Raw genomic sequence first — 70,242 nt, forward strand, 5'->3', positions numbered from 1 at the left:
AACTTCAGCCCACCCCTCTCTGCCCCAGGTAACACAGAGCTGCCTTAACATCAGCTCTGCTGGTGGGGCTGGGGAGGCAGCTCGGAGGCAGTTGCAAGGGAAGATGAAATACAACTACACTGGTCAGGGTGGTAGAGGAGCATCTGTTCCCTCTCAGCTCTGCAAATGAGCCAGCCAAGCTCCTCTCCTTTGTAGCCATCCACACTGGGCTTCCTCTGGCTTTTTGATCACAAGGCTCTTTCAGTAAGAGCACGTGCAAGTTTCAGGCATTTCTGTGGAAAGCCAAGTAGCTGTACTACACTGTTGCAGGGATTTTGGGGGCTTATCTGCTTTTCTTCCTGTTCTGAGCTATGTTGCTCTCAGTTGCCAAGATTCCCTGTCTCACCGCCCCTCAGGGTCCAGCTCTGTTTAATGTCTATCTGGGACATGTGGCCCTGCTCTGGTAGACTGCTGAAGGCTTTGTGTAAGTGCTCTTCTGGAAAACATCTGGGGTCCAGGGTCTTGTTCTCTCTTCTCAAGGACAAAGAAAAAGCTGCATTGCTCTTGGCTTGGAGTTTAGGAAGAATTTGTTTGCTAAAACCAGATGTCTGCATCCATCCACACTGGGGTTTTGCACCTGACATTTGCAGAGGGACTGTTCTCTCACTGACAGGTGTCAAGGGATTTGTCAGAGCTGAGGTCAATATCCCAGGAGTGTGCACATCTGTACCTTGTAAAATAAGTGCTATGAAAAAACAGGTTCACTGGCTGGACAACTGCAGAGGGACTGACAGTGCTTGGCAGGTGGATGCAAGGCATTCACCTAGCTGTCCCAAACACACTCAAGTGATGAGGCTCATACTGTGCACATAGAAACTAAGGAATTGCCCTGAGTATTGAGACAACCCTAGGAATTAATAATTTCAGCCCTTTATGGGGAAATTATCTACCCAAAGCAATAGCTTCAAATCTGCAGTTCCATCTTGGCTCAGAGGTATGCTGTTTTGCTTGTCCACCCTGTGCCATTTGAGCATACTGTTCACACTGGTCATTTTAACTCACTGCTTTTCCAAACTTGCTCATCACTTTCATCTCCTACGAAACACTTGTGAGTATCTAAAATATAAAATGCAGTTGGAGCGAAGTCATTCTTCCTGACTCCTGCCAGTGTCCAGCTCTGCAGCCTGAGCCCTGGCTTATAGTCTTGTTGCAAGAGACATGGAAGTTTCCTACAGAGTTGTCAAGGCCTCCTCCCCAGAGACATACCCAATGTGAGGGAGGAGGACAGCAGAGACTTTATTGACCTAAGGCTAGGGGGGAATATTACAGCCTTCTCCCTTTTGCTGTGCTGTACCTCTGAACAGGGCTCAGAGACACTCTTTCCCTCTTGGATGTGCAGCACAAGGCTAATTTTTGTAGCACTCCTTGCTCATTTCTGCAGTTCTTTGAATATACATGTGTCTTTGTTCCTCTAGAAACACAAACAGAAACCAAGTGCTTTGCCTACCAGGACTGTGCACAGAAGCAAAAGCTGTGTGTTTCTAATGGTGTTACCCACTTTCTTACAGCTGGGGGTGGCATTATCCTTATTAACTGCAGCACAAGGAGCTCATGATGTTACCCACAGATACGCTTCAATCTCTCTGCAACACTGCTTTCCAAAGCAGTGATATTATTTGCCTCCAGTTACATTTCTGTAATTTATTAAAGTTTATTTCACCAAACTGTAAAGATTTGGTTAGATCCAGAGCCTCCTGGAACAGAGACACGTTATTTGCCATGCAACCGTGTTTCTGCCATCTGCAAACTTCTTAAAGGTTTTGTAACAGCTACTTTTTGAAAGGTCACCAGACCATTTTTAAACTCTTGTTTCTTTTGTATAAGGCATGGGTCTTACCGAAGCATCATGTGATACTAAGTGAAAAAATGCTTTGAGGGAATCCGATTATGTAACAGAAACAGCATTCCCTTTATTGGATTGAAACAGTAATCCTGTACTGCTTGCTTTCTATTCTTTTGAGTTGTTTTTGTTTTGTTTTGTTTTAAAGAAGAAAAATAGAAGAAAACAAGTTTATTTGACAGTATTGTGCCTCATGGGTGACTGTGGTAGCAATCCTCAGCCTCTTTGTCCATCATTGGTGTCAAACCAACATTTGTTGGCACCAACTGTTCCCTTACCCTTACTTCTTCTATCTTCATGGAAATCCAATGCTGGTTTTCATTATTCTGCAAGGAAAACATTGATTGGATGGAGAGCATGTGGGTGCGAGAGCACCTGCAGGAACAAGTGGCAGGAGCAGCCACAGGGTGTGCAGTCATGGATGGCATCTGCATTAGCTGACAACAGGTTCCAGCTGCTTTCCAGACCACTTCAACCCCCAGGATGGTGTCAAATATTCGACAGCCTAAAGCAGGATATACTGAAGCCATTAAAAATAGTCTTTGTAAGATAAGACATAAAACATCCTGATAAAAAGAGACAAAGAGCAATGAGTATTTCTTAATGGTTCCCAGAAGAGGAGCAGAGATGAAGAAAATAAAGAGACAAGAGATCACAATCACCATCAGCTCCTAATAAGGACCAAAAGTCAAGACTCAAAAGCAGCACACATTTCCTGAGGTAACAACACAGGAGCCATCATAAGACCTCAGATGTGAGTGTCCCTTTAACTCTGCATCAGTATTCAGTGTCCTTGGACAGACTGCTTGCATTTTGGTGCTTTCATCCTGGACAGACTGCTCAGATGCTCTCAGCTTGAATATTCTTATGAATAAGAGGCAACTGGCTTAGTTTCAAAATAAGTACTCCCTCTTCCCATAGGGTCCCACAGCGAGCTTAGCTGTGTTGTTGCAAGATGAGCTTTGGCTCTGAGATTTCTGATTTGCTTTTTTGCCATCTGCTGCTGTCACCTGGGGCTCCAGGAGAAAGGACATTGCTGCTGCTGGTAACAGTCCCAGCCTTCACACTGAAACAGTGGATGCTCAGCATACCAAGACCCTGTTGTGGTGTGTTATACATGTTGCCAGCTCCTCATGAGTGCCTGGTGCGTGAACTGGCCTGTGGTGCCAGGTGTCTCTTGTTACTGATGTGTGATGTAAGCACGATAGCAGCAGGGGCCTTGAGAGTTTTGGAACAGACCAGAAGCAAAGGATCCAGGACTATAAATAACTTGCTGGCAGTGGGTTAGGTGTGCAGCCTCAAAAGCTGGGCAAAGCCTGTGTTAAGTATTCCAAAGAAAAGCAGCAGTAGCTGAGCAATGAGAAACACATCTGAGCAACAGGGTCAGGCACCTGCTGTGGTGTGGGAAAACAACACCTGCCAGTGCTGCACAGGAAAGCGGGTGGAGGACAAGGGCTAAGAGCTGTCTAGAAGCTCAGACACCTTAAAGAAGTGCCAGGATGGCAAACGTGGTGTGATTCTGGGGGCCTCTGTGCCACAGCTGTGGGTAGCTTTGATCCACACAGCTCTGCTCTCCTGGGAACCACATGTACCTGAGGTTGGAAGGGAACTCTGGAGATCATCTGGTCCAAGCCCCCTGCTCAAGCAAGGCCACACAGAGCCAATCACCCAGGACATGTCCCGATGGTATTTGAACATCTCTAAGGATAGCTATTCTCATCATCTGCCTGGTTTCAAAATCCTTTTGAGCTGGCAATAGCGGGTGCATGGTGCCATGAGTGTGTCTGAACATAGCTTTTTGTGCCCATCTAATGCTCCAGTTCTCAATGGGTTTAATGTGTATGTGTCAATGTGTCTAATCATGATTTTGGGCAGTATTATAATTAGCTGCTTCAAAGGTGGGCCAGTGGCAGTGGTTTAGGTATGCTGATTTTCAAAGCAGCTAATATTGGAGAGAGTAGACTCTCGAGCAGAGAGCCACATCAGCCAGTCACAGCCCTGCTGCTTGCAGTAGCCAATACTGACTCTGATATTCAGCTGCCCTTTACATGTTAAAGGCCCTCTCCACCTCTGCAATCAAGACGGCAACTTGTACACCAGAAATTGTCACTGCAGTGAGATCACAACTTGGAGGGCTTCTAAGTAGATCTCTCTAAGAAATCCCAGTTTCCATTCCTGTTCTCTGTTGTCTGGGCAATCCTTGTTACGTCAACAAGGTATGCTGAGACCTTGTTTCTCCAGGATTCTTGCTGAGAAGTACTACATGGTTCCTGTAAATTAGAGGTAACCAAAACACAGTCAATTGCAGATTGTGTTTTCTAAGGGTATGATGGTGATTTAGCATGATTGTGACAGGGAAGGACCCCTCCAGGGCTCTTGCTCAATCCTTTTACTCAAAGCCAGTGAAGATCAGAATTCACACTTTATCATCACTCAGGGATTTGTTCAGTTGAAGTGGAAGCTGTAGTCTTCCTCATATTGTTTCAGAGACATCCAACTTATCCCCTTAGCTTTGTGATCCCTCACAGGACTCCTGCTTAGACCTAAATTTGGAAAAACACTCAGGCCTGATAAATATGTGAGGCAAATTTCTAGCAGCTGGATGAGAAAGCAAGTTTTAGAGATACAGGCAGAAAGTCAGTGTTTTCCACCTGAAATGAGCAAAACTTGGCCATTCTGCAGAACATCAGATGTTATCTACCTGAACTTGTGCAAAGAGTTTGACACTGTCTCACATGACATCTCTAAAAACTGGAGAGACATGGATGCCCCAGTCCTAGAAGTGTTCTGAGTCAGGCTGGAGGGGGCTTTAAGCAATCTGGTCTGGGGGAGGGTGTCCCTGCCCCTGGCAGGGAAGTTAGAATTAGATAGTTTTTAAAGGTCCCTTTCAGCCATTCTGTTTCTGTGGCATTCTGAGGCTGCCTCTGTGGACCTGTTTCACCAACACATCCTACCTCACCTGTGCCATTGATGTCCTTACACAGCCTTTGCACTTCCTTGTGCCAAGCACACCGCCAGACACTGAGGATTGATGAGTGGATGCATTAAATTCATAAAGACCCCAGTGCCAGGGCTGACCATACCACTGCCTCCTCCGTAAGAACACATCAGATCTGGTTGTACTACAGTCAGAAAGACAAAGAAATTTGGATCACAAACAGAAGAATAATGTCTTTTCCCTTCAATACAGATTTCTTCCAGTCATGGTCTCTTCTCTGGCACATCTTACTCTTTCTTGGGCCCACGTATCTCTTACAGTATTTCTGGAAATGGAGAGAACATGCTGCAGAGCCATTTTCTCCCACACTGCTGGAACACATGCTGTTCTGGAGTGGTGTGACCTCACACCCCAGACCCCCTTCATGAGTGCTGCACTTCACTGTGAAGACTTGTCGGCACATTTCCCTTAGAGGGGTTGCTAAATCCCATGGGAAAGAGATACAGTGGCTATGATTTTTAATTTGGTTTCTGTTCCAGATTGTATTTTTGGAAATAAAACTGAGGCATTTGCTAGGTGGGGCGCTGCTGGAGGGATGACTTTTCAAACTCTTTTTCATATAGGAATGTTTTGCACTTTTTAACTAAGTTGTTTTTCTCCCTCTTGAGAGGGAGTTGGAGGATGTGAAAAAAAAAACAAAAAACAACTTGGTCAGTGAGCTTTTAATGTGATTTCCTACAGTCAGCAGCACTTCTACATGCTCCCTGACATGGGCTTAGCAGGTTTGCCAGCTCTGGATGAGTTGGACACAACCTTGGAAAGGTTCACAGCTCCTCCCTTTCTCTCTTGCAGCGCAGCAGATGGTCACTGTGTAAACACCATGCCAAATTCTGATTAGTAAAATATAGTGTAAAGCAGGTTTGTAAAGCACAGGCAGCCATGCAACTCCCTGCTCTTTCCTTGGAAGTGCCCTGCAGGCTTCTCCAGGCTTTTTGGCATTGTCCATGACCTTAGTGCAGCAGTGTCCCTTCACATGGGGACACTACACTCCTGCTGCTCTGCTGGCTCTGGCTTGGAGCTCCTGAGGGGCAGGTTTATTGCTGTGTCAGTCACACCGCCCAGGAACCACTGATCAACCCTTGAAACCTCCCAAGGTGGCAATGCCCCCAGCACCTCAGTATGCTGTCCCAGGACTGCATCAACCCCCTTGGGAAGGTTTTCTTCACCATGTTCATTCTGAATATCCCAAGCCTTCCCCTCTGCAGGAAGATTGGGAATTTCACTAGAAGTCTTGCTTGACTAAAAAGGGCACTTCTTGTAGCAAAATAATAAATAAAAAACCAAACCAAACCAAAAACAACAAAACAACAACAAATCAGCATGGAATAATGGGAAATATGACAGACAGGAAAAGAATGTAGTAAACATTGCTTACTTGGGTACTTAGAGGTGGTATTGAGCGTGGCCAAGTTCCACGTACAGCTCAGACTAGAAAGGATCATTAAAGGTAGTACAACAGGACCCTACAGGGATTCTAGAAGTTGGGCATGTCTACTGACAGATGGAGGAAACACTATGGTACTGGACAATATAGAAAAAGACCACAACGATCAATGGATTTTTGTAGCATCTTCAGAGGCAAAGCCTGCTTCCAGATCTCTGCATTCATCAACTTGGTTTTGGAAGTAAGTGGGATGACCAAATGTGAGGCTTAAGGACTGCTCAGAGAAGAGAACAGAATAGATGACACTAACCCAGATGAGTTATCAGTTCATGTCAGTGAAGCTGCTGTCAGCCAGGGTGGAATATCATGGCTAATGGGAAAAGGCTGAATGAAAAACCTAATATAATGCCCACCTTTAGGGAGCGCAAGGAGAAAGATATGTGAAGCAGCAATAGTACCTCCACCCTTGTGTACTAATTACAAAATGTAATTACAAAATTATTGTGAGCAATACCTCTATCCTTGGAAAAATCATGGAGCAAGGATTCTTGGAAATAATTATCATGCATGTGAAAGGCTGGAAGGTAATCAGGAAAAAGTCCACTGGTCCACCCTTTGGACTTAACTCAAACCCCTTATTTTCCCCACTTAGCTCATCACAGCAAGGTTTAGTGCAGACTTGGGATGTCACCACTGACTCTACAGAGACCTTTGTGCACTCATCTGCATTGCTGGTAGTTATATTTAGAGCAGCGGATGGATAAGGAAAACAGGCTTCAGGAGTGGGGTTGTTGCCTTGGATTGACAGAGAACAGAGGTCTCATATGAGTGCACTGTCCCTGAGTATACAGACATCCTGCATGTTGGATGCAGTCAAGTAAGAGCAGAACCAGCAATCAGCAGTGCTGTGCTGAAACACAAAGAAAGAACAAAGGACAAGCACGCCTATTTAGACTCCTTCCAAGAGGGTGAAAAGGTTTAGTAAACTCCAGCTTAGAACTTTTCTTCCTTTTAACAACAGCTTCTTTTGTTGTGGGTTTTTGGCTCTTTTTTCTCCCTGTGGGCTGGAGAGCAAGAAAGTATAGCAGGGTAAACATGTGGGATAAATGTAAGAAACTACTCCCTCATCCTGGCTCTTGGCAGGCAGGTGGAGCACAAGGTAGATAAAGCTCTGCTAGAGCAAATATGGTCTCACAGCAAGAGTCAAAAGATCATTTACCAGCTCCATGCTGATCTGGTCCAGGGAAGCCTTGGTCAGTAGAGGGGAGAGGGGCGAAATCCTGGTGACACTTCTCAGGTGCTGCTTTCAGCAAGGGACATTTCCACTCATGGTTTATTCCAGCCACTGAGCCTTACCCACACAGGGTGTAGAGAGGAGGAATAGCTCCATACTCTGAGTATGGAGCAGAAGTATTCTACCCACAGAATACTCCTCCCCTCTGCAGGAGGAAGTGGAAGGTTGCTCCCAGACTGTTTTTCTGCCTGTAGATGCCAAACTTGGAAGAATAAAAAGGTCACACCCATGATTCTTGTGCAACATTTCAGGGCTCGAGAGACAACAGAAGATGCAACAGGGACCACCAAGCCTGCTGCAGCACCCCAGTTTCCTGGCAACTTCCTTGTAGTGATGGTCCTGCATTGTCCCCAAAGCCCTCAGCGGCAGTTGTGAAGGGACACAGGAAAGCAGGCAGGGGTCACTGTCCTCTTCCAGAGCCTTCAGTCAATATGGTTGTCAGAACATGCCTGCAAGCAACTGCAGGAGCTTGGTGATGTTCTGCCCACTGTGCCAGCCTAGGCCCAGAGGCTGGTACCTGGTCTCAGCTGGAAACAAGCCCACATTTCCCTGGAGAGCACTGGGGAGCTCATGCCTAGCCTTAGCCACAGTCTGGCCAGAAAGATCTCTTCCACAGAAACCGTTTTTGTGAGAAATTGCCAAGGAACACAGGCAAATGTTTGTACTTCAGTTTCCCAGAAATTACTTCTCAATTTTCACTCTCAAGCCAAACCCACAAGCACTCAGGGAGCAAGTAGTGGCCTGTTCCCCCAAGCAGTCACAGCCTGAGTGAGAGTTTGCATCCCCTGCCTGGTTTCAGGATGGATTGCATGCTGTGCCTCTACTCACAGATAAAGGAAACATCCTACACTTTTTTAGTGTCATCTGGGGACTCTTAGGTCTGTATCTCTAACAGGCAAAAATTTTGCAGCACAGTGAAATTAATTCAGGGGGCAGCCAAAAGGAGGAAAAGCTGGAGAAAGTTAATGCAAGGAGATTAAGGCACAGCCTAGTTCATCCCATGAGCCAGAAACCCACCAAGACACAGGGGTAATCCAGAGCAATGTTGCAAAACGTTGTAACTGAAAATATTTTTATTTGACACCAATAGTAAAGAAGGAACATTGGATTACACATCCCTTGATATATAAATGGTAAGAATGCAAAAGCAAAACCATCTACAGGAAACCCAAATGCAGCCCAGTATACAAGTAGCATCCTAGGGAAAAGCAGCATATCAGGACCTTCCCTCATGCTAACAGGCAGTCAGTCATCCCAAAGAATCCAAGCATTAGCATTTCCTTTGAAGCTGATTTTTCTGGGTTTCAACCATTAGTTACAATCAATATGACTGAGTGTTTTCACCAGTAGGGGAGAGGAAAAAATACCACCCACCATAGGACACAGTCTGAATTGGCTTCTGTACAACATGAGTGTTTGTAGATGTGGCCCCTGAAAATCTCAGGGAGAGAAATTTCATGGCCAGGTCGAGTCAAGAACATTTAATGAGTTTGACTGATACAGTTTACACAAAGACAATGAGATCTAGAAATCACAAGTCAGCACCAAAGGGCAACATGAGCTACAAAAGGTGGCTACAGTTCTTTACATGGCTTGTGGCTTAAGCAGTGGAAGAGAAACTACGCGGCACCTTCTTGCCGTGCTAGTATCTCTCTGCTGAAAACAGTTTTCAGGTTTCCTGATTTTCCAGTTTCCATTTCTTCCCTCTTTCAAGGCACAAGTTGTAGAAACCTTTGATTTCAAGAGCCAGAAACAAGTGCTCATCCCACCTCCACGACATTATTTCGAATAATTTCGGCACACAGCCAAACAATGAGCTGTTGCACTAACTTTTTTCTGTCAAAGAATCTCTCTGCAAGGAATGCTGCCAGCATCTCCCCCACCCACCTGGTAGCAGACAGACACCACTACAGCTGAAGGTCCCAACTCTTTGAACTTACAAAAGGCTCAGCACAAAATCAAGGTGCTCTCTGCAAAGACAAGGCATTTTCAAGTGCAGCCTTGATAAATTTTTGGTTATCTGCTGCTAGTTGTGGGAGTGGGGCCCTCCTTCTAAGACAGCTTTGAAAAACAAAATTTAAATAGTCCTCTCCTGCGTCTCCGTTACTGCTACAGACTACATCCAAGCCAATGTTTTACAGGAACACATTTGACCTGATTTCTGTAAAACACATCTTCTTGTACTCCCTTGCATCCTTAAGACCTGGAGCCTGATCTGCCATAAGGACTACTGTATTGTATATTTTTTCTAATGCGATGATAAGCACAAAGGATAAGCTCTTAACCACAAGCCTCCTCCCTTGCACTTTGCTCCTGCTCCATGCAAGCCCATCTTTCCTCAGCTCCCATCATGACTGGAGCAGCAAGTCTAGCCAGAAAAAGCTTTGAACCAAAGGAGGTGAAGACTTTTCCAAAGTGAGACTGAAAAGGCATCTAGTAATTAATGTCTCCATGCATCCACTGCTGGCCTAAGAAGAAATGCACTGTTCCCTGGTCCCTGCAGGATCCCACCCCTGCAGTGCAAGGGTTCAGCAAAACCTTCAGGACTTGAAAAAAGTAACAAAAAACCAAACTAAACCAAACCAAAGGGAAAAAAAAAAGAAAAAAAAAAGGCAGTGCTGAAGATGATCCCCAATACAACAAGTGTCCCTGATTTTAACAACCTTCAGCACAGGCCAAGGAAGTGCAAATTGCTGTAGTCAGAGCTGGTGGCGAAGCACTCACCAGAAGGAATTCAGTTCTCAGTTCTGGCTGAGAGCTTTAAATCACTTAGACAGCTCCCTGGGTGTCAGCGCTTGAGGCTTTCATACAATACACGGTCAAGGGGAGGAAAAGCAGCGTCTGTACAGCTGGTGCCCTGGTGCACTGACAGAAAACAGTACTGCAGAATGTGTATGCCCCTCAAGCCTGAGACAATCAGAAGGGAGGTTCCAGATAGAGGACACACATTGCAAACAGGCTTTAGGCAAAGAAAAATCATTTGGATGTCAGCCCTGCTGTGTATATCTCAGCACCGCAGGAGATTTAATAGACAAATACGCAGAGCAAACAAAATACATGGCTTATATATAATGATGCACATAAAAAGCCTACTAGTCTAAAGATAAAGGAGGCTTTGAATCATATCCTATTATGCTGCACCCTACTTTAATCTGTTATTAAATATACTGCTTATGATACACAAATTACTTTTAAAAGTTATTAAAATGTTACAACAACAACAAAAGTAATAAAAGATTTCAAGTTTTATGCACAACCTTGCAAGAGAAAATTTTGGTTTTAGGAAGCTTCAGACAACACTTAAATAGCGTGTTAAGTTCCTACAACTGCTAACAAGTGTTAGCAAATTTTAAGGCCATCATATATTTGTGCAATTAAATTAATCTCTGTTTCATGAAAAAAAAAAAGAAACAACACCAAAAATCCACCCCTCTCTGAACTCCTCTACCCCCCAAAAAAATCCCAGGTGGTGTTGTGCTGAAGGAAATAATCTCTATCATATCCAGAAGTAAGGTTATCTGAAGCCAGCAGTTTTTAGAGCCCATCTGTGCAGCTCCCACCCTATGCAGGGAGCTTACCCACAGATTCTGGCAAACTGTCTCAACTCACTCAAAGCCTCCTTTGAGACTAAAAGAAATAACGACATTCATTGAATCCAGACTTGATTGTTCAACACCTGCTCTGCACATAGAGGAGATGTTTGTTTTGGTCACTTTGAGAAAAAAGTTGTATTATGCTGTCTCCATTAAAAAAAAAAAAATCTAATGCAAAGCGTAAACTTGGACAATTTTAGCAGCATTTTACAGTCCTTCATAAAGTAAAACCAGGAATGAATTAAAACGTATGCCTGCATGCACCTCACTCAGAACACCAAATATCATGGGCAGTAATTGTTGATACATCACAGTCATAATCAGAAAAATTTGAGTCCAGCAATTAATTCAACATGGAGAGTACTGCAGCAAATACATCAGATTCAACATTTTCTGGCAAAGTAACTATTTACAACTCGTATGTACAGCTTCTGGACTTACAAAACAACAGAGAGCTAGAAAGTTGTATAAAGTCAAGTTTGAAATTTAAAAAAAAAATTAAAAACATCACTTGTCCAACCAATTTGGAGACACTTTGGCATGCCAAAAGAGGCCTTTTTTTTTTTTTTTTCTTTTTGGTTCATTGCAACTGTTATAAAACCAGCACATATAATGCATCAGTGAGGCCAGATACCCTGGGTAATATAGGCAAGTCTCTGTTGTGTCTCTGATGTTAGCTATTGGGAGAGCCAATATCCACTGTGATCTTTGTATAGAGAGGGTACTTGTCAGTTCTTAACACCTTGTAGGACAGTGTATTTAAGCCGTCAGAATTCATTGTCTCCCGTGTGTGAGCAATTCGGTCAAACCTGCAGGAGGGGAAGAAAGTGGAGGAGAGGGCAGAAAACACAAAGAAAGAAAGGAAAAAATGTTTAAACAATCTGATCTTTGCATGCCTCTCAGGCAGCATCCGCAGGTGTTTCAAGAAAAACCTGAGTACCAGTGCCATAAACTCCCAGATTTGGCCAGCCTGAGCAGTGAGCCAATGCATCCCTATGGGGCCAAATTTTAGCTAGGAAGAAGCAGACAAGCTTTTAAACCACACAAGTCCTTTTCCAGCTCTGCACTAGAGCAGAGGTTTATACCCCAAAGACAAGCTGGAAACAATTGCTTGGAATCTAATTTTCTGCATTTAAGGGGAAAAAAAAAAAAAAAGGAGAGGCCTTCTTGCCATAGTGCAATGTTGGGGAAAAGGTCTATAATCAGATAGTCAACTGGCAAGGGGCACGGGTCAGCTTACGGGGCAGGAGCAGAGAGCTCAGCCAGGGAGGAGATGGCTGCAGCCTTTCTGCATTCCACCTTTCCACATTTCTCTTTGTACAAAGAGAAAGCCAAGCAGTCGGAGCAGCAAGGGCAGGAGGCACCCCTAAACCTGCTGTGGGACAGGGTGAGACACACCTCTCGGGGTTGGGTTCGTTCTTCCTGTCCCGGGAATGCCGGATCATTCTGCACTTCCCAATGACCGCATCCGGACGGGATATCCCCATGCCTTTAAACACCAGCCTGTAGAAAGCAAGTACATTAAACACCCAACGGATGTGGGATGCTCTGCCACACCTTCCACAAATAACCACTGGTTTCACCTACTTTTTTGTTTGTTTGGGGTTTTTTTCGGTGGGGATGTTACTAATGCACTTCCTAGCTTGCCAACACAAGGAAGGAAAGCCAGTCCTTTTCCACACAGACACTTTATCTATTGTGCAGAGTAGAGACCTCCCCCTGCCAACACCAAGGTAATTCACCACACACTCACACCTCCATCTCCTCCAAACAACACCCCAGCGCCCACATTAACCCTACTCCAGGCTGTAGACTGGAATTTGAGTGGGACTCATCTAGTTTTTAACCCATGTGGATAGGAACCAGAGGAGCACTTATCTTTTGTGACATGTGCTGGGGGAAATCGAAGTAAATGGTGGTGAAGCAGCATAAAGGAGACACATGGTAAGAGTCACAGTGGTCCCAGCTGGGACTTACCAGGTGAGGGGCAGCCCCTCTTTCTTTGCAGGCTCTCTACAAAGCACCTGCAGGGTTTTTTAATGGATATCAGTGATGAAAAAGTACCTGGTTTCTTTTTTGCCTCTCCCTTTTCACTTCTGTGAAGCATCTTTTGTTCCTCAAAACCCAAGTGTCCCAAAAAGAAAGGACTGCCACCTTGCTATGAATGCCCTACTGGAAAGTTGTCTCTCTCTTAGTTTTTTAATAGAAGTACAAAACTTAGGGAAGATACAATTTTTTTTTCTTTTTGAAACACCCTTCCTTGAAGCCCAGAAGTGCTCAGAAACCCCAGAGAAAAGATCACAGAGTGGTTTTGTCACTGAGAAACATGAAGAGGTCTTCCAAATGCAAGCCCCTCCTGATGATTTCTCTCAGTGAATGCTGTGGATATGTGAAGCTGTAAGGTAGCATAACCCCATGTTCATCCTTTGCCCTGATCTTCCCAGCCTGCCCTGTGAGAACACCTTCCTCCTCACCTGCAGTTCTGAGCCTTGCTCAGCTTCCTTCCAGTCAAGCCCACATGGCTCACAGCATTGTACAGAGCTGCTTACAGCCTGACAAAAATGGAACTCTCCTGGGAGCAAAGCAGTCTGCTACAAGGCTGCATACCCAAACAAATCTTGGGCTGCACTGGGCAAGGTGGGTCAAGGTCTCATCCACCTTTGGCTGCACGTCCTGAATCCCCTTCTCTGAGTCACTGCTGGGAGACCCAGAAGCATGCTGCTCCAGCCAGTGCACTGGTGTGGATGCTGGTGAGGCTACAGGGAGAATGAACAATGCAGGGGGACGGGGCAGTGGTGTGACTTTTCCAACTAGACCCCTCCCCGCCGCACCTTGGGAGCTAAGAAATGGGGTGCCAGCACCCAGCAGGAACATGTTCTCACTGAGACAGTAGGTTGCCCACACACCACCCTTATCTCCTGCCTGGAGATACCCCCATACCCAGGTGAGAGCAGCAGGTCTGTGTTCATCTTCACCCTGGATGTACCCCAGGAAGGATGCCAAGGAAGAGAAATTATTTACCTGTTATAAATGTCATCATCTTCACCACCCCAGCCCCAGTAATTGTTTGGGAACCCATTGATCTTTGTGAACTGCTCTTTGCTCAGGGCAGACACACCTCCAAAATACTGATTGTAAGGCAACCTAGAAGCAGAGAAAAAAGCAAATTAGAGAAGAGGGGCTAGCCAAGCTGCAGCCTGACTGCCTGGAAAGAGCTTGCTGCTGCCCTTCACCCAGCCAGCACCCACTGCAAGGCACCTTCCTGCTCCAGGAAGCAGCCAGGTGTTGTGGTACCCTGGACTCTGCTGTGAGAGAGGGAACTCGTGGGCTCAGTACCAAATATATCTGAGAAGTATTTTGCATCTGGAAGTATCTGCAGCCTTTTACTAAGCAGTACACTGTCCTCAAAGGACAGGCTGAAATGCATATCACCTCACTGAAGGTGACATGAATACCACAGGAGTGGCAAGAGCTCAGACATTGGATGTGCCACAGAACCTTCTCCTCCTGCAGCTCTACCGCTCAGCCCCACACTCCTCAGTGCCCCAAAAAGGAAGCTTACAGCCCAAAGCTGAGCTGGCAGTGTGGCCTTGCATATAGAAAGCCAACTAGCTCCCACTTGAAACAAGACAATTCACCAGGAGATCAGGGATGGATGACATTCAGACCCAGAGCATACAGAGAGGGTCCACACAAGGATCATCAGGACCTAGTACAGACTTATCTCAGTTTTAACAAGTAGAGGAATCCCCAGGACCATGCATTTCTGTTTTAAGTTTCACTTCAGTGCAAGAAAGAACTGCAGATGCTGCAGTGCCAGTGGCAGTCCTGTTCCAAGTAGGGCTTGGGTCTGGAGTAGAGACATAGTTGGCAGAGTAGGGACCCTGCCAACACCACCACTGCTACAGCTTTAGCACTACTGGCCACCACAGGGTCAAGACCAGTCTCCACTTTACAGATGAGCTTTTAAACTCCATCTTAGGATTTGGGACAGGTAAAAAAACAAAACACAACAAACAAACCCCAAATAAACCAAAAATCCCAGACAGGAAGAGGAAGACACGTTTTTGTCCTGAACAGCTGAACCCAAATGTATGCTGCAAGAAATTTTGCTCTGTGCTGCTCTCATGTACCAGGGCAGGTCTCTCAGTGGCATAAAACCAAACAGCCAAAAAAATCTTGTCTTGCTCTTAAAATAGTGTCTGATTCAGTCTTTTTAAAGCTGCACATAATTCTCACTGTGTGAGAATGTCTCACTTTTCAGACTGGGTGGAAACGCTAGCTGTCTTCCAGATTCCAGACTGAAACACAAGAAGGGATATGTGGGCATCTGCAAAATTAAGGGTTCTTAGCTCTTCCTCACCCTACATTTCACCTTCCAGAAGCTGTGAGCTTTAATAAAATGCTCAGCTGCCTTTCTCTGCCTTTCCCCCCTGCAGCCACCCGCTCCCTGCAGGGCCCTGCATGTTAAGACAGGCTTTTGGGAGAGATACTTTCCCATGCTTCCAATGGTGGGCGGATGTGTAACACTGTGCCTGCCCTGCTAGGCTGGCACTGGTATTAGGAATAAGATGCCACTCTGAAAGTTGTCTCACCGAAATCCAAATTTATCCATGGATACAGAGAGGTGACGTGGCTGGCTGTAACATTTGTAGGTGTTCCTGTCATCCATTGGGATGAGGTCTACATCACTAAACACAAAGCAATCATAGTCATACTCCTTCAAGGCCTCTGCAAATCCAATATTCAGCAGTTTAGCACGGTTAAATTCTTCTTCTCCATCCTAATTTAAAAACAAATAGAAACAGTTAAGTGACTTAAATTTGGCAGTTGACATCAGCAGTTCCTTACCTGTTGCCAGATGCTGGTATTGCTGCAGAGGGGTGGCATGCCTGTGATGGACTGAGCTTGAGCCTGAGCACTGCCCTTGCAGCACCCATGGCATGTTTGCAGGAGGCCTCCATGACCTCCATGACCCCAAATGCTGACACTGGGACAGCAGCAAACTATGGGGGCAGAAAAAACGGCTGAGGAAAGGCTGGACCCAGGTAAGATCCCATCTTTTGGTGGGAGCCCCCAAGAGGGCAGGTTTTGATATGATACTAAGCAATCCCTTTGTTCCACCCCATGCACAGGCACTTAAGGATTAAATTTTCTTACACAGGGCAAGCAGGTGGGGCTTCCTGAAGCAGCAGAGAAAAGAAGAAGAGGTGAATTCCTCTGGAAGAGATGCTTGCTACAGAGAGGAACGTTGGCAGTGCTTTAGCTTACAGCCATGAAAAGGACCATGAGCCAAAACCCTGCTGTGGCCAGAGTTTCAGCACCCTCCTCCTAAGCAATGCCACAATGTGGTTGTGAGACTCTGCTGAGCAACATGTGATCACAGGCCAGACCTGATCTGCCAAGTGTGAGACCGCACTGGGAGCCAAGGTCTGATGCTCTGCTGCTCACCTCTGACCCTCTGCCAAGCCCTGAGCAGTCATGAACACAGAGGAGCAGGATGCTCCCTGGGCCCTGGGAAACAGGTTTGGCATGTGGCTGTGACACACAAGCCTTGGTTACTGCATGGCAGGCCAGCACAAGCTGCTTCCTGGAAGGGCTACAGCTCGAGAGATGGATGCTGCCACTGCTGCAGTGGCGCATCCCCTTCTTTGGTGCTTTTCCACCACTCTTCATCTGTCCTGGGGGCCTTGATGGGAAAATGAAACCAGGAAGGCTCTCACCATGATGGGAAGGACTTGAAAAGAGCTGACACTACAGCAGGGCAAATTTATCCCGGGGCAAGCACAGCTAATGAAGGGACTGGCAGAGAGCAGGGCAGGAAAATCTTCACTTTCCTCCTCAAGCAATGAAGCACCTGAGGAGAACCTGTTCGGCCTTTTTCAGGCAGAAACATTTCAAAAGCACATGTGGATTTGAGCACAAGTAGAGGCTCGCAAATTGCTGAGTACTTTGGAAAACCTAAATGATCATGCACAAAACCCAAGAATACTGGTGGTTTGAAAGTAAGGATTTCCAGTCAAAGACCCCACTCTGCAGCAGCAGCTTCAAACTGAAACCCTGTACAAGGGAACAGAGCAGGTAGAAGAAAACTCATAGGGCATGGCTCAGAGACTGAAGGTTTTTGCTGGCCTGGAAACCAAGACTGCCAAATCCATTCTACCTTTAGTGAGAGTCTCCACACTCTCTGAGCAGTGTCAAGACAAAGGGCTCCCCCACAGTGCAAGTTGTCCCCCGACCCTGAAGTACCCACACCCAACATGGGATGCAAATCATCACGGATGGATAAAATACTGTGCCCAAGGAGCAGCAGCTTGAAACACCACATTCTCTGTAACAGCTTCACCTGGTTAATAAACAATCATTTTGCTAACTGTTTAATCCAGACTGGTTAATATATCTGCTGCTGAAGAGCCAATGCAGGTTCTTGAAACAGCCCCAAGTATATTCCAAATGAAGGTTTTAAAATGCAAGTGTCAAACCAAAGTTTTCAAAAGCATTCCTCACCTGCCTTGGGCATAAATGACTTCACAGGGAGGAGTAAGCTTTCATGGAAGAGGATCTGAGCAAATTCTCAGCATCCTCACCCAAAACAAAAGAGTTCACACAAATAATAAGGTGGTGGGTGGACGATCATCATTATGCATAAAGCAAGAGCAGTCTGAAAACTCAAGTACAGAAAATGAAGGCAAGTGGAACAAAGAGGGTGGGGAGAGGAAGCAGCTGAGGTAATGAGATTGGAGGGTGCAAAGTGTGCTGCCCAGCCCCAGCTGCCCAGCAATCCTCAGGTCCCACAGCACTAAACCCCAACTTGGCCCCAAGGTTCTGAGTGGGACTTGTCCTGGTGCTGGTGCAAAATGCAACGGGCTCACGCCTCAAAGCAACTGCTGGGGCCAGTCTAGGAGAGCAGCCTCATTTCATACCCTTTGGCTGCTCTTTTCCTAATGAAATTCAAGGCAAAGGGCACTTCACACTGATTTTGTTAGCAGCAGAGGCTCAGCTGTAATTAACCAGTGCCTTCGGGTAGCCTCTAACTCTTCTGGGTGACACATGAGGATTAACGGTGATATAAAGAGCTGTGTTTTTAACACTATCCCTAAAAAACCTCAAAGCACAGAGAGTTTTGCACCAAGAGCCTGCAGGCTCTTGCCTTTCCTGCCACCTCACCCACAGGACTCCAGCAGAGCTCACACTGGAGCCCTGTGCGTGGAGAGGGTCAGGACACAGGGCAAACACTTCATGTGGGCATTGCCACTTTCCTCCCAAATGGTCACACAGCTTCACACTAGGGAATCCAAAAGACTAGGAAGAAGAGAATCACAACCTATGCAAGAAAATGAAGAACCCTCTCCAAGCCATTTTTCAGTAACTTTACAATGAGCATGTAGCTCATACAGCAAACTTTGCAAGGCTGTTATCAGCTGTGACTGTTTTGAGGGCAGAAGGCTGGTTTTCTGTCCCAGAAGTTATGTGGGGCTTTAACACAATGTACTGGAACAAAAAAAGACTGGCAATAGGTTTGCTTTTTTGCAGAAGCTCTGTTTCTTTACCTAAGGCAGTGGCATGTTTGCGGTATCTCAGATTCACATCTCTCAAAACTCGCATGCATGCTGCAGGCTGCCATCTCTGACTGATCCCAGACATTTTTGAAAAATAACCAAATAAACCAGAGCTGTGAAAACTTCCTTCCAGGTCAGCATAGAGCACAGTACTCATCAGTGACCCTTGAGAAACTGAGTAAAGCACAACTGAAAAAACCTCCATCCCTCACCTCTGCCTGGTAGCTTGTTATCCCATGAATGCTGTTATTTGTCACAAAGAAATGGATTCGTTTGGACTTGCTTGAATAGAGAAGCATTATCCTGAAGAGTGAGGCAGTGCACAGAGGACTGCTAGTCTGACAATGCAGTCAAGCTCTAGACATAGCTTCTGTGCTTCCCTAGGCTTTCAGACAGAAAATATGTAGTCCAAGCACATTTTTGCTATTTTCTTTTTCCTGACAAATTTTCCCCAATGTTCTCTTGTCCTGGAACTTAACCGATTTCTAAGTATAGTGCTGGCACTCAGCACCTGCTTCTCGCTCCTGAATTAATTCTCTCTGTCATTTCCAGAACAAACTGCTGCCTCAGTCCTGCAAGGACCGACACTGACTTCTGCTTGCACCTGGAGGCGAATGATCAGCCTGAGCAGAACAACATCCAGGCTTTTTTACTTCCCATCTCTTACCTCAGATGAATCTGGTTTATTCAGCCAGACCTTTCAAAGGAGAGTTCCTTTTTTTTTAGTGCTAGACATAAAAAACTGAGGTTTTTGAATCGTTACTCTAACTAAAAGGGTTGCAAACCAACAAGAAACCGTATGTCCTGACTTTGTTCTGCCTCCCACATCTATAAAGGAGGCAGCTCTGTGATTCCTCACACAGAGAGCACAGATGAAATGTGGTTGCATCGCTTTCACCTGAATCCTACACTCATCAGATCTCAGGGAGATAATGGTGAGGATGTATGTTTCTAGCCAACAAGGACAGAGCCATCACCTGCCAGTGCTAGCTAAGTCAGGGACACACTGAAACACCCTGAACCACACACATTATTTCCATGGGAAAGTCCTTCCTCCAGTGGACTTCACCAGATAGAAACAAATTTCCAGAGCCACAGAGAGATATTGGGAGATACTTAGGTGTTTCTCTGTTACAGGGTGTTTTGAAGCCTCAGCACAATTACACTGGGCTGTGGTAGAGAGCAGCCACAGTGGAAACCTGCCTCTGCCACTGTAAGGGTAAGCAGGAGCTGAGCACAATTCCCTCCTTTGACCACATATCTGACACCCCCTGCAAAGTAACATGAATAAAAGTGATGCCCCAACCACTCCACACTCACACACCTCTCTGGAAAACTGCTACCAAGACACTGCAACTAGCACCAGGAGCCAGTGGAATACGGTTTCCTGAAAGCTGCCTGGTTTTCAGGAAACTGGCTAAGTCTTCCCTTTCCCAAACTTTAGTCTGGCTGCATGGGCATTTGCATGGGCTGGAATGCAGTGAGAAGATCAATTTCCCCAGACTCAAGTATCCGCATGGCAATGGCCACAGGCACGGGACAACACAGCGGATGTGTGGGAGTGAGCGATGCTGAAGGAGATGCTGCAAATTCATCACTTGTGTGGCATCAATGGGCGCTGGCAGAGCATGTCCAGCCGCATGTCCTCATCTCAGATTTGCCTGAAAAATCCTCCAACAGCTATTCCACACACTAGGTTTGGGTTTTTCTAGGGGTGGAGAGTGCAAGGTGAAACATAATACATTACTTTCCACTGGCTCCTGTTACATGCCAGACATTTTACAAACATTATCCCCTTGACTTCAGCCAAGTGCTACTCAGAGGCATTCAGGCACGCAAGAACAGCATGGTGGAGACACAATGGACTCGTGACAGAAACACATTGCGCTGAAAGGAAGAAGTTTGACATTACCAGTGCAGCAGTAGCAGGGCTCAGCGCTCCTCTTTCTTTCTATGAGATGCGGAGCACAGAAGAGCATGTAGGTAGGCAGCGTGTAAGAACCAGATCACACAGTAATTCTCCTTGCTTCAGTGATTGCTTTGATATAGACAGGATAAACAAGTAAAGGTAATATTTCCCCGCTAGAAGGAAAAATAAAATAAAATAAAAAAAAAAAAAAAAGGAGGGCAGATGCAAAGGGAAGGACAGACAAGAAAAAGAGAAAAGTAATTGTCAAGACAGCAGAGAAACTGTTTTCCTACTGTATTTCTGGAAGAATTAATATATTTTCTGCATCTCTCTCTATTCAATGTTCCCACTCACCCTTGGGAGATGCATCCTGTGGGTTTACTACCACTGACCACTCCACTTCTTCTGGACACAGCTTTTTAGAGGCATGCAGAAGGAGAACGTTAATTTTACAAATCAAGTGGTGCTTGATTTGCTTTACAAATCAAGTGGTCTCTCACTAACCTATATTTGCTGGATGTGGCCAGGGCATATATACCCTGTGAACTGCATTTCACTCTCATTCAAACTATGCCCAAGGGATGCACCTGAGAAAAGGTATTTGCTCCAAAACCTGAGAGAGTTAACTGTAAAGCACACAGCCCTAGTGCTGGAGAACAGGACCACAGAAGAGGAGTAGCCAGCAAGACAGGCCAATGCAAGCCAGCATGCATCATCACAGCAGCAGCAGGGACTCCAATCGGGCTTCAGACACTGCCTGCCCTTAGGGGCACCAGCTCGGCTTTCCTCACCCTGGACCACCACCGATGGGAAACACCACCCCCAGCTGCACTTCCAGCTCTTCACAATGGAGGCGATTGCTCTCCCACAAGCAATGCCCCAGACCATCTGCAGGCAGCTCTCACAGCTGGCCGGTGACTACACCTGCCTGGGAAAGCAGCAGCCCCCACCGCAGGACCGCTGCTGGAAGCCACGGCACACTCTGGCATCCGAGCTGTGCTCAGAGCAGGGAGGCACTGTCCTGCCCCTGGCACCACCTGCTCCCCCTGACCAGCAGGGTCTGTGGCCCAGCCAGCCCTGTGGCACCAGCAACTCACACGGGCAAACGCTGCACGTGCAAGGAAACGCAGCCCGAAGGATGGAGGGGGCTGCGGCTGGCCCCTGCACTGCAGTGGCTTCCAGCTGCTCCTTGCATTACACAGGAAAAGGGCTCAATTTTAGGGCACAGCATGCCAGTCTGCATGCTGCAGAAATGCCTTGTGTCCTCAGCAGTGTGGCTGCCAGGCCGCAAGCACAGACAGATGCAGACACTGAACCATCTTGGCTGCTGTGCTGGGGAACTACTGCTAATTCCCCAGAAATCTTTTTTGTCCTGATCTCTGGCACCCTGGAAATGAGCAAAGTAAAAGAAATCGTAGTAATGGAGCATCAGTTTTCTCTCTCAGGATAAGTCTCCCCCTACTTTCAAGTCTGTGACAAAATTCATCGCTTGGGTGACCACTTTAAATATTCATGGTGTTTGATATGGCCAAACACACCAGCTGATCCAAGTAGAAGCTTAAGGAGTTAACACTCAAAGAAGCATGTTATTTCATCTCAGTTTTTACTGAGCTGAGAAAACAGGATAAAAATACATATCCAAGAGGGAAACTGCAGTGGAATTGTCCAGAAGGTGGTCTCTGCTGGAGCTCTCAGAACTGCATCTGCCCTTTCACCCTGCAGCTTGTACAAATGCCTGCACATTTTAAGGTTTTCCAAGGGTGAACAACATTAAATTATTTAAACAACATTATGCTACAAATGAAGACAGCTTGCCTTGAGTGAAATGTGCATTTTTACACCTTTCTTTTTTTAAAAAGCAGATTGAAGGCCACCAGATATCAAGGAAAAAAATCCCCAAAATCAAAAACTCCAAGAACTTCCCCATGATTACTTGTTCCTTTTCTATTCCCCTGAAGACAGCCACTTACCTGCCCCACTGCCACAGCTTTGTTTTCTCCATCCTGACTTTGTGTACTAACATGAACAGAAGGTGCTTGATAAGGTGAAATCCTACACACTTAGAGTACATCTACTACCAACCTAGACATTAGACATCAACTTGTCACCTTAAAAATCCCTGCATGCCATTCCTGCAGCAGTTGGGAAAAAGTGACAATTGGAAAGAGATAATTAATTGGGGCATGGTATTAGGAATTCTTTCCTCCTCAACAAGGGGTTTCTTTAAGCAGAAGCTCTTAAGAGTGGATTGTACCTGAGCAGAAGCAGGGATCTCGGGTTTTCCATTAAAAGCACCAAAGCAGAATTTTTCTTCCTCTTCTTTTTCTTTTTTTAAGCAACCTTATTCCTGCCTGCCAGCCTACTGCTTTTCAAAGATAAGCAACCATTCCTCTATTTTAAGGGGCATAGGCATTGTTGTGAGAGCTGTATAAAAGCTTGCCTCTAGCATCTTACCTGGTTGATAACATATACTCCATAATCCAGTTGCTGCCTTTGGAGAATTGGGTGCAGGTAGTAGAGCCAGTACTTCAGGTGCTCCTCTCGGTTCCTGAATGGTATGATTATTGCTACTTTCTGAAGTGCTATACAGTCCTTTGGAGTAAAATGACCCCCTGCTCTGACCTCTGGGTTTATTCTTGCCACTTCTTCCAGGTTCACAGGCTGGGAAAACTCCACACGTAGTGCACCAACTGGAAGAGAGGCATAACACAAAGCAGATTAACTCACACAGTCTATTTCTCTGAGCACACATCCTTTACGCACATTAGGGTTTTGGTTGGGTTTGCCTTTTAAGAAACAGAGCTTTTGGTCCCAACACAAGCCCATCAGTGCTTGGAAGTACTGAAGCTTGGACCATCTATACCCCAAGGAACCTCACACCACCAAGTCAGAGCAAACCCACAAACACTGTGGCCTCTTGGTATCAGAACCCAGCAGAGTCACTGACACTGATACCTGCAAATCCTACAGTCTGTGTGGCCAACCAAGAGCTGTGCTCCCATTGCCACATGCACCACAAAACCAGCCTGAAGTATTGTCCTCTGGGCTCTCACCCACCTCAGGCAGCCCAAGAGTCAAGTACCTCAAAAATAGTTCTGCTCTCCTACCGACAAAATCACATATGCCTAGTCACATGCAAAGTGAATAAAATCCCCTTCCTGTTTTTCTTCTTAGATATATTTCCAGTGTTCTGCAGACATGCCCCTTATTTATGAAACGTTCTGTATTAGAAATGCTAAAAAAACCCATATCCAGATGTGCATTCATACTGGCAATTCCTGCAGATGGTTCCAAAAGTCGCAGGTTTCGAAAGCACTGAAACAATCTGTGTCAAAACCAGGTCAAAAGTGAGAAGTCCAAGTGGCACCAGAGAGGACCCTCACAAAAGCCAGGCTGGCCCTTCTGTTTGCTTCCAGCTGCTCCAGCACCAATGGAGCCACGCACCACAAAAGCCTAAGGAAGGGCCTCTCCTGCTGCCACGTCCTGCTTCCAGCACCAGCCGGTCAAACTGCTCTTGGCGCACACACACTCATCTCCTGCTAAAGCCTCTGCAGCAGTGGGGTTGCTGAGGACCCCCTGCATAAGATACTGTCATGGAGTTACTTTACCTTTAAGAAAGTTTAAGTTGCTGGGAACTGCCTGGAGTCTTTTCTCCTGACCAATTATCGGTCATTGCTGAGAATTGACAGCAGTTTAGGCCATTGAAAAGTGGGATCAACTTGTGAACCCTACCTTAAAGTGTAAAACCAGAGCTCTCTTGGCTCTCTTTGTTTCCTGGCTGGGAAGCGCGGCAGAGCTCCAGGCTTCCCGCTCCCTGCCCAGGCCGGGCGCCCAGGCGGGGACTGGGCTGGGCCCAGCGTCTCCCGGCCGGGGGATGCGGGCCCTGCGGAAAAAGTTTTCTCCGGGCTCTGGCCGGGCCGGGCCGAGCCGATCTCTGGCTCGGCTGCAGGTTTTTTGCTGTAACTAAATTCACTAGAAACTGCTGAGTGAAGAAGGAGAGGGGCTCTGGGCCTGCAGCGGGCTGGGTGCGGCGCCTACACTCTCCAGAGCAGCCATGAGGAACTTTCCATCGCAGACGGCTCCAGCTCCTGCACCGGCCGAGGCCACAGAACTACCTACAACAGCCTGGGCAAGATTTTAACTCTTTCATTTCCCAGATGAGACTTGCGGATTAATCTTTTTATCCAGACAGAGAAAAAGAGAGTGATCAATGTGATAAATGAACTTATAAAAATTCGTAGAGATCTAAATAAATATATTTGTAGCAATAATAATATAAAATATAAAGTACAGTGTGGCCCACAAGTCCTTCCCAGATCTAGTCGCGAATTCCCACTCAAAAGATAACGACCCTAGCCGGCGCCCATCAACGGAAAAGAATGAACAGGACATGAACCATCAGGCTGACAGGGAAGGGCTCGGACGAGATACTCATCACCGGACCTGAACACCCCGCCTTGCAGGCCACTGTTGGGGAAGCAATCAGGCAGACAAAGGGAAAAAGTCCAGCCGAGATATCCATCAGCTCCAACCCGGATCCAACCATCCCATCCAGATGGCCTGAACCAAAATGAAATCAAGGAACACTCAGAACTTCTTTACATATGAGGAGACTCTGCCCGGACGTCTATTTGACTCTATTCTCCAACGCCAGGAAATCAATTCATCCAACAATCAAGGACCCGTGGTGAATGGTGCCTGCCTGGAATTTGGCCTCAGGACACAAAATCCCTATAAAAACCCCGGACAGTCTACCCTCCTTCGTGGATTTGGGAACACCTATACCTTTGGGTATAGACCCCTGTCCACCCAGCGCTGCGCTGTTTGTTTTATTGTGGTTTTTCCTCATTGTTTATTTTTTTATAAAAATTGTTTTATAATAAATTGTTCTTTTATTTAACCCAAATTTGCCTTTGCATTTATAACAATCAACATGAAAAGAGACTTTATAAACTACCAGTGACAGGAAAGAAAAGAAGCTTCAGAAAAGGTAGAGAATTAAGAAGATGCTTTAATTAAGCTGAAATATCTTTCTGTTAAAACTATGGAAATGGACAATAAGGTCTTGAAAACACTCCTTTAATTCATGACAGTAAATAGGGAGGAATAAAGTGTTCAAAGTGTAAATTTTGAGTAAAAAAGTAGAGTAATTATGGTACAGTGAAGTGCTGGAAGATTTGAAGCCTTGAGAGGCAATGAGAAAACTGTTTTCTGGTGAAGCTCACAGAAACAGATGAAGAAGACTTTTTGCCTTTGAATAACTTATCCTTAAAAATCCCATCCCTAGACTCATGGCCCATACACACTTGAGAGTGATGTGAAAATGGGAGGAGTGGGCTCTAATAACAGCAGCTCTGGGCAGCTAACATTAGAGCAATGGAAAACTATAACAAAAATAGTTTTTCTTGTGAGAAACTCCATAAATTAACAGGAAGAAACTTCTGTTTCTCTATAAAGACTGGTGAAAAGACTGTAGCAAGAATTGGGACTGTTTTAACCATCAAAGTTCCAAAGTTTTTGTCTCTTTTGTCATGTGAACAAGGGAATAGTGGGTAGACAGGGGATGAAAAGGTTTTTCTGGAAGTTTATTCTGGTGTTCTTATTGTAGTTTGTCAATAAACTTTCTTTTTTTTTTTCCTTTTAAGTTTTATGCCTGTTTTGCTCTTGTTCTAATCCATATCTCACAGCAAGAAATAAGTAATTTTCTTAGTTATTGGTTTAAAACCACGACAGATACAAAGCATCAACCATAAATACCAGTCTGGGGATCACCCCTTAAGGATTTGGCTGCTGTACCCTCCCCTTCTCCTCCATTTGGGTGTGCTTGTGTGTCCTACCTCGCAAATGCTACGGCCTCACATTTGTTGCAGAGACCCCCAGGCCCCCAGGTGGAGGGTACACTGCTCTGGGGGAGCCCCTTGAGAAGGGGCACAAGTGACTTAGAGAGCTCAAAAATGCAGTGGCCATCACAATCAACCTTGTGAATTCCACAACACATGACTGCTAAAAAAAGCAGAAATAATGCTTCAGACTCATGGCACATTCCCAGGTTATTTAGAAGAAGCGACTGTAGTTTGGTTGTGCTGCTTCACTAACCTGTGCTCACTCAACACTGGAGAGGACTAGGAGGAGACTGGCCAAGCTGGCAGAGGTGCTCAGTGGCATGCTCAGGGAAGCTTTGCTGCATAGTGCCTGCACAGTGGCAGGATGCAAAGGGATCTCCTGACCTCTGCATTTTGCACTGGTTAAATGGGCAAGTTTTCCTCTCACAAGAGGAGAAGGCAGTGACTCCTCAGACTCCAGGGGCACTGGGATCAGTCTGCCCACGCTCCCAGCACTCCAGCAATTCCCAGCTGCACCCTCTCTGCCCAATGGTACAAGCAGGGTTCTGTGGATGCCTGCCCTGCAGCTGCAGAGCCAGGGCCACAGCCTCTCTGCTCTGAATTCTAAGTGTGGCTTGCAGGGAGAGCTCAGAAGGTGCTCTGCAGCAGGAGGAAGAAGCAAAAATTGGAGGAACTGGGGCAGGAAGGAACTCACAGTGGAATGACCAGGACTGGGGTTCAGTGGTGACAGGAGAGGGAGACAGTACGTTGTTTCCTCTGAATTTGGGGACTGCTTCCACAGGTGGAAAGCATTTTCCCAAAACAGCCTCTGACCCCAGCCCACTTGCATACCCACTTCACCCAGCTGTCCCTGTGCCCACCAGTGTCACTGCCATTACGAGACTAGCACTCAGAGTTAGGATGATGCTACACTTTTGTGACTTTAAAACAGCAGAGGGCATTGCACTGGGCATGGTTCACCTAACTGGTCACAGCCAACAAACGGGATTATGTTGGACGTCTGTGCCCAGGGACTTTATTTTCCTATCCTTCTTGCGCCTGGCTACCAGCAGCAGGACCCAGCGGGATGCTGCAGGAAGCAGAGGAGCAGAAGCAACACATGCCCTGGTGGGGCCCTGCCAGCCTAGTCCATTGCCAGGCACTGGGTGTGGCTGCTGTCCCATCAAACAAGCCGGTTCCTGTTGGGACACGCTGGGCTCTGTGCTCCCAGTTACTGGACTCTTCTCCCAGTTGCTGCTCCCAAGAAGCAACCGGGAGCCCCATCAGACTGGAGAATGCTTTCTGGTTTAACAAAGGTTCTTTTAATGTCTCGAACCCACTCGGAGTAAGGTGGGAGGAAATGAAAGTCTGCCATTTAGGTGAACTTACAAGAGGAAATCTCCCACTGGTGACTTGTGAGCTCCAGCTGGGCAAGGACAGCCACAAGCATTTGGAGCTGCAAACGGCATTTTGCTGGCTGGCATCCAGCAGCCCCCCAAGGCGGAACATAGACCACTCATCCTGCCAGTACTCACTCTTGCTTGCCTTACGGAGACTGGAACATTGGCACAGAAAAGATGGGAGCAGAAAACATATTCATTGTAAAAAGCAGCTGCAGAAGGCAGAGATTTAAGAGTTTCATAGTCTTGAAGGGCACTGGTGAGAAATTATCTCTACTGCTCCAACCCCCAGTTTAATGCATCAGTTTTAAGGGCAGCACACCTTGCAAATACTGCCCTAAAGGGATGCAGCCAACATGTAGGCCAGTGAGCAGTCCTCCAGCACCAGTGCCATCCATTTGTGGCATGGCAGCTGCTTCTGAGACAGGCTGGACACAAATCGCTCAGTTAACACATTCACCAAATACAAAACCAGAAAAAAAGCTGAATAGACTGTTTTGAAATACAGAATGACTAAAACAAACTCGACTTCGTAAAGCCATGTGGCTGACATAAAGCAGCAGCAACATACCACCCACTGCAAACTGATGGTTTCAGTTCACTTCCCGAGCAGGACAAGGCTATAAAGCCAAATCCACAAACACAGAGGCTTTCCAACTGTTAACAGAGTCACAGTTCCAGCTACTAATTTAAAATAATTTTCACTAATATGACTACCTGTATAGCAAGCAGCCCCAGGGCTGCTGTTTCCGAAGGATGCTGACTCAGGATGTAATCTGCAATGCCAAGAAAATGTGCAGAAAGTCTGCTGCAAGTGCTGTCCCACCTGTCAAAACTGTGTCCCTATCTATGTTTACTAGGTAGACTTTCCAGTTTGATTCACTCCATTTGAGTCTTTTCTGATTCTGTTCTGACATAGGACTGACTGCCTGACATAGGAGTCACTGTATATGGAGTCCCTTCTAAAAACAGGCACAACAGCGCTGTGTGGACGTGCAACTCTGGTCACCCATGCAGCCCTGCATCTGTAGGCAGATGCTGGTTGGGCTCAGCATCACAAAGCTCCAACAGAGCAGCTTCATGAGCCTCCACTGTGTATTTTTAGCAAAAGAAAACCTTGGAAACATAAACAAGCAACTTGCAGGAAGCTTGCAAAAAACCACAAAAGCACAGCATCACATCAAAACATTTCAGAGTTTGTAAAAGGAGGCTTTAGCTAGCATTGGAAGGTAAGAGTAAGATACTCCAAGAAAAAGCCAGCCCACTCCTGCCCCTCACTTCTGACCCTCGGAAGCATTTCTGCTCACAGGGAAGGTGCACAGGAAAAGCCAGGGGCCATCATGCTGCTCACAAACAGGAAGCAGCTTCTCACACAAAGCAAAAAGTGAGGCTTGTGAAAAGCCAGAGGCAGTGCTGGAGCCCCAGGAGCCTGTCCCACAGCACCAGTCATTTTCCTGTCCCACTTCCCAACAGCCACACCTGCCACAACACCTAAACCCCCTGCCAACTGAGGCTGCCAGCACACAGCCTTCCTGCTGCTGATCCTGCTGACCCAAATGAGAGGACCCTCACACAAGCAGCCCAGAATCCACTCAGCCTGATGCTATTATAAGTCTAGAAACTGCTCCAGCCTCCCTAGACCAAAGGGAGTGATCTAGGGAGGCTCCAAGGAACATTTTCCCAATGCTAGAAGTGTTGGGAACACTCAGGCAGCCATGTCTCACAGGGCCAGAAGTGTACTCGTGCATCCCTACCGGGGCTGCAAACGGGATGACACCACACTCCATCCAAGAAGGTGGGAGCAGGTGGTACAACATGGGGCTGCTGCCACAAAGGGTAGCCCTGAGGTGTTCAGGCAAGGGAATCCTATTCTTCAGGCAGAGGAATCCTATTCTTCAGAAGGGCAGTGCAGCCACCAGAGAAACAGGAAGGAGGGAACCTAGTCTCTGGGACAGGCTTGAAGAGCGATCCAGCTGTCTGAATCACCCTCCTGACAGCTTCATCGGGAAAACAAGCAAAGTCTACCTGCATGCTTTAAGACAGGCATCAATCTCAGACATTTAATTTAGTGAAAATGAAAGCAGAAACAGGTAGTAGCGGTTGGAAAAAGGCACTCCCTGAACAGAGCCAAAAAGAACATTTCCATCACCCTGGCTGGGCACTGCTCTCCATCTGCTGAGCCGTGTGTGCACACCCGCACTGGCACACTCAGACAATCCTCATACCAAAAAAAGCTGGAAAAGAGAAGCAGAGCTTGCAACAGAGGAAAAAAACCAAAACAAACAACCCTCTCTTTGCAGGGGCCCAACAGAAAAGGGAAGGAAGGGCCCATTAACCACACCAAGCCAGCCTTGGCTGGGAAAAAGTTATCAGCTCCACCCCAGACAATGTGAGAGCAAGTCCCCCCAGCCCAGGCTGTGAAGCAGGGCTGGACCCCAGCCCCACAGGGCAGCTCCAGGGTGGGCAGGCAGCTGCATCCCACAATTCAGCAAGAGAGTGATTTCCTCTTAAGGTCATTAAAATAATTTCCCGTCAGCTCAACTTCAGAGCTGTGCCAGCAGCTTTTCAGACTGCACCAGAGAGACTCAAGTCATGGCTCAGGCCCACGACAGGAGGACAGGGTAGCCCCCATGTCCCTTGCCCATCTGGGTCACCCAAGCAGCCATTTCCTGGCATCCAACCCACTGGTCAAAATGGCCAATGCAGCCGCTGCCTCTTGCTGCCTGCAGCCATTGCTCCTCTAGGAGAGGTCAAAGAAAAAAACTCCTTGGGTCTTTCTAGAAATATCCTACTCATGAAAAACACCCTCCCAAGGGCTGGGATACTTTTCACTTGGCTGATCTAAGCTTGTGAAGTTGCACACCCCCACAGATGTTAGCTATGTCAAGGCAAGGGAAGCCTGCTACATGGGCTGCTCTCCTGTCCTGGGCAGGCTCCTACATGGTCTGGCATCTGCAACCCCAAAGGGAAACAGGCCGAAAAAAATGAGGATGCATCACATGTGCTGGCAACATTGGGTCTGCCTGATTAACTCAGCAACTACAGCCAGAGAAAAAAAAATTGAATCCAGTCCCCAGCACTGACACTAGCACGTGGCATCTTTAGAACAAAATAAAATTTAAAAAAAGGGAGACAGTCTTGTTGACGGAGGGCACTTCTGGGAGAGAAGCAGAGTCCTCCTTGGTGGCTCAAATCTAGTGCACGCTCATTGAGGCAGCTTTGAACAGTCTCCCTTTGAGCCAGGCAATCTGCATGTTACTAGCTCTTCCCACCCTCCATAAAGTTAAATACCAGGCTCTCTAACAGCAAACTACAAACAAACACGGATCAGAAAAAGGCTGAGCAGACATCAGCCAGAAACCCCCCACTATGAAGCAGGATGGGATGTGTGGACAAGAGTCCACCCAGGCACACCTCTGCCAGTGGCAGCCCCAAATCACACAGCAATCTCCCCCAGCCCCTCTCCCGTGCCCCATCCCATCCTGCCTGTGGCATGTGATTCCAGCACTGCCCCGGGGCTGGGGTGTGCTCCCCAGACAGCTGAGGGAGCTGGGTGCCAGGTGGGGTGGAGGTGTGTCTGTCTGGCTGAAACTCTGCCAGGGCTTGTGCACCCCAAAAGCACGGGCTGGTGCTGGCATCAGGGAGCGCAGGAGGTGAGGACAGCAAGAGGGCATTGCATGCCTGGAGAGATGGCTGCTGCTTCATGTGCTGCCCTGGAGCACAAAGGTTTGTGGAAACCCATCCCATAAGGCCTTTACAGGGCCACTTCCAGATTCAGCAAGACAAGTCTGCACGTAACTTGTCTCTGTGCCCTCAAAGCAAGTCCAGTGACACCCCAGTCGGGGGAGGTGACAAAAACAATTCTCTTTCAGACAAACATCTGCAGGGGCTTGGCTGCCCCAAGCCCCCTCCAGTTCAGTAGCAGCTGGAAGCCTGCTGGAAAGGCTGTTTGCCATGCCCCTGGCCATGGCCACTGCTCAGTGAAATTAGCACCTGCATTGCAAATGCAATCCACATCTGGCTAACCAGGCACCTGTCCTCGCAGGCAGCAGCTGCACAAAAGAAAACACTGATCCAGTTGGGATGGGCTGAGCAGCAAGACCTCCAACCCAGAGAAACAGGAGCAAGCTGAACATTGACACTGCTCCATCCGTGTGCCCCAAGACCCCAAACCTCTGGCCCCATCACTGCAGTATTGCTGTGGACTGGCTGGTTTTGTCCCCAAAATGAAAGCAGAGAAGGGTGTGCAGGAGGGAGCAGAGCAGCGGCTGTAGGATGCTGGCTGGAGAGTAGTGTCCACTGGTGAGGAAAGGAGGTGAGCAGTGGAGCCCAGCACCTCCTGCTTGCTTGTGAGACCATCAGACCTTGAGCACCGCCCTGCTGAGGACAGTGCACTGCCAGCCCCCTGCCCTTTGCGGTGGGGATGGCCCTCAAGACAGGGCCAATGTTCCCTATCTGCCAAATGAAGTCAGGCTAAGATGCTCCGCACCAGAGGAGGAAAGTGAAAGAGCTTAACTGAATTCTGTGTCCAAGTGCAGTTTTGGGAGCTGCAAGTTATCCATCTCTTTCCAAACACAAACTTGGCCAAATTTCCGAAGAAACTAGCTATTGCTTCATATCAATGCTGGCAGAGAAACAAGCACGTTATAAAACACTAAAGACAGAAAACTTTCCTTTTCTCCTCCATCTGTTGTGCTTTGTCCCTGAAACAGCTGCTCTCCAGCACAGCACCTTTCCAAGTTACTTTGTGAGCCTAATTAACGTTCCTTGACCTCCACTTTGGCCAGATAAGAGGATGCTAGTGATATTCTCCTCACAGAAGCTGCTCCCTGCCTGCCAAGAAAGCCTGTGCTTCAGAGGTATGACGTGCTCCCAGCCACACAGATATATAGCTGTGGAGCTGTCGGTGGTGTTGCCAGGATCACACATCTGCTCCCTGCCAAACATCTTAAGCATATTCTTTGGAGAAATTTAACAGTTTCTCAAACCCTCTTTTGAAGCCAATAAAGTTTAGCAATGCCTCCAGCACCCAGGCAGGCAGGAAGGAGCAGAGACCAGCTATATAAAAAAAAGGTTAAAAAAAAAGGCAGGTCCAGATGAGAGAGGAAAGGAAGATGCTACACGTAAAGCAAATATTTTCTCCACTGCCTGGTATTACAAGTGACCACACAGATTCAGAAGCCTCCAATTCCTGGGGTAGAAACTCACCACAGCAAGATGAGAGCCTATGACTGTAGGTAGGCAATCTGACAGCATGATCAGACGCCAGGCATGCCAAACATACCAAATCCCTCTGGCACTGTTTAGAAATCTTCCTACAAAATGGTGGTTTAGCATCTCTTACGTTTTCTCCCTCTTGCCCCAGTTTTTGTCCTGCTAAGATTCTGCCAGTGGTAAAACATCTTCCACCTCTGCACCACACAATGTCCACATATACAGGGCCTCAAACTCCATTATTTATGAATTCAATCTCAGGCGGCACATAACCTCTAAATACTTCTGTAATAAAGGCACCAAACATCACTGCTGATTTTACAGGCTACCTCAAAGCATCAGAAAACCCTCATCACTTGTCTTCAGCATCAACAGTTTAGAGCACCTGCTTGTACTGACTACACAGGCATCAGAAGGAGTGCATTGAAGAAATAGCCTGTGTAACAGGTTCTCTTGTCCCTGAGCGACAGCTGTCCAAAGGAGTTTTTTATTTCAATCCTTGCTTTTTCTTAATACATGGCCTCACTAACATGGAAGTGGGAAGCACCAGCTTATATCCAGAACTCTGACACCTTGGAGAAGCAGTTCTTTTCCTTGTATGCCCAAGATGCCCAAGCTGAAGGCCGTGGGGGTGCTGCTGGGTGAGAGGCTGGACATGACCCAGCCATGGGCACTCCCAGCCCAGAGAGCCAAACGTGTCCTGGGCTGCATCCAGAGCAGCGTGGGCAGCAGGGGAGGGAGGGGATTCTGCCCCTCTGCTCTGCTCTGCTGAGACCCCACCTGGAACCCTGCATCCAGCTCTGGGGGCCCAGCACAGGAAGGACGTGGAGCTGCTGGAGTGAGTCCAGAGGAGGGACACCAAGAGGATTAGAGGGGTGGAGCACTCTCCCCGTGAAGACAGGCTGAGGGAGTTGTGACTGTTCAGCTTGGAGAGCACAAGGCTCTAGGGAGAAAACAAAGCTGGTGAGGTGAGGGAATTTCGACAAGATAGTGACAGGACAAGGGGCAATGGCTTTTAGGTGCCGCATGTTTAGACTATATGTCAGGAAAAGATTCTTTACTGTGAGAGTGGTGAGGTATTGGAACAGGTTGCCCGGAAAAGTTTTGGGTGCCCCATTCCTGGAAGTATTTGTTCAAGGCCAAGCTGGGTGGGGCTCTGAACAACCTGGTCTAGGTAAAGGTGTGCATGCCCACACCAGGAAGTCAGGATTAGATGATCTTTAAGGTCTCTTCCAACCCAATCCATTCTATGGTATCCCAGGAAACAACCTGGGAAAAGGAGTCCCTCTCTGGTGATTTGTCCTTTGGACAATTCACTGGTTCATACATTAACCTACAGTTTTGCTTGTCAATATCGGTTTGTTACTAGTGTACAGGTTTATCAGTTTTCTAATCTTGTATCTGGGCAAGAAAAGCTATGAAGACAGACATGTGACTGCAATATTTAATACACCTGGATGAACTTTCCCAGTAGATGCTCATGACAAAAAGGGCAAATACACATCTTTCATGTTCACCATCCCAGCCACACCTGGTGTCTAAATGGGGATTAGAATTGGCTAAGGAGACAGTTGTACTCTAAAATAACCTCCATAAACACATGCACTCAGCTGGGCAGAGTTTGAAAATTACATCCCTGAAATACAGATGAGCCTGTCTATGAAATTCTGCTTTGCAGACTTCTGGCTGCTTTAAAATGAGCTGTTTTGTAAAGGGATATTTCAGCCAAAGAATTTGACCTCTTGTGCACACCCTCCTTAAACCAGCAGGCATGTAACTACCCCAACACCAAAATACAAAAACCACATGGAAATGGTAGAAGAAACACAGTTGACTGTTTTGAAAGTGCTTAGGCCAACACACATACTACTTCTAGGGAGCAATTTTTTATTAAAAAAAAACCTAACCAAAACAAATACCACAATACTGTTCTGCATCTCCTAAAGAATGGAACAATTTGGGGAATGGACACCTGCAGGAAATATCTGGATTTACTTGCTTTTGGGCTTCTCAGAGAAACCAGAATTTCTTGGAATTCTTGACATTTTACTGCAGCAAGCAGGCTCTGCTGCCTTATATCCCGTTTAAGATACTCATTAGCATGCTGCTCTAAACTGGAGCATAAATCCAAAGTGCTTAAATTACCTTGTATTAGAGAATTTCATTGCTTTTAAGGACTTTCAGCTCAAAGCTGAATTAAAGTATTACCCCAGTCCTGATTTATTCTTTTAAATTATAAATAATAGCAAACGAACCATAAAAGCACATTTAAAATTTGGCAGCTTCTTGTAAGAGATTAAAACTCATTCAGCTAATGCATTTGTTGCAGAGCCAGACAGCAGGGATTGTAAACTACTCTCTGAAGACTGCTAGGAAGAAAACTGTGGGCCTCTGCAATGAGTACCTGGCTATTTTACCATTCAAAAAGCCTGAGCAGTTCAGTCACACATATCCTGTGTGAGTCATCACATGCTTCCTAACAACGATGGGGGAGGGGCAGGCAGGAAATTAAAAAACTCAGAATTATGTATGTTAATAAATGTCAGTTTATTGAGGAAATGGAGTTTTTGGAGATACCTGTTCCCATCAGGGCACTTCCCCATGGCTTTGGGAATGCAGGAATCACAGGATGGCTCCTGCTTTTCATGTCAAAAAGGAGCATTTCTGAATTCTGGGTGGGGAAATTACATGTCAGAAATGCCCACAAAGTTGCACACCCTCTATTCCTCATGGTGGCCTGAGATGCTGATCAGGGCAGACTCAGCTCTGACCAACATGTGAGGCATGATACAGTTGCTTAACAAATGCTGTTTGCTACCAAAATCTGAAAAGAACAGAGGGGAAAAAAAAAAAAAAAAAAGGAACAAACGGTTTCTCACCTACATGCTAGCTATAAATCTTGGTACTGTGATGGTGCCAGGCTGCATGTGGCTGTACCACCCACAAGTAACACCACCTGGGAAGGTAACACAGCTAGAAAACATTTGCCTACTGTACCATAAAGAGCTACTTCTCCCGAGGCCCCGTCGATCTCGACCATCTGTAACCACTGCCAGTAGCTGCATGTGGCCTTTGGCAGATTCAGTGAACTGCACTGAAGATGATGCAAAGATGATTTAGAGCATATTAAATGGTACTCCAGCAACTAACTCCAGTAACACTTTGAATCTTGGGGTCACTAAGAGCATTTCTCTAAACTCCAGGCCGTTCCAAAGCACATGACTCACTCCTGACAGGATCAGACTAAGTGGAGATCTTTCAAAGCAAAGCTGCATTCATAAAGGGTTCCCACATCCACTCTCTGAGAACAGGCTTGCACAGCCACTTTCAGCGTAAGTGATGTAGGGGGAAAAAGTGAAAGATACGAATCAAAAACAACATAAAACACAGGACAGTTTCTTTCAATGACTTCAAAACTACCTTCCTAAATTAACAAACCAGACATTTGTAATTCAGATGCACTGATCCATAAGCAGCTGACCAGCAGGCACCAAGAGAAACGACGAATTTTTTGTTGGTTTTGTAAACTGAAAACCACAGGCAGCCTTTCTGAAGTTTCTTGTTGTGATCACTGGTAACCGAGGCACCCATGGCAAAATGGCACACTTGCTGGATGAGTGAGACTGCCCCCGGACTCGAAGGTCCAAGGTGTGGCCAGGCTACTGTCAACTGGGATGCCAGCAGGTCATGGTAACAATCCTACCGACAGCACAGGAGTGTCTGTTCATGGAGCAATTACAAGCAGCAAGTTGGGTGGGAGAGCCTTCTGAAAAAGGACAAAAAAAAAAATCTGAAATTTCCCTTGTCCCCAATTCTGCAATGTGACAAAGCCAGCAGATCAAAACAGGTCCGGGTCATCACGCAGTAAAAATGAGACCACCGGCAGGCTGCAAAGCCGCCAAGATCCTGCCAGCATGCCAGCACCCAAGCGGTCGCGGAAAAGGCCTATGGGGAGCACAGTTCCAGTGCAGATAAAACACACGCCAGGCTGCCACGTATCACGGTACTGCTCACAGGACTGAATACGTCCAGTGGAAAGCGCCGCTGGGATGCATAACAACTGTACTCATGGCCCTACCTCACAGCCCATTTTAAACCCGTGCCGCTCATTCAGCAGGTCCGCGGACACAGAAATGCTGCGAAAAGCCTGCACAGCGCAAAAAGCCCTGCTGAGCCTTCCCGTGGCATTGCGTAAGAGCAGCATTTTGGGTAGAGTTCCCAGAAGAAATTACCCAACCTCGACGATAACCAGAAAGAAACCTAGCCGGGCGGTGTGGGAGCGCTTCCCGAGAGCGGAGGGTCTCCGCTCCCGCTGCCGTGCCTGCGGCAGCATCCGCGCCGCGCTCCCTCTCGCACCGGCTCCCCGGGGATTCTCCCACAATCCCCCTCCGCCGGCGGCACACGCGGGAGCAGCCGCGCCGCTGTCACCCCGCGCCCGCTCCGCACGGGCGCACCGGGACCCGGCGGGGGCGGCCCGCGCCCCCCCCCCCCCGGCTCGGGCGCCGCCGGGCAGCCCCGGGCGGCGGGCGGGGAGGCGGCGGGGCCCCTGCTCGTCCCCCCGAAACCCTGCCGGGACGGCACTGACCGAGCAGCGGGGAGGGCTCGGGGCAGGGGCCCGACGGCGGCGGCGGCTCGGCGGGCGGGGGCCGGGCCCGGGCCGCGGGCGGCGACGGGCGGGAGGGCGGCAGCGAGAGGTGGGGGGGCGGGGGGCGGCGCGGCGGCGGCCCGGGGCTGCCCGGCGGCCCCAGCGCGCTGCCCGCCAGGTAGTAGAACAGCGTGGCCGAAAGGTGGAGGGCACAGAAGACGACGAGGAGGCGGCAGGCCCGCTGCAGCGAGGTGCCGGGCAGCGACGGCTCCTTCATGCCGCTGCGCTGGCGGGGAGCGCCGCCCGCCCCGCGCCGCGCCGCCGACGGGGGACGGGGACGGGGCGGGGGCGGCGGCAGCTCCGCCCGCCGGGGGCGGCTCCGAGCCCCGCGCCCCGCCCGCCTCCGGCGGGGGCGCCGGAGAGGCCCCCCGCGCTACCCGGCTGCGGCGCCTCCTCCCGTGCCCGGCCTCCCGCCCCCGCCTCCCGCCCGTGTTCCCCGAGCCCCGGGGCGCACAGCCCCGCCGCTCCGGCCCGCCCCGGTGAGCGCACTCCGCCTCGGTGGCAGCGTGCGGGAACGCTCGCTGTAGCAGCCCCCAGAAGCGCTCGCCTGCTGCAGAGGGTGTAAGCGGCAGCAGCGAGCTGCTGCGGGGCGGCGAGAGCTACGTTTGTAGTCATGCCCCTTGGAGGGCTGCACGTTGTCTGCGCTTGGAGCACCTCTGCACAATCTGCAGTTTTATGTCAGCTCAGTGGAGCTTGTTCTGCTACGTTTCCTGCAAAGGACTAGCTTCTTGTTAAATGTATCACAGCATCCTAGGAGCGCCAGTGGCAGGGCCTTCTGGAGGTCTCCAGTCAAACGTCCTGCTTGGAGCATGACTATTGCCGGCAACAGGTGAAGTCAGTGGTTTTGTCCCACTGAGTCTTGAAAGCTGCCCAGCATGGCAATCTACACCTCTCTGGTGCCCTGTCCCAGAGCTGATCCGCTTTTCTGAGGAAAGATTTTCCTCATGTCCATCATCAAGCCAGTAGTAGTGCCTGTGCAAGCAGGTCTGGGCACCATCCAACTTCCCTCAAAGTTACACGTGTTTCTTATAACTAGTGAGTCTTCTAGCCTGGAAAGAAACCGCCTTGGTTTTACAGGAAGAATCTATCCTGACTTGGCCAGCAGAGATGATGGGGGAGGTTTTATAGCGTTGCCCTACTGCATGAGCAGCAACAGTCAGGAAGGCAGTCCTAATCCTGTTGCTCCCGTGGGTGCTGCAGGCATTTCGCTCACAGCTGACTGGAAAGTAATCAGTGGGACATCGGTGACTCACAGGGTGATACTGACAGCTGACCAGGCAAAATCCTGCTTGTTGTCTGGCAGACTTACATGTATCTGGGCTTCAGAGTGCTTCAGGTACACCATGCGACGCTCAAGTGGTTTTCAAGTGCAATAACTAACTCCTGTTAGTAGCCCTTAAAGCTGCTGTTGATTTGCTCTCATGAAAGCAAAGTGCAAGGAGAAAGTGAATCTCATTCTTCTCACTGGTTAAAAATACTTTGTAAAACACACACACACACACATACACACACACACACTCGTGTGCTTGCATGCTGCTCCTACTGTCCTCAGCCCTTAAGGATATGCTGATTTCAGCAGCCTCTGGTGCTGCCTGGTGCGCTGCCAAAGTGACAAGAATGAGCTATTCTGCTGCCAAAGTGCATGATCAGAGACATCTGCTTCCTCTTTTCTGTTCACTTAGATGTTTCTTTCTGACACATTCTGCAAGTCAGTCCAATAATCATCTTGTGCTTTGTTTAAACTTGATGTTGTGAGCAACATGACAGCGATGCCGGTGTCCATGACACTATAATGACACCATCACTGATGGCACTGATATTCTCAGTCAACATTCAAACAACCATCAGCTCAATAATTGCCTTTTTCAATGAGTAAACTTAGCTTTCAAAACCTTCAGGCTCTCCAGATTTGATCTTTCATGGATCAGTTGGTAGAAGGCATCCCCCAACGTGAGCCAGCAGAAAGTCCATTCTTCAGAACTAGCAGGTCAGTCCAGAGTTTCCACTTGTGCTATGAAACTTGTCTTTCCCTTCTTTCAGTTTTGAACTGTGTACCTGTAAGGAAAGTGGTGCATTGTGAACCAGACCTCATCTGTGACTCAAGGAAGAGTCAATTTGATTTCCCATGACACTATTACATATGCCATCTTTCAAATTTGTCTAGCAATAGCAAAAGAAATGACAGTACTGTGTTCAGTATAAACATCAGAGAGTTAGGAAATGTCTAACACATTTTTCCATGGGTCCACTGTAGCTCCCCATCATGAATGTCTGCCATGTTTACATGAATCCTATAAAAAATTGCCATTTTTTCCATGGGACCACTGTCTTGCTTGGTCTCAGCATGTCTCTGGAAGTAGAACAAGGCTTTGTGATTAAAGAAGGCCCTGTTGCTGGAAGGGATCATTCACACTCTGCACCACGCAAGTGTGCAATGATGTGTTAAAGGGTAAATATAGACTTATACATCCAAGCAGGTAACGCACACTTATTTTTGGCAAAGAGGTAAGGTATCCTAATGAACCCATGATCGAGGAAAGAGAAATATAGGCCTTGCAGGAGAAGTACAAATGAGCTTGTGTTTGTGCAAGGTCAGGCTGCTCACACTGCATGTCAGCCCTCTCCAGATTTTCACCATTGAAGTCTACACTCCAGTCCCACCAGTAAGGAGTCCTTGGAGATCTCACTTTTCCAGTCACACCATAGTCCGCTCCGACGTCATCGTGTTGTGATGTTCTTTTTTGGCAAAGTTAATTTTTAGTCTTCTTCACCCTACAAAAAATAAAAAAAATACTGCTGGACTATAATGCTTTGCTACACATGAATACATCTGTCCATCCATCATGCCTAATGACTTGTAAGTCTGATTTTAATCAAATTTGGCAGATGGAAGAGATTGTAAACATCTAAAATACCTGCCAAAACAAGCCATGAGGGTGCAACAGATTGAAAGTTCACCGGTAATGTGGCAAGACATTTGCAGTTAGGCATCAAAGAATGAGGAGAAAGAAGAAAGTTATAAGCCCCGTAGTCTTAGAAGAAAGGCAAAGTTCTCAAGGAGCATGGCAGAATCCAGGAAAGGGTGTGAATATGAGTCAAATGTGAAGTTCTCAGTCAGAGAGCTCATGGAAAGCTTTCCAGGTCTGTGCATGGGTCAGTATTTTAGCCAGAGCAATAGCATCATGTATTTCCACTGGGGAACCACTCCTCAGCTGACAAAAAAGCGTGTGTTCACCACCAGCACTGCAGGGACGTACCCACATGAAAATGCAGTGCCCCACAGCAAAACATGGCCCATCTGGGTATGTGTTCTTGTGGAGCTGAAGGTGCCTGGGACAGTGGCAGGGCAGTAGCTGTTCTAGCCCTTCTGGGTCACCCCTCACAAGCTCCTTTCTGGCCAGGGAGGGCACAGAGAAGCACAGCCCCACAGCAGCTCTCCTGTCTGCTTATTCCAAGCTCCGCATGCATCATGTCAGCTTCTCCAGGAAGAGTGGGAGTTTGGGCTTGTGACTTTGCTCTTCAGCATGGTCGTGGCAGCCCTGAGCATCTATGGGACAAGACCACACATGTGTGAGCAGACCTGGATTGTGCTGGGGTGAAGCCCACAGCCCTGGATCACTCACAAGACCAAAAACTGTGCCGTGCACATCTCCAGGGCATGAAAGTGGTGCCTGGCACAAGCACAGCCTGGGCAAAAGTGAAGTGAGAGGAGAAGATACTGTCAGGATTTGGTGCCTGGCCAGATGGAGAGGGCTTTTGCAGAGTGGTGGGTGGCAGTAGAGCCATGCACTCTGTGGTGTGTGGGGGTCCATGCCAGGGTACCCTGGGTCGCAGGTGCCCTCTGCTGACACCGTGCTCCCAGGCACTGGCAGGGAGCCCCGGCACTGTGGAGCTTCCCAGAAAATCCAGTGCAGCTCTCTCCATGGATGTTGCTTCCAGGGATGCCAGCAGGACAGAAATAGGCTCCTTCTCCAGCAGTGTGGGCTCGGGGACACACACCCTCTTTGATATCTTTGTTTCTTGGATTTACAGGACCTATTAAAGTGGTCTGTTAGCTTCCCGTAAGGTATAGCTTTCCTTAGTATCAAAACTGCAGTAACACAGATTAATGATATTGGGAATTTGTTTTGGCTTATTTATTTCAGAGCGTACCTGCAGCCCAGAGAGCCAATTGTACCCTGGACTGCCTAGAACGAATTGTGGCCAACAGGTTGAGGGAGGTGATTCTACTCTGCTCTAGTGAGACCTCACCTGGAGTGCTGTGTCCAGCTCTGGGGTCCCCAGAAGAAGAAAGACATGGACCTGCTTAGAGTGTAGTCCTGAGGAGGCCATGAAGAAGATCAAAGTGCTGGAGCACCTCTCTTATGAAGACAGGCTCAAAGTGTTGGGGTTGTTCAGCCTGCAGAAGTGAAGTTAGGCTTCTCTTACGCTCTAGGGAGAGCTTGAAGCAGCGTTTTGGTAGTTAAAGAGGGCTTTATAAGAAAGATGGGGATAGATTTTTTTTTTTTTTAATCAGAGCCTGTAGTATCAGAAGGGACAAAGCTTTCAAACTGAGTGTAGATTTAGACTGTACATGAGAAAATATTTTTTTTTCCAGTGAGGGTGGTGAAACACCATAACAGGTTGCCCAGAGAAGTTGTGAATGCCCCATTTGTGGAAGTGTTTGAGGCCAGATTGTATGGGACTTAGAGCAACCTGGTCAAGTGAAAGTTCTCCCTCTTCACGCCAGGGGGTTGGACTAGATAATCTTCTATAGGTCCCTTTCAGCCCAAATTGTTCTCTGTTTTTTTCCTATTGCTCCCTTCAAGGCCTGCAGAAGCCCAGGGATATCCTCAGTGTCTGTCTCTCGCTCACTGACTCTGGGGCATGCTGTGTGGATGGGAGGGAGGCAGCACCATGCAGGCACATTCCTCTGGTCTTTCTTAGTCATGGCAGCAGTGCAGAGCAGTGTACTTGCACAGGGCAGGGCCACCAGGCAAGGGCATGGCTCCGTGCTGCCTGCAGCTCACCCTGCTGCAGGGACATGAGCCTGAGTGTCACAGTGCAGCCCCCTGACCCCGGGATACTGCTCCACCAGGTCACTGCTTGCTCCTGTGTGTGCTGAGGAGCTCTTCTGCCAAGGCGCTGGTTTAGGAGGAGGACTGGGAAGGGCTGACTTCATCTGGAGGGACAGCTGGCAGCAAAGGAACAACCAAAGAGAGGCAGAAAGCTCTGGAGATCCATTCGCAATATCCAGCTGCTTTTTGCTGAGAGCCCAGAGGAGCCAAATCAGGAGCAGCACTGTCTCCATGGGAAGAAGTTTCATGCGAGACCAGGCCACAAGCTTTGTCTACAATTTGCAATGACTGTTACTCGAAGTAAAGACTTGAAGACTTGAGCAAAGAAACTTGAATCATCTTACGAACCTGGAAGTCCTTTCGCACAGTTCTGCTGCCAGCATTAAACTGTTTCTGTGGAGTGTTTTTGCACAGCCCAGCAATTTGGGAGGGGTCCCAAGCAGCCCTGATACAGTGAGTGTTGACACAAACCAGCTGCTAATCCTAACCTCTTTGTCTCCTGAATGATGCTGGCTGGTCCCATTAGGGACTGAGGGTCTCCCATAGTTGTGACAGGAAAGATGCATGAGTTTGTACCTCCTTACCCCGCCCTACCAGGCTTATTCCACCACTGATAAATGGAAATTATTCGTGCTAACTAAATTGTAACTATTTGGAAAGTTATTATTAGGAGCAATCAAGAGAATTAGTGTTACAAAGCAGAGGTACCCCTTTACAGATGTTACATGTTAAAATTAAGATAAAGGATGTAGTTTTGAGATAAGTAATGTCTCAAGATAAAATTGATGGATAAAGTTGGAACGACTTTACATAAGGCCTGAAAATTATAAAATGTAAGACTAATTAGTGAAACATAACGCTTACTTACATAACACAACGCTTAGTACACACACGCAGATCTGTGAGGCCATCCAGAGGACAGTGAGGATGAGTGTAAACCTTCATCCAAAAGACCACCAAAAGAAGACTGGAGACCTCCTAACAACAAGTGAGGCATGCGCCATGAAGAATAGTGAGGTAAAATTAAAGAATTGGAAATAGGAGGAGACTTATGAGAAACATTAATGAATATATATAAGCATACAGTATATAAGTTTAGTATGAATTGTTTTGTTTTATACATGAGGCAGAGTGAGAAGCCCTCCCTGTACCCCAGTCGGTTTTGCTTATGCTTTAATCATACTTAATTACTGGCAAGCTATGTTCATACATATATATGTGTGTGTGTATGTACATAGATATATATCTGTGTGTGTGTATATGTATATATATATATATATGTATATATATATATATATGAATATATTCACTAAATTGTACTCTTTTACTAAATTGTATTCCTTTTATACCAAATTGCTATTCAATCTGCTAAATTGTGTTCTTTTACTAAATTGTATTCTTGTATTCACTAAATTGTATTCCTTTTTCTTGTTATTAAATTGCTGTTAATTTAATAGACCTAGTTGACTAATTTTAATTTCATTTATAACACCCCTTTCCTCTCAGTTGTATCCAGCCCCGTGAGGTGTGCATCTTTTTAAACACATGGTGCTAAGCTGTGCCCCATGTCTCAAGCCCCATTTTGTGTGCTTACCTCAGAAGTGAAGAGACGATAATCTTCTGCAAGAGGCGTAGAGTAAGGTCTGCCAGAGCAAAAGGAGGTGCCTGCAAAACTTTGGTTGTGCGTAGGTTGAGGAGAACAAGGGAAAAAATTAGCTTCCCCTGAAGAAAAGCTCATCACCAGGCAAGAAGACATGTTCTATACATGCAGCTACATTCATCTAAGTGAAGGAAAGTGAAGAAGTGAAGATCTTCCACCATTTCTTAGCTACAGTCTTTGACAGCTTTTACCCAAAAGTTTTCTTTATCTGCTTTGGGGTTTTTGGTGTCATACACAACTTTTTTTTTTTTTAGAACAAAGTTAAATGGGCCTTGCCAAAATCTGTCTCCAAAGCCAGCTCGCATTTGGCTACTGCTGCACATTCCTAGTTCCTTGCTCATCTTCTGTTGGTTTGGGTGGTTCCTGCTGTAGTGCCTAACATACAGCCTGATTATTTGTCACAGAAATTTAATATACAAATCACACAAATCCATTCATTATAAGGGTGCTCAGCCTTTTTGGCTACCAGCAGTGCATTTCTTCTCTATTCAATGCTTTGCCTCCCTGGACAGACAGCAGCAAGAATGCCATCTGTCCCGAGGTGCCAGGACTTGGCTGGGCCCTTGGACAGTGCATTTTCTGGAGGAGAACCTGAGATGGCAGTTATGCTCAAAGGTAGGGCTTTTGCCACTGTTGAGCTGGTTTTACCTCACTGTTCCCAAAGGAAAAAATTTGCATTAGCATCTGGCTACTTAAGAGTAGGCTGCTTTCAGGACTTCTAGTTCTGCTCTGATCTGCCGGTACATATCTAGATAATCACAGTGCTGGAATAAAAAACAGAGCTTCCATTAGTTAACAGAGCATACCACTGTCTCAATGCAAATGAGATATCTCAGAGACTACCAAGTTCTCTCTATGACTTTGAAAGAGAAATGAGAGCAAATGCTGCAGGAATGTGTTCCAAGAAACAGGATGGATTTCACTGAGGGTGATGGTACACTTCTGTTCAGTGCTATTTGTTGTGGCTCCCTCCTGGTGTTAATTCATACATACCCAAGTAGTTAATAGGTCATTTGGGAAAAATTACACCTGCACAGTAGGTGGGCTCTGAAGTCAGAAGTAGCAGGCAACATCAAGGACACACGTTTCTGCTCTTAGTGTTGATGCGTAAATCTGCATCTTCCTTCTCTGGCAACTTAACTAATGGGGAAGTGCTGAGCAGTTTGTGTGCCTGCACATTCACTGGATAAACAGAACACTAGAGAGCGTTTTATTCCCTGTTTTTTCTTCAGAAGGATGCTGCAGATGTGTAGGAGAAAGTGGAGACATAGCAATGTTAACCAGTGGCAGTGTGGAAAGGTGGCCAGGCATGAGTGGGTGACCCTGCTGTCAAAGATCTGTGCAAATGCAGCATCATAGAACAGCATCCCCTCAAAATGCAAGGAGAAAAATAAAGACTTCCCCAGTTCTCTTGCACTGTGACCCTTATCACATCAATTCCCTCTGGGGTATCTTCAGGGACTCTAGCACCTGGCAGACTGGGAAGACCAGGCCTCTCCTGCAAAAGTCAAGGGACCTCCTCCATAAAAACTCACCAGGAGCAGCTGTCACTTTGAAGGAGGGAGCTGGCATATATGCTACCTGGTTTTCTCCAGCGTGGTGCTAAATGCAGGGTGATGACAGCATTCAGTCCCACACAAAATGGAATTAGCAACACTGTTCTCAGAAGGTATAAAAAACCGGGGCCCAGTACAGATTTATTCATTCAGAAACAAACTCAGAGGAAAAAGAGACTGAGATATCTCATTTTTTTTTTTTTTTGTAAATTACAGTGGTTGTGAGTTCCCAGATAAACAAGACTGAACATCAGCATGCTGGAGACAGCATACCTACTGCTGCTGCTGCCAGCACCCAGGTTATCTGTGTCAGCTCAGAGCAGGAGGGGACAGTACTGCAGCAGCAAGGGAGCTCTGCCTACCCAGCCCAGTCACACAGCCTCATCCCATCCCTGACACCAGCACTTGGGCTTGGCCAGCCTTGTGCCAAGCTTTTACCGGGCAAAAAGTAAATCCGTGGTTTTCTGCTGTTTTATCTGCTGCACTTGGGATTTAGTCACCCAGCCCTCAAGTGTGAGAGTGTGGAAAAATGCAGGTCAAGGCCATCCTTAACCTGCCAAGGAGCTGCAGAGCATTTGCAGACTGCAGATGCATTTGGAGAATGTCTTTAGAGCAGAACAGAGGCCTGAACAGGCAGTGGTCAGCACAAGGGAGATGAGAAGTGGGTGCCCTTAGATCAGGGCAAATTGCAGCAACTTCTGCTCCACTACAGGTGTGAGCTGCATCAGGGGAAAGAAGTGTGCAATGGTTACTGTACAGCCTCGCTTGGCAGGAAGCTCTAGTCTGCTCCAGATTGATGCCACCTTGACTCAGACCGCATCTCGTGAGAGTGCCAGCAGGCAGGATTTGTCTGTGTACTCACAATCTCGTATTCTCTCAGCTAACAGTGTCACAGGGTAATTATTCTACCATGAAAAAAATAACAAACACTACTCACTGCCTGACATATTGCATTGTTTACTCACAGTAATAAAAAATATGTGGCCAAAGGTGTGGTCTGAGTCCAGAAAGTCTGGCAAAATTGCTGGGAAGTGGTGATGGCTGGTCTTTGTCCGAATTACAGAGTGAGATTTCAGGTACTGAGTTTTGGATCCACGGTATATCTGAAGGCAAACCTCTGGTTTTGCCTCTGGTGTTAGCTTTGGTTTTAGTTTTGGGTTTTGGTTTGGGTTTTTTTGGTTTTTGTTTGGTTTTTTTTATACAAAGGAGAACAAATTGCTCCTTCTCTCTCTTGTGTAGAGACTTCAGAGTGGTCAGAGGAACACAAGAGAGACTGTTATCCTCTCTACAGAAAGCATCTAGATGCAGAGTGAGCTAAAGATGAAAATGAGCATGGCAGTTGTCCTCTTTTTGCCTCGCCCCAATGTACGAAGGGAAGGTAGATGGTGGGCTCTGGTTTGGGCTGCATAAGCAAGGCAGTGCTTTGCTCTCAGGGTGCTGCAGTACTTGTGGGACCCCAGTGTCTGCTGATACGCCAAAACCCTGGGAGGAGCAGCAGAACAGGAGTTAAAATATCAGTATGGGTGCAGAATGCGAGAAGCCGAAAACAGCCATGAAATCCAGGAAAGGCAACAGATAACAGCAAGGAAATGGCAGGTGCTGGGTGGAGTGGTGACGACACCAAGGCCACACCGCTGATAAGGGCACCAGGCAGACTGGGGCAAGAGCGATGTGACGCAGTCCCGTCTGGCCTGCTGCCATCTGTGCCCACTCAGATGGAAAGCCTGCAAACAGAGCTACAGTCCCCTAGAGCAGAGAGGTGTAACCAGGGCTTATGATGTGATGAGCAGTCCTGTGTGAGTGCATGGATGTGGGCCAGGGGGTACCACTGGTGTGGCACAGGTGCAAAGGCAGGGGCAGTGCTGCGAGGGAGCAGGCCCAAGACTGGCTTCAGAAGTAGAAGTCCACTTGTTGCCACTGTCGCCAGCAGATTTTATGTGTCTTGCTGGTGGTGACACTAGGCCTCCAGGTCCTCAGGCAAGCCCAGAGCCTTCACATATCCCCATCCTATGTCTTGAAGCCTTCTACATCACCATCTTGCTGGTGTAAGCATAGGGAGAAAATGCAGAGCCAGCTGGAGCTCCAGAGCAAATGTGAGGGAAGCACCTACCAGAAAACCTCCTGCCCCACCTGAAGAAGAATTTCCCCACCTTTTATTTGAGGAGTACAGTAGGCAGGACTTTCATTAGGGGTTGCAAGTTTGTGCATAAAAGCTTGAAAAGACAAAACAGCTTGCAAGAGGTTATTTACGCTTTGTCATCTCTTAGCATATCATTCTAATCTGCTTTGTGAAGGCAGTGGAATTTGAATACCACTGAGGAATGAGATGAAGGAAGATCAAGCCTTATATCATCTAACAGCTTTCCTACAGCACCACTGCTTGGTGCCTCCAGCACAGAAAGGAAGCAGACATTTCCTGCCACCTTCTATCCAAGGAGAGGGATCTGGAATACACAACAACGTGTTCCAGCAGCACTGTCCCAGGCTGTTGTTCCTGCACTGCTGCTGGCATGACCAAAGAGCCAGGCCATGCTTGGAATCAGAAGCATTGGAGGTGGCACCAGAGGCATTTGGATGGGTTTTTTTTGGTAATAAAAGCTTTGAAGAAGATGTTAAAGGCCCAGGATAGCCCTCATCTAGAACTGTGTAGTGTGTTAGTGTGTGAGCAGTTCGCAGGAGGGTTCTGTGTTGTTCATGTTGTCCAGTTTTGGCTAGGACCAGATTTGCCAGATGTGAATTTAAGGACATACATCCATGTGTGCTGGAGACTGACAGCTGCTTGTCCCATGGACCCAACCTGCTGGTGGCAGGGTTCTTCAGGGCTAACCCAACAATCCTTGTGCACAGTGAGGCTTGGTCAGGTACATGTCCCGCTGAGATGGAGATGTCCCACCTCTCTGCTGGTTTGGGTTGTTCACCTTTTGGGGTAAGGTTTCTTTCCTGACTCCTGACCTGATCATCTCAAGGCTACAGTTTGTGACAATTGCTTTTTGTTCTGTCATCTGGCACCACCAAAAAGAGATTGGCTCCATCAGCTTCCCTTCCAGCAGTTTTAGCCTGCTATCAGATCCCCCTTGGCCTCCCTTGTACTAGACTAAACAAGACTAACAGGACCCCATGTGCCTTGGGAACAACTGCTAATGCTGTTAAATATTTACTTTAGTTGAGGGATTTCCAAATTGGAATAATAATGAAAGCCAAAGGTTATTGAACTGTGTAAACTCCGTGAAGAGGGAATATAAAACATGTGTGCAGCTGCCTTGGAAGAGTGGAGGAATATTTCTGCAAGGGGAACCCTGAGCTGGTTACGTGGCCACTTCCCAAAACCTGGTCATAGCCCTGCTGAGTTGCGTGAACGAACCTCCAAGGAAAGGATGCAAGCAGCCTCTGGCAGGGCCCCTACCTCTATGGTCACAAGGGATGCTAAGGCTGTCCCCTTTTGTCTCAGACAGACCGGGCCAGTGTGTATCTTCCTCTTGAGAAAAAACATCCTAAGCACAGTCATAGTCAGATCCTCAGCAAGTGGAAATGTGTGTGCTCGTGCATCTGGAGCTCTCCCAGCCTGCTGGTGGTTTCTGTGGGGCATGTACCCCTGCTCACCCCTTGCACACATGATACATCCCATCTGCTGCCATGGGGAAGGTGACTTTCTGCCCCTTCTGGCCCAGACCTCATTTCAGCAAGTCTGACCCAAAGGAGTTTTGAGTCAGCATTGGTCTTACACTGACTTTATGACCAAGTGGTCCTCTCTTCCATTCTTCACCCTTCACGAACTGATTTTTTATTTTTTATTTTTTACCAAAGGCAAGTGGGGACAGATGTAGAAGATAAAGCTTCTAAGAAAGAGCAGATAAGAATGCTCACCTTGACACAAAGCATCCAGGCTTTCAGGCAAAGCAGCTGGGACATCCTGGGGTCATCCTGGTTGTTGAAAAGATGGTGTTTCTTGTCACTGAGGATCATCTCCAGCCTCTCTGTCCCCTCCCTGCTCTGTGTTCCACCTCTGTGTATTTAATCTGGATATCCATGCACACAGCCCCCTTCCAACACACTGAATCTTACGATAATTTTGTTCTGTCAATCTCAGCTGCAGCCAAGGTGGTGAGGTGTTAAACCTCCTCTATAAGGCTCCTCTAGCACAGGCAGTGACTGCACCTGCAGATCCGTGCCCCCAGGCAGCTGAATTCTAGAGGTCTACCCTCTAGACCCTCTGCACCCCCAGCCTGTCCCATCCCACCCAGTGATTCTGTGGACTTGCTGCAGCATGGTGACAGGCCTCCTGTTGTGTTTGGGATCCTGACCAGTGAGTATCCACCTGGCTGGGTCTCATGGGATAATGCTCATAAGATAATGCCACAGTGCCACCACCCAAATCAGCCTGAATTTCCTGGCTTTTCTATGTCTAGTCTCACAACTCAAGTGGTGATCACATATGAGGAATAGCAGCTGCAAAGCTGAAAGGATGGTTTGGGTGAGATACATTCAGAAATAGCTGGCTAGAGTAAGCAGAGAAGAGCAGCATTGCCCAACCCTGATGTGTTGGTTTTGCACAGTGTGGTTTTTGGTAGCAGGGGGACCACAGAGGTGGCTTCTGTGAGAAGCTACTGGAAACTTCTACCATATCTGTCAGAGAAAATCCTTGATGGCTCTGAGGATGGACATGGCACTGGCCAAGGCTGGGCCAACTGCAGAGGTTGGCAATGCCTCTATGATGACAAATTTAAGGAGAAAATCAAAACAAAGTGAGATGCACAGTGTTAATTCCAGCCAGAGAAGAGGAGGAGGTGAGAACATGTGAGGAAAACATGGAGACACGAAGGTCAGTGGAGAAGGAGGGGCAGGAGTGGCTCCAGGCACCGGAGCTGAGATTCCCCTGCAGCCCCTGGTGCAGCCCATGGTGAAGCAGCTGTGCCCTGCAGCCCCTGGGGATCCACGGGGGATGCAGAGATCCACCCACAGCTCGTGGAGGAGCTCATGCTGGAGCAGGTGGATGCCTAGAGGAGGCTGTGATCCAGTGGGAGACCCATGGAGAGAGAGGGCCCTGCTTCCAGGCTGGAGCAGCCTGTCCTTGGGGGACTGCAGCCCATGAGAGGAGAGCCACATCACAGCAATCTTGGGAGGACTGCTGCTCCTTAGATTTAGAGCCACGCTGGAGAAGTTCACAGAGAACTGTCTCCCATGGGAGGGACCCCACAGTCTCACAGGGGAAGGGCTCCTCTCCCAGAGCAGCAGAAGAAAATCTCAAGTGCCGAACTGACCAGAACCCCACACGCGGTCTTCCTGCACTGTCAGTGGGAAGGAAGGAAGGGTTGTGGGGAAAGAAAGGTGTTTTTAAGGCCTTATTTTACTTCTCATGAGACTCCTGTTTTTGTTAGTAATAAATTCACTTTGTACCTCTAAGCCGAGCCTCTTTTGCCCTTTGAGTGTTTTCTGCCAATCCTTATTTCAACCAATGAAGCCTTCATTAATTTTTTCTCTCCTCTGCCCATCTGTAGCAGGGGAGGGTGAGTGAGCGATTTTGGTGGCTGCCTGGAATTTGGCCAGTGTCAAACCTCAACACTACAGTGTAAAGGGATTGTAAAGCAGCCTCTGGTGCTGCCACCTGAAGCTGACAAGTGGGAAGCTTCAGGGGAAAGCTTATCTTACATGTGAGAGTTCCTTAGTGATCCCTTAGGGTGTACAGTCCAGCTGCTCCCAGCAGGAACAGAGCACTGCTTTTCCCAGTGTTCTTGAGATAAGGCTGTGCCCTCCCCTATAAAGGCAGCCACGAGCAGAGCAAGGTGCATGAGCAGGTCTGCCTGAACCGACCATGACTGGGAGAGAGCTGCTGCTGCTGCTGGTGGCAGCAATGGTGACTCTTGTTGCTGCTGGAGGTAAATCTGCTCTGGTCCTGGAGGCTGGTTCATCAGTGGTGGGTTGGGAATGACAGATGGATAATGGGATGGAAGGAAATGCATAATAGGGCAGAAAGACCCAGAAATTCTGGTTTGGAGAGGAGGTGAGGTTAGGGCAAACAAAGAGTGAGGTGAGGTGGTGAGGTGAGGAAGGACAACTGGAGCAAATACACCATGCCTTCTTTACTAGCAGTTTGTGGCAAGGGTTATAGGCTGGTTCGTCAAATATATTGCACTTGGGACTGGTCTGGGAGAGGGGAGAGTCCACAATGTGAACAGGAACCAGGCCCTGGGAGGACAGCATGTACACTGCGGTGGCAGCTGCTGCAGTTCCTGCCTCCATGAAAACTGGCAAGTCTTTGCAAGAACAGTATGTGCTCAGCATATTTACATGGAAACACCTGTTTGTAGGTGCTGGGGAGGCAGGTAGGGTGGTCCTGCAGCTGCTTGTCTGTGGGCCATTTGTGCACTGCACAGGTGGGCTGTGAACTGTTGCAACTGTTGTTGCCTGAGAAAAAAGAACCCACCAGATGCTGCTCTCCCTGGAGATGGCAGTTGTCCAGCTGTGCAATAGCACCAAGCCTCATCCCTCTGAGGATACCCCATGCCACATGCTGCATTACATGGTTTCCCATTTCTTGAGATGTATTGGATGCTCCCTGGACCTTCTGACCCAGAGACTGGGAGAGAGGGCTGTTGGGAGATGGTTTAGGGGGTGGGGACAGCCATTCACAGCTTTGTCCCAGCCAGCTCAGCCGTGGATGGAAGCTTTGTACTGTGCTGCTGGCAGGGAGGGGTGGGAGTAACATGCAGCAGCAAACTGACTGCCCCTCATGAAACCCACAGAGCTGACTCAGTCCTGGATGGGCTCTGCTAAACACTGCCTTCCCTTTGGTTTGGACGTGATCCTCTGTCAATATCTCCTGCTTTTGCCATCAGGCACAGATGTGCCAAGCTCATGGGTCTCTGCTTTGTTTCAGGGGCAGAGCTGAATGAAGGGAGTGGCCTGAGAAGGGTAAGGGGCTTCTGGTTTTCTTTGTTCATGGCTTGAGATGGGTAGGCCTGGTGTGCCTGAGGGAAAGATTTCCCAGCAATCACCCCCAGCCTCATGGCAACTGGTGTTCCAGCACCAAACCCACACCAAAGCCCAGGCCACAAGTTCCACTGAGGGATTCAGCGGCCCCTGCTCCTCTGTGGGCACGCACTGCTCCGAGACAGAGGGAACCAGGTTGTCAGTGGCACCTGCTCCCACCTGAGTGTTCTGGGGGGAAGAAATGGGTGCTGCTGGCACTGAAATGTGTGCTGTGGTTTCTCCTTTCCAGCCGGTGTGTGAAAACCTGGTTGACCTGCATGCCTGCCCCCTCCTGTACTTGCCCATCTGTGGAACTGACGGGAATACCTATGCCAATGAATGCCAGCTCTGTGTGGAAAAAATGTAAGCTCATGCCCTTGGCAGGGACCTCCTGGGTCTAATTTTGGCTCTCTGAAAGCGGGTGCTTGTGAAGTACACTGATTCGGGCTCCCCAGAACTTGGGGAAAGCCATGGCAGGCTGCACTTGCATGGCAAATTAACACAGGCCAAGTGCTGGGCTGCAGGAGGGAAGGTATGACCAGCTTGCCAAGCAAAGCTGCAAGGAAGTGCAGAGCTGTACCCAGCCAGTCTGAGGAAGGGGGTGCCTGGGGGTATCCAGCAGCAGCCTACAGTTGCAGATGGAATGAAGCCTCAGTCGTCTTGGTGCAGGCAATACAACATGGAGCACCAGCCACAAACAGCAGCCCCAAGAGGTGGAAATGTGACACAGACACCAGGTCAAATTGGCGGTGCATCACGGAGGTGTGAGGGGGATCTCCATTCTTGGGGGTGGTGGCTGGGTCTCAGAGCCATGGCCAGCATAACCTCATGCTAGGGACAGCCCTGCTGTGAGCAGGTTGGGCTGCAGGCACACCACCAGTACCACAGGCCCTGGGAGGACACATCCATGAGCCAGGATGTTGCAGTCACCTCAGCTCTTTAGACAGGAAAATGAGCAGGTCAGTTTTGTAATAGTCAGCTCCATTCCCCTTGATGGAATGTAGCCAAAGTATGACTCACAGAATGGGTTGTTTTTTTTTTCATCTCTTTTTTTCCTATATTACTCTAGGAAAACCAGGCAAGACATCCGAATTTTGAAAGATGGGGAGTGTCAAGATACCTGAGCTTTCTGAAAGCTTTCCTGAGCCTAAAAACAGGTGATTAATTGATCCTGTGTGCTCTGTGCCGATTGCACACTTAAGCTAGCTGTGGTGAATAATAAAATGACATGCACAATCTTATTTCAACAGCACTTTTTTAATGCATGGCTGGAGGAAAACAGCATAAGCCAGTTCCCACCAAGGGTTACTAAAAGTGCACAGTAAAAACAGTAATTTGAAATCCACATAACAAACCACGGTGCTCTGCATAAAGCATTATTGTAACCACACTCCTGCAAGAAAAGCCATGGGGAAGTAGCAAGAAACACACCAGTCCTGATGTAGAAGGTGCTGAACAAGCACAAAATTTTATTTGTAGAAGGCCATTTAGTGAAGGGAAAATAAAGTTTCTCTGGCATGGGAGAAGATGACTCCCTGGCTCCCTAGTAAACTGTTTCCAGAACTGATGTAAATTGAAAATAGTAACACCTGCACTTCTCATATTAGATGTTATTCTGCTTTTTATCTAAGGCACTTTCATAGACCAATCAGCTCAGAAAACACATGGGAGCATAGAAAGAGCATGAGCAGAGATGGTAAACACCAGGAATCCCAGATATCTCTATCAGCACTTGAGAAAAACCCCAAACTGAAGAATTTTCACATCTACATTGCTCCTGGTGTCAGGGCCATCTTTGAGATTGTGACAGGGATCAGCTCTGCCAAGGTAATAGTGTCAGTGTGCATCAACAGTCTTTGGGGTTTCCTTTGCTCCTTCCTCTCCCACTTCTAGCACATGGACACAACTCACCTTTCACAAAACACCTACAACAAGGCCATACAACTTGGGCAGGCAAAGGGCCCCCTTTGCTTACAGAGATCACACGACTTATGCAAGACTTGCCTCCTTAACGCATTTTAGTCCTGTACCAGATCTCATTTTTGTACAGAATTACCAGCTGAGATTTCTGATCATCTTCGAAGAGTGCTTCAGGGTGAATTGAAACCTTCCAAGGACAGGTCTGTGCTCACCCACATGAGATCATGTTGCTCTGACTTGCTGCCATACTAGTATCCCATGCAGCTCTCATTTGCAGGCATCTGAGTAGGAGTCCAGGGTCCACCATGTGGTCAAGTGAGCTCCCCAAAGTCAGTGACCATCCTCGGAGTCTGGGAGATGTGCCAATATCTACTATGACTATTGTGCTTGGTCAGCTGGAATTCACCCTCTCACCCAGTTCTGCACCTTGCTGGAGCCACCAAGTGGGACACCCATAGCACCACAATGCACAACAAAGCCATTGCTGACAGATTTCATGCTGCAGCTGGAAATAGTATTGAGGAGCATAAAACAGATGTGCTCAGTCAGATGGGTTGTATCCACTGCTTTCAGTCCCAGAGGTAACTGCTGTCATCAAAAACTTTATTGTCCTTAGAAAGTTCTCTCCCAGGCTGAAAAGTCCTAGCCTGACTAGTTGCTCAGGGATATCCAGAGCTTTGATTTTCTCTGTTTTCCTTTCCTGGACCCTTTCCACTTCTGCAGAGAAGGGGACACCTCTCCAGGGCTGCTGCTATTACCTCTGCATTTGTCCTAAGGCTCTGCAAGCTTCTTTGTCCCCTTCCAGTCCCTAAATAGCATGGAAAAGATGGTCTGGCTGTGTGCTACTCTCTGTGTTGCCACATCTTCTCTGCAGACCTTATTGTCTCCCCTGCACCATAGGGAAAGGCTTTGGTAGGGCTATGAACCCCAAAACACATCCATGGTGAACAACACAAATGTATTGCTCACTCCTGTCCTGAAGTTTTCTGCTCCTGCTGCTGCCAGCTTAGCCACAGGCAGGATTTATTTGGGCAGCTCTATCCCAGTTTTCTGCCAGGGCTGAGGGGAAGGTTATGCCCAGCTTAGCATAACTGGGGAGCATTCTCCCCTGGGGTGGGCAAGTGTCACCAGCATCTCAGCCCCACACCATGGCCAGCTGCACCGGCAGAGTGGCTGCAGCCCAAGAGTGTGTGTGCTGTGTATGCCCCGAGAGCCACGACTATTTATGTGCAGAGGCTAGGAAAAAACAACACAGACCATCCAGAAGCTCTTCTGAAGAGGGAAACCACATGCCTCCAGCACAAAGTGGAGTGTTTATTCAGAAACTGTGGAACTAAAGCACAGAGTAATAGGCCGGACCTGCAAGGTCAGAGCATGGGCAGCCACAGGACAGGATCAGTGTTGACTCTACACACAGCAGATTCAGAGATACTCATCCTCCTCTGGGATTTGTGGATTCGGCTGTTTATTTCACATGGCTCAAAAGCAAGTGGCAGACCAATGGAAGGGTGAAGGCAGTGATTGAGCACTACCACAGGCCTCAGGTCCTGTGCAAGACCAGCCTGGTGCAGAGAGCCTGACTCTGAAGCCAAACAGATCTGTGTCTGGCAAGGTCAGGTGAGACTCAGGAACCAGCTGCTGGACAGCAAGATGCCTGCAATGCCCTGGTCTGTGCCAGAGAGTATGCATCTGAACTCACACTTTTGCATATACTTTTCCTGTTCAATTTATCTGTGTGTTTCTCATCTTTTCATGCTTCAGTCAAGGCAGGAAAATAAAGGTACTATCTGCTTTCACAGGCAGCACAGTTTGTCACAGAGTAATGAGTAGTTGCCCTCCCAGAGCAGTGTGTTGCAACCAGACAAGTTTCCTCAAGTCAGGGAGTGAAGGACAAGCCTACAAGTTGATTCTTTGTCATTGTCCTGTGAGACAAAACTGGGAGAAGTGCCCTGACACCCTGTAAGAGTGGCAGCAGCATGGTTCCCACAGCTGCCCACGTTGACCAGGGCTGCATCCATGACTGCAGGGATATGTAGGTCTCTGGATAGTGCTTTGCAGTAGCTTTGCCAGATAGGGGCAACAGATACCCTTGAGGTTCACGAAGACCTTTGACTTACACATAGATCCAAAGTCTGGTGTTGTGTCTGCAGTGAAAGCAATCCCACCAATGGCAGGATCCAGCCCTAGGAATGTTTGTCCCTTGGACAAAACTTTTCTAGGATATTTGTGTGTTGAAAGCTGTGTGGGGGCATGGTGAGATGTCCCCAAGGCTGGTGACGTTCCCCTACCGAGCAGCTCCAATGACATTTGAGGAGTCTGTGACACTGGAGATGCTCAGGTTGCTGAACACTCAGTTGACGTCTTCCAGGGCCTCACCTAGGAAACTGGATGCATTAGTGGAAATGGCCCAGGGCTAGCTGAACTGAAATGTGGAGAGAAAGGGGATGGAAGCAGCACTTGGAACACTGTAAAGTGTCCAGCTACAACAGTTCACATGGTCAAGACCGGCCAGAAAATGTAACGCACTTGTACAAATTTCTCTGCAGCAAAGGGGGTGCAGCTGTGGCCACATCTCAGTCCCTCTACTTCAGAGCATAGACAACTTGAAAGTAGGCGGTGGGGCCTGCAGTTTCCACATTGCTAACCATTACCAAAGTTTTCTGTGGGATACTGAAATGGCTTCCTTGGCATTTAAAGTAATTTACATTCAAAGGACAAGTGTCTTCCAGGTATTTCCTTCCTGAGATATGCAAGTGCAAGCTCTGTAAGATTTTAAAGTCCATCTATTCCATTAAACACCTCTGAAGATTAGGGGGCATAGTGATATTTTCTTTTAGAAATGCTCCCTTCAAGGTCGAAGACAGACAAAATGGAGAAATATTCACAGTACTGACTCTGCAGTGTCTTATGGGATTGTTTTGCTGAGTCAAGAGTCACTTATCAGCTGTCACCAGGCTTTGGGGTGACTGAGTAGATGGTCACTGTGAGAAGCTGAGTGAGCCGCAGCCTGAGCACGTGCCCAGTTCCCATGGAGCACTGAAACACGCAGGGATTTCCACCCTTTCTTTTGTGCTTCATGCCACCTGCAAGCAGCCCAGAATATAGAATCATAGCATCATTTAAGTTGAGAAAGACCCTTAAGACCATGAAATCCAACCATTAACTGCCATGTCCCACAGGAAACCATGTCCCTAAGCACTATGTCTACACATCTTTTAAATACCTCCAGGTACGATGACTCCACCACTGCCCTAAGCAGCCTGACATCCAACCTAAACCCACCCCAGAGCAATTTGAGGTCCTTTCCTCTTGTCCTATTGCTTGTTACTTGGGAGAAGAGATGGACCCCTACCAGCCTACAATCTACCATCAGGAAGCTGTAGAGAGCAATAAGATGTCCCCTCAGGTTCCTTTTCTTCAAACTCAACTCCCCCAGCTCCCTCAGTTGCTCCTCAAAGGACTTGTTTTTTAAACTCTTGGCCAGCTTCTTTGCTATTCTTTGAGGATGCTCCAAGAACTTCAGTTTCTCCACCTGGGATGGGGCAACCCTGGGTGTGTGTATAGATTGGGAAAAGAAGCTAGAGAGCTGCTCCATGGAAAAGGACCTGGTCAGTGGGAAGCTGAACACGAGTCAGCAGTGCCCTGGCAGCCAGGAGTGCCACCTGTGTCCTGGGGTGCATCAGGCACAGCATCACAGCTGGGCAAGGGAGGGATTGTCCTGCTCTGCTCTGAGCTGGGGTGGCCTCACCTCGAGTGCTGGGACAGTGTTGGGTATAAGAAAGACATTGAGTTCTTAGAAAGTGTTCAGAGGAGGCTAACAAAGAAGGTGAAGGGCTTTGAAGTGAAGCTGTATGAGAAGCAGCTGGGGTCACTTGGTCTGCTCAGCCTGGAGGAAACTGAGGGGAGACCTCACTGCAGTTACAGCTTCCTTGTGAGGGGAAGAGGAGGGGCACACACTGATCTCTTCTCTGTGGTGACAGTGACAGGACCTGAGGGGATGATCTGAAGCTGAATCAGGGGAGGTTTAGGCTGGATATCAGGAAAATACCTGACCATATTCCATACTCTGTCATAATACCAATTGAAAACCGTGAAGAGGTTCTTCACCCAGAGGGTGGTTGGGCACTGGAACAGGCTCCCCAGGGAAGTGGCCACTGTACCAAGTGTGTCAGAGTTCAAGAAGCATTTGGACAATGCTCTCAGGCACATGGTGTGATTTTGTGGTGTTCCGTGCAGGATCAAGAGCTGTACTCAGTCACCCTGCTGCATCCTTTGCAGTTTAGCATATTATGTGGTTCTGTGATGATGAGTTTTTTGTAAAGGGGGACACAAAACCAGAAACAATGCTCAAGGTCTGATATGTTTGCCCCTCCAAAAGCACTGCCTTTGCACAGTGAAGTATCCTGCCAGGATACAGTTTTCAGACATCTGCATGACCAGGTTGTCTCTAGGGCTTTGCAGCATCACACAGTTCTGGAACATGGACACCCTCAGCAGCTTGGGACACCTTGTCTTCATTTGTGACTGAGCTACAAGAAACTATTCTGTGAATGACTTGGTAGCCCCACATCTCTTTATGCCATCCATGTTCCTGGCCCACCCTCCCATATCAGAGCCTTCCCATATCTGCACTGCTGCCACCACCCTGTCGCTTCTTTTGGGGCTGTTAGACATACCCCACCTCTCTGGAGGTACCATGTAATCTGCACTGGACACAGGGCAGGAGCCCTAGAGTAAAGTGGTAACTCTGGGGATAAGAAGAATGGCAGCAGAGATGACCGCAGACATCCAAGGTTACATCTTAAGAAATCTACATGCATGAAGTTTCAAGCTCTGGAGCTTCCAGGGACCTAGAGAAAGATCATGCTGAGAGCACAGGATGTACACTAAAAATAAAAAAGACTGGCAAAGACTGGAGGCAGCCAGATCTGCTCATCCCTGAGGAACTGCTTTCCTCAGGGCAAGTCCTCAGACTTCTCAAGGAGATGGGATCATCCCTGTGATGACAAGCAGTCAGGTCCCAGAGGACCTAGGGGTAGACATGTTATCAAGTTCTTCTACCACTTTTGAACCACTTTTGAGTTCATGGGGGGCAGGGAGGAAAGGGATTAGGGGCACTACCACCTAACCAGTTCATAATTGTCTCATGGAGAAAAGAGCTGATAGCAGCTGAGTGCACTAGAAACTGGCTAAAGAGGTATCTCTGGTCCATCATGGCTGTTACACACAAATCTTGAGTTTTTCTGTGCTATCCTGGCACAAGAAACTATGAAGGCAGTTTTCAGGAGAGGCCAAGATTACCCCCTCATCTCACATGCACTGATCTAGGGGCCTGGCCATTCCCACAAAGCAAGGAACAGCCTCTCAGCATTGAAGCCACTGTAGCAAGGAGCAGCTTCCCCTTTGCAGCGATTCTGGCCCTGCAGATGGTCCTGCAGAGGCTGCACAAGCCTGCAGGGCTGGGGGCTGCAAAGAGCTACCAGCAGTTAGGAGCAGCCACTTAAGGAAATCATCCTATGGGGGCAAGGGAATAGCTGGGGCTTCCCATTGGTTTTACTGGGAAATTGCCATCCTGCTTCATGAGTGAAGTGCTTTGTTCATGGTCCTAATCCACAGGGTCTGGACCAAAGAGTCATTAGGAAGTCCTCAACATGCACAGCCAGGCTGGCATGGATTTATTATTCTGTCTGGATCCCAGGAAGGTGGTGCAGTTCTTGGACAGGTCACATGACTGTGACAGTCTCCATCCTGAGGGGTTTCCAAAGAATATGACAACACAGCCATGCTGACCTCGTGAAGCAGCCAGTCCTGCCATGGAGGATGTCCCTTCCTACCAGCACTGCTTGGATCATATGCAAACACCTTCAGACAGCATATGTCCCATTTCAGATCTCTCAAGGGGTCCTTAAGGACTAACATGTCCCTGCATCTCGCTCTGGAAAGCAGCAGTGAGGCAGTGACACATCCTGCCCTGCCATGTCCACTACAAAGGAGAGCTTTTGAGTCACAGTTTAGCAACAGTGAGTGTAAATTTCCTATCTGAAGTGGAATTATTTGTAGTATAAAAGCATTGACATGTTTTGCAATCCACACAGTAGATCCTGGACAGAGACTCACACACCTTTGCACTCTGATAAGGAGAATATTATTACCCTCCTAGTGGCCTGGCCAGATAAGAGGTTTGGGGCGGGCAGTCTGCATTTTTTTCAAGCTCTCATTATGCTGCACCAGTAGCTCCAGATGCTGTTTCCAGGGAACTAAGCTGCTTTCTAATTAAAACTGCAAAGAGCAATGGAGAGTTTAGGCAAAGACCATGCTTCTTTGGACTCTTCCCTGCCACCCTCTGCAGCCTGTGAGGAGTATGCTGTGCCAGGTAATGATGAGAACATTCCTAACTTGAGCTTTTGGAGAGAGGAGAGCATGATTTTTGTTACCAAGTGTTTCTCAGAAAGAAACTAATAATTATTAGTCTGTGCTTGGGGGTGGAGGATGCACATTTAACTGCCAATATGTGTCTTTTTACATGTTACGTTTCAGATCACAAAGGCAGAAGCACATATAAAGACTTCAACTAAAATCCTTCAGAGAGCATCAGTAGATTGTTTGCAGACTGGCAGTATTGCCTCCTTGTTTTTATAACTTGGTTTTTCTTTCTCTTTTCATTCAATTTCTGTTTCTTTGTGTCCTCTAGTAAATTTATTTTCATGAGGATGCATATGTTTTACTGTGATCTTTCCTGCTTAGTGCTGACGGGTGACAGCTTTGGAACTGTTGTGGGAGTGCTTTCTTGGACCAGTTAGAAGTGAATGAGGGGTGTTTTCTCAGAATGGACTGGGAAGGAGGCTGATTGCAAGCAGCTAAAATTACTTTTACAGCTCACAAGACATTTTGAAAGGAAAAGAGAATCACCTTGGCTGCAAATGGGGTGTGCAAGAGATTATGTATTTCAGTAGCTGAACTGAGGCCCTGTGCAGATCATGCTACTGCAACTTGTAACCTCATCTTCCCAGGGAGTTCACTGCCTTTTTTTCTGTGTGGATGGCACAGTCATCTCCTGCTGTCTGAGCCCTGCCGTCTCTGTTACTACTTCATGTCAGGGAACAATCTGCCAGTTATCTTGGAGTTATTCTCAACTTCCCTGGCCAGTGTCAGGGAAGTTCCCAGGCCACTGGCAGTGGGCAGTCAGATGTAATTTTAATAGTTGACTCTGCTTTGATGAGGACATTGAAGCACAGACCAACATAAATACCCTTCAAACTAAATTTCTGTAAGATCGTTATCATTAATTATCAGAAGTGTCTTGTGTAAAAGTCTACTTTGGGCAGAGACTGGCTCCTGCTGTCTGTTTTGCATTGTCCTGTCCTGGACCACAATTTTTCTTGCATTTAATAAATATGTGGGATAAAAGAGCTGTAATCCCAGCTCAGCCTCCGAAGTCTTTCTCACCTTGACAGTTCTACCATCTGATCAAGAGAATGACAAAATGACAAATTTTCACTGATTTCACTACTTCAGTGTGCACTAAGGCTTTTTTGTGGATCTGATTACCTCCGGAAGGAGCAGATCATAGTTTTGCTTTTCCACTTGTGTGAATTTTGTTAAAACTATGAAAATTAATTATTTTGTGATCTCTTCAGTATATGTTTGGGAATTCCCTCTTCTTCAAGGCCTCAGGGAAGTAGTGTTGTTCCCTTTGTCTCCTGGGATTGGGTCTCATGCTGCTTGATTTGAGACAATTTTTTATTATCACAGTTTAGAGTCTATGCTAGAAATCATCAGGGATTGCTGTCTTTTAGGACAAAGACATGGAGAAGTGAAGTCCAGACCTTTTTTCAGGCTGGTCATTGCCTTCGGAAGCAATTTGGAGCCCTTTGCCACCAGTGAAATGGACACTGTTTACCCTGGCCAAAGAAGGCATGTCAGAGGGTGACTGGGATCTGGGGAGTGCTCCTCTCTGCTGGTGGCAGTATGCAACCTGCCCAAATAATAAAGCCACTGTTGGAGCTTTCTCACATCAGTTTGTCTTTCTTCAGCCCTGCCACAGTCTTCCTCACAGCTGCAAACCATGTTGAGGCTGTTTGTGTGGTGTTTGGGGCCAAGCAGACCCAGCGGTGTGTACTAGCCCTGTCTTGGTCTCTGGCTGGATCACCATCACCCCACGAGGCCTCAGCCCAAGGCACATGAGCATCTGTGTGGGTAAGGCTGTGCCCTCTGGCTCATCCTTGCCCCCACAGAGCTGTTCTTTTGTGAAGGGCTGTCTGTTCTGTGGGTCAAGGCTTTCTCCTTGGTTGTTAGATAAACACCTTAATTTCAGTGGTAGCCAGTTCCAGCTGTCTGGGAAAAAGGGTAACAACAGAGCAAACATGAAGAATTACCTTTCAGTCTGTACCAGTGTTTGATCAAAGGCAACAGGCCCCAGGTCTCTTGCAGTAGGGGAGTAGGTTGGACATGGGTCACCCCAAGGAATTGTAATTGGAAATCTAGAGTAATTGTCAGGCTAGGAGCCTGGGAGTTTTGGTGTCACCAAATCCTGCCCACTGAGGCTGTGCTGGAAGTACAGCGCTCAAGTAGTTACATACCAAGACCTCTTGGACAACAAAAAGCATGGCCTCTTGCATCAGTGCTCTAGTACCAGGCAGGGAGGGATCAGAATGTCATGTTAGCACTCACTTTATCCTTGTAGATGTCATCATAACCCGTCGCTTGAGAGACCGGGAGTTGCTCAGGAAAAGAAAAGCAGAAGCCCTGGAGAAAGATTCAGCTCACTGGGTTCTGAGGTAAATCTTGCTTTTTCTGTCATATTGCTTTTGTGGTGCACTTAACCTGAGCCCAGACATGGCCCAGCCCCTCCACCCAAGGACAGAGCCATCAGTATTCAGTGGGGAAAGGTGACCTGCAGCCAGCAGCTGCTCAGGGTTTACTGAGTTACTGTGGGGAGAGATGCATGGGGTGGTATCAAGCAAACATCAGTCATAATGTGGGGCTGAGAAAAAACTTGTTGCCCAGGCTCCTGCTCACTGCTGCAGCTGCAGGAGGCTGTTGTGCAGGGCTTAGGAGGGGGCTGCAGAACTGCAGCTTCTGCCAGGATGAACTGGGTCACAATCACAACAGGGGGACCTAGCAAAGCCTGCCTTAGGGCAGAAGGGAAAGTCCTTTGTCCTATTCCCAAGTCATCATCCCTGTGAAATCCCCTGGCAGAGACTATAAGACCGAACAGCAAAGGAGAGCCAGAAGAGCCAAAAGAGGACGGGGCCGTCAGGCAGTGGTCAAGGCTGTCTTGGAGACAGAGCCAGCAGTGGACCCCCAGCCTGACCCACAGGAGAAGGCTGAGCCTGTGCCCTCTGAGCCAGTGCCCTCTGAGCCAGCACTGCCTGAACCAGTGTATCAACAGCAGCCACCTATGCTGACCATCCAGAACATGGTTGGTGGGATGCAAGCAGTGGCAACGGAAGGGGAGCTGTCAGACGGGAGCTTGGACCCTGCTGGTGAGTTTCCACAGAGCTGCTGGCCCTGGGGGGAAGTGCAGTGCTGCCTCTTGGGGACTGTCAGCCAAGGCTGCCCACCTCATCAACAATGATCCCACAACACCTCCAGGCCATGGGTCCCTACCCCGCAAAACTTGGCTAGCTGAGAACGGGTGGGGGGGATGGTGGGACTGAGGGGACAGACAGCTCTCTCCAAGGCCAGGGGAGTGATAACAAGTCCTCTATTGTCAGTCATTGGAATGGGGTTGTTAACTTGGTCCTTAATAACTCCTTGTCCTAAGAACACTTCTGTGTCTCTGCCAAGAGCCATATTAGGGCTGGGTGATATCTCTGTGGAGATCTCTTCTCTGTGGAGAGAAGATGTGTTTTTTTGTGACCAGAGGCAGTTGTGGGAGCCAAAGTCCAGGTGTTCTCTGTCCACAGTCCATCCAGTTTCAGGACTGACACAGGGATGGTGGGAGAGCAAAGTGGGCATGGGGACAAGGGTGGGTGTCTGCAGGCAACAACACCTTTGAAACCGGCCAGGACTGAGGCATGGAGGGCACTAAGCTGGTCGGAATGGCAGGCTGGTGTCTGGGCTCAAAAATCCATTTACAGCTACTGCAGCAGGAGTTGTTCTCAGATCTGGCATGGGAAGAGTAGAGTACATTCGCTTTAGCAGTCAGTGGGTCAAACATGCAGGTTGCTTCACAGCCAGGAAAACTTAGGATCTGCTTCAGAGGAGGTGACAATCCTCTGACCCTCAACTACTGCATTTCCAGCAATGTCTGTGCAGTGGGGAAGAAAAGGCCTGTTGCTGCAAGGCATATGGTGCCCTCATGCCGTGGAAAACAGCATTTCTGTGTCCTGGGCTCTGGGGTGGGTGTTCAGCCTCTAGACATGAGATCTTGAAATGGGCCACCATCAGTGTAGTGGTTATTGCCTCTGGCTTTAAACCTGCCACTGCTTCACCTTCTCCAACTCCCCTCCACAACTAGGACTGCCCTTGAAAAGCAGGCAATCCACCCTGAGATACCTAGCACCTTCTCCAGGCAATTGCAGGAGACTGGCCATGGGGCTTTAACATGGGATAAATGGGATACCCTCTCATGCAGAGGGGTAACGCGTGAGAGCCCCCCAACATGAAATGATCTGTCTCTTACTTGCCTTATAGGTGAGGAGGATGTGCTGAAACCAGCAGAAGCAGATATACTAGAAGAGTTGAATACTCCTCTGGGAAAGGACCACCAGGACAACGAATTTAACGCACATATTCTGTATTAACTTTCTGATTACTTGGGGATATTTTTTATTTTGACTCTTGCCTCACCAACTTGATAAGTATGGCAAGTGATTTTGAGCAGCTGCTTTCTTGGGAGTCATAAAGCCCATACTCTCCTTGTCACTCTGCTTTCTATGCTGCTTCCAGGCTAAGGAGGCAGCCCCTAGGGAGTTGCCTGTGGCTTATGAGCCCCCCGCTCTCTCTGCAAACAGGCTGTTTTACTTGGGCCCATGGAAGGCTTCAGGCTGCTCTGCTATGCTACAGCTCAGTCGTACAGCCCAGCATCCATCTGTATTCCTGAAAGTCATTTCTTTTTTGTGTGAGTGGCATTGCAGAGCTAGCACCCACTGTGATTTTTAGCCAACGGGAGAAGCCCAGCTTGGGCTTTTTACTGCACCCTATAAACCCCACCACCCTTTGCACCATTATTTTTAGTCTGAAAGTTTTCCTCATAGCCTGTTTTCCTCTGCAATAAACATCTTGCTTTCCTAAAGCTGGAAATATTTTTTGGTTTTAATTTCTGGGCACCTTCACTCTGATCTTGTAAGACAAACAAAAGATGGTTGAAAACAGCTGAGTGCATTGGGCTGAAACTTGGCTGAATTATACACTTTTGTCAGGAAAATGCCATTGGGGCAAAGACAGGAGACACTCTGCACAGTCATTGTGTTCCTGTCTCCCTAGTCTTCACACAGGATTTCTCCTGAAGCCAGGAGGTAATGGGGTGCCCTGTGTCTCTCCCCATGTTTTGGGTTTTGTCCTTGTTCATGTGCATAGCAAGGGAAGAGGATTTCTTACATTTCTGTAATATCCTGACACAGAGGGTCCTCTTGAAGAGGTCTGAAGGTCATATTGCCATTGTCTGGCTTCCCAAGGGCCTGTCTCCCTGAGCACAAGGCTGGCCAGGCTCTGAGGGCACCCTTAATTTGGGGGACTTTTTTTTATGGCTCTAGACATATTGCTGCCGCTGTCCCAGAGCCCTCAAGGCTCTGTGTCACAGCATGTGTGACATCTAACTGGTGACACCAGTAAGAGGCTCTACAGTGACAGGATGGACACCCTTGACATCCCACCTCTCCTTTGGTCCCAGGGACATCACATGAGGAGCAAGTGCTTGCCAGCTCTTCGCACAGCCTCCCCTCGCTGATGTCCTGAGCTCTACAGATACACTGCCGGAACCTCTAAAGCACCTGGTGGGTGTCAAAGCAGAAAGCATTCAAAACAGAAAGCATTCAGCAGCACCATACCAAAGCAAATCCAGCTCCATTCCCCATGGGCAGGAGGGGATGGGTTTCATGTCCTGGAGGGACGGGTTTCCCTGCACAGGTATCCTGTTTTGGTCTCCATAGACGTATCAGCTAACATGAGGTTTTGCTCTCCCCTTGAGTCATTGATACTGGTGGCAGCTGAACAAGATCTGTCAGCTTCTGCCATGCACCACTCAAACCTCACTCACAACCCCAAATATCTAAGGTACAAGAAGAGAGCCTTGTGAAAGCCCTGCAGCATGGAAGGAGCTTCTATCTGGGAGGTTTGCTCTTAGACTAAGGCACTGGGGGAAGGCAGCTGAAGCTGCACTGGCCTGAAGGGGATCCAGAGGCTGGAGGTCATGTTATGGTTGAGCAACATCACAACAGTTGTGCTGGGGTCCTCCTGCAAGTGTGGTGCCCACTCCTGGGCTGTATCTGCTGCCAGGCAGGCCAGGGGACCCTTCCAGCTGGTGGAGCCCCACAAGTGCCATGGCAGAGACCAGCAAGAGCCAGTGGCCCTTCCCAGCTCTCCAATCCTCTGTAGTGCTGACAGGAAGGGGGAATCGCCCATGCTGCCCCCTCCACATCTGCAGACATTTAGACTCTCTTGGCTTCCAGAGCCCTTTAGATTTTGGGGAGAAGAAGCTTCTGGGGGGGGGCTTTAGACTCATCTTACAGCTCACATCAATAGAGGAGGGTGCAGAACAACTCCATTCCACCTTCTCCATTGAGAAGTGGAGCTGTAGGAGGTGGTGAAGGCTGTCAGAGTGAGGTGTTCATGAACATGGGGCAACACTCACTCTTGAAACACACACGGGCAGTAGTGCTTCCCTTGCACTGGAAGGCTGGGGGAGCTCTCTGAGGGCAGAGTTGCACAGGAACCAGAGCAAGCATCTCTGTGGAGATGCCTTTGGTGGCTAGGAAGTCCTGGAGTCATCCCAGGTACTGCACACTCTCTCTTAGAGATGCTCATACTCTGTCTTCTTTGGCAGATAGCAAGGAAGGTGCGTGCAAACAACAAATCTTATCGCAAACTAAACAAGAGAAAGATAAATCAACACTAATTCACCACACACTGCTCCTTTCTCTGTTGAGAGGACAGATAACAGAGCCCTTGCTTACACAGAGGAGGTTCAGGTCTGAAGCTGGACTCATGGCAGTCCATGTGCCCCCCTGAGGTAGGTTCTGCTACCTGAATGGAGCTGGGGACAGGCTGGCAAGGGCAGCTATATCTAGGTAGGGAGGCTGCTGTTTTGCAGGTGTAACAAATCACCTTCTTCCTCTCTTCCTCCTTCCCGAGTCCAAGACAGAAGTCTTTACCCAGGGCCATTGACAGAGAGTCCAATAAAGTAAAAGGTGCCCGACACAGTGATCCTTGCTGTGCTGCAAAGTGGCAGAGCTGCCTGAGGCTCCTCCAGAATGCTCTGACCTGCTCCTTGAGGCACGCAGATGAAGGCATGTTGTGGCACACAGCAGACACAACCACTGTGGTTGTCTCCTCACTAGTGAGATTCAGCATATTGGTAAATGTCATCTGGGCTGCACTGAACATGCTCCTGTGAGCTTTTCTCAGGGCTTCAGGTCCTGTCCCCCCACCGCTGCACAGCACAGGAAGCCATCCTGAGTGCTGACAGCCATGACATGACAGCTAAGGAGAGGAAACCTAACATCATATCCTAGAGAGCCAGACTGTCCTCTGTCCGTGGCAATACCATTTCAGGAAACATGCTTCTAGCTCTATGGGACAAGGGAGGCTGTTTGGTTTGTACACCCTGGCTTCCCACTTCTCAAATTGCTCTTAATATATGGGGTCCCCCACATCTGCTGAAAGTCAGGGGTAATTTGTGGCAGGCTGCTGCTCATGGGTGATGTTTTGAACCAGAAGGATCTTCCTGTCCTTAGCAGAAGTGAGAACATAGCTAAGCCTCAGCAGAAAGAAGTCGGCAAGCAGCTTAGAGCCAGAGGCCACCACAGGTCAGTGAAAGCCATTCCATAAGTCCATAAGTGCCTGGTCTTGCAGAGATAAGAAAAATTTGCTGATTAATTTACTAATATTGACTTTAAGCAGTAAATCCTGGAGACAGCAAATACCCACTCCCTCTTTAGCCACCACTTCCTGCTCAGAGCTTGTTAGCTCTGCTCCTTCCCTTCCTGTGTTCACCACTTAAATAAATACCTCTCTAATGCTGCCAGGGCTGCCACAGACTGGAGCTGTGGGTCCAGCTAGGCTCACCAGTGCTCCGCCATGCAACGTGACTCTCCTGTTCAACCAGGAAATCGTATAACCGTAGAAAAACTTAAGTGAGGAGAGATTTCTGGAGATCTTAAATCCAACCCCTGCTCAGAGCATGGCTAAGTCTGACCAGACTGCCTTGGGCTTTCTCCAATCAAGTGTTGACCTTCTCTAAGACATGAGACACGTCTCCCTCTTGTCCTCATCCCAGGGCTGCCCCACTTTCAAGAAAAGCATGTTTTTCCTTTATGTTCCACATAAGGAACATAGATTTCCCTCAGCACAGCTGTAGCTCCTTGACTCTTTCTCCATTTTGGTGCACTTCAGAGAAGATGCCAGCTCCATCTTCTCAGTAACCCTCTTTCAGACTGCAAGTTAGACTCCATGCTCACCTACTCTTCATGAGAACAACCCTGATTCCTTCAGCCTGTCCAATGCACCAGCTCCCTGCCTTGATGGCCTCAGCTGAGCTCCAATATAAGAGTGACTTTCTTGCTCTGGGTTACCCTAACAGGATCCAGCGTTCCTGCTGTGGGCTCACATAAGGTGGGAGAATAGCTACTTGTCTAAGCCCACGGCCTAGAAATTCAGTCCATCCAAATGGATTTGGGGTGCTGAGGACGAGCTGTGCCTCTGTCTCCCTCAGAGAGCCTGAGGTTTTCACTGACAGGACACAGAAAACACAAAGAAACCAAGATATCACCTGGGAGGTAAACAGTGTGATCTGTGCTTTGCAGCCTTACTAATGGCACTTTTATCAACTCCCTCCTCTACGGACCATCACCCTGGGAACGCAGGAAAGCTCTAGAACGGAGCTCGGGCGCAGTACTAACCACAGCCCCTGCACAGGGCTGCTTGCTGGTGCCGGCTGGGACGGCGGGCTGCAGGCGCGGCTCTGGAGCGTGGCTCTGGAGCTGAGCGCACCTGAGCAGGTGCCGGGAGCCGGACCGGCCGCTCCGCTGCTCCGGGCGAGCCGCGCCCCGCGCTCCGAGCCGCCCGGCGCGGCCGGCACTGCTCCCTAGCGGCAGCGACCAAGAGCTGGGCTGAAGAGGACCAGCTTGAAGATCAGCTCTTTTCCCCGCTGATTGTCCACAGACACATCCAACCTGGCTTTGAACACTTCCAGCGCTGGGGCATCCGCAGCTTCTCTGGGCAAC

The 70,242-nt window shown here is 48.1% G+C and overlaps 3 protein-coding genes across 3 annotated transcripts; 2 read left to right on the forward strand and 1 right to left on the reverse strand.

The window, feature by feature from the left end:
- Positions 1-8,610: 8,610 nt before the first annotated feature.
- B4GALT1 (beta-1,4-galactosyltransferase 1) lies at positions 8,611-37,914 on the reverse strand. The gene is made up of 6 exons (XM_005529965.3): positions 37,638-37,914; positions 23,071-23,306; positions 15,744-15,931; positions 14,170-14,292; positions 12,547-12,651; positions 8,611-11,957 (listed from the first exon to the last, which is right to left on the reverse strand). The coding sequence occupies exons 1-6, from the start codon at positions 37,912-37,914 to the stop codon at positions 11,822-11,824; spliced, it is 1,065 nt and encodes a 354-aa protein (XP_005530022.2). The 3' UTR covers positions 8,611-11,821.
- Positions 37,915-51,745: 13,831 nt separating this feature from the next.
- SPINK4 (serine peptidase inhibitor Kazal type 4) lies at positions 51,746-54,158 on the forward strand. Its single transcript, XM_088054520.1, has 4 exons — positions 51,746-51,843; positions 52,845-52,879; positions 53,187-53,299; positions 54,006-54,158. Exons 1-4 carry the CDS (start codon positions 51,780-51,782, stop codon positions 54,058-54,060), a joined length of 267 nt encoding a protein of 88 aa, XP_087910646.1. The 5' UTR covers positions 51,746-51,779; the 3' UTR covers positions 54,061-54,158.
- Positions 54,159-61,053: 6,895 nt separating this feature from the next.
- On the forward strand, positions 61,054-66,089 carry HEMGN (hemogen). Its single transcript, XM_005529964.3, has 4 exons — positions 61,054-61,229; positions 63,540-63,633; positions 64,055-64,341; positions 65,495-66,089. Exons 1-4 carry the CDS (start codon positions 61,148-61,150, stop codon positions 65,602-65,604), a joined length of 573 nt encoding a protein of 190 aa, XP_005530021.1. The 5' UTR covers positions 61,054-61,147; the 3' UTR covers positions 65,605-66,089.
- The last annotated feature ends 4,153 nt before the right edge of the window (positions 66,090-70,242 follow it).

This window comes from Pseudopodoces humilis, chromosome 4 (assembly GCF_049639895.1).
Source record: "Pseudopodoces humilis isolate 2021_Gansu_Grassland_sample_001 chromosome 4, ASM4963989v1, whole genome shotgun sequence".
Classification (NCBI taxonomy): domain Eukaryota; kingdom Metazoa; phylum Chordata; class Aves; order Passeriformes; family Paridae; genus Pseudopodoces; species Pseudopodoces humilis.

Excerpts from the sequence above, each read along its gene's own strand:
- B4GALT1 (XM_005529965.3), bottom strand. The coding sequence starts at position 37,914 with ATGAAGGAGCCGTCGCTGCCCGGCACCTCGCTGCAGCGGGCCTGCCGC. Across the intron at positions 23,307-37,637 it reads CGAGCCCTCCCCGCTGCTCG|TTGGTGCACTACGTGTGGAG; the intron begins GTCAGTGCCGTC and ends CCTCTCTTCCAG. Across the intron at positions 15,932-23,070 it reads GAGTATATGTTATCAACCAG|GATGGAGAAGAAGAATTTAA; the intron begins GTAAGATGCTAG and ends TTTTTAAATTAG.
- HEMGN (XM_005529964.3), top strand. The coding sequence starts at position 61,148 with ATGGAGAGTTTAGGCAAAGACCATGCTTCTTTGGACTCTTCCCTGCCA. Across the intron at positions 63,634-64,054 it reads TCAGCTCACTGGGTTCTGAG|AGACTATAAGACCGAACAGC; the intron begins GTAAATCTTGCT and ends ATCCCCTGGCAG. Across the intron at positions 64,342-65,494 it reads CGGGAGCTTGGACCCTGCTG|GTGAGGAGGATGTGCTGAAA; the intron begins GTGAGTTTCCAC and ends CTTGCCTTATAG.
- SPINK4 (XM_088054520.1), top strand. The coding sequence starts at position 51,780 with ATGACTGGGAGAGAGCTGCTGCTGCTGCTGGTGGCAGCAATGGTGACT. Across the intron at positions 51,844-52,844 it reads GACTCTTGTTGCTGCTGGAG|GGGCAGAGCTGAATGAAGGG; the intron begins GTAAATCTGCTC and ends GCTTTGTTTCAG. Across the intron at positions 53,300-54,005 it reads CAGCTCTGTGTGGAAAAAAT|GAAAACCAGGCAAGACATCC; the intron begins GTAAGCTCATGC and ends ATATTACTCTAG.